The sequence below is a fragment of the Magnolia sinica genome, chromosome 2 (genome assembly GCF_029962835.1).
Source record: "Magnolia sinica isolate HGM2019 chromosome 2, MsV1, whole genome shotgun sequence".
Classification (NCBI taxonomy): domain Eukaryota; kingdom Viridiplantae; phylum Streptophyta; class Magnoliopsida; order Magnoliales; family Magnoliaceae; genus Magnolia; species Magnolia sinica.
In genome coordinates, this window is record NC_080574.1 from 75,121,600 (window position 1) to 75,193,688 (window position 72,089).

Consider the following 72,089-nt stretch of genomic DNA (forward strand, 5'->3'; position numbering starts at 1 on the left):
AACCTGTGCAAGTGATGGAAATTTCACCTTTAACTGAAGATGTGCTACATTCAAGTCATGAAGTATTTCTTCAAGTTCAAGTGCAGCTTCAAATTTAAGATTATGTCAAAGTGCTAGCTCTAGTGCAAGTTCAAGACCTAGTTCATGTGCTACTTCAAGTCTTTATGTTAGCTCAAAGGCACTACATGGACAAGATCAAGTTCAAGAACTTCCAAGTACACAATATCAAGTTCAAGATTTCAAGTGTACAAGATCATGCTTCAAGAACTTCAAGTACAAGATCGCAACTGAAGTTACATGGTTTGTTCAACTTTCAAGTATATATGACCCTATAAAGACCTTAGGGTTAGGTCATTCATATTGCATATTCTATATTAGTTAATATGCTTATTATTTATTTTGCTTCGACTAATCTTAGCTTATGTTCGACTAGTCCAGGCTTTGGCTCGACTAGTCCAGAATTTGTCTCAACCAGTCCAGGAAAAAAACTCAAAATTTTGGATTTTTCTGGTAGGGTCACGACCAGTCGAGCACCCTGCTTGACCAGTCGTGTGAACAGTTCTTGACTAGGGGAGCAGGGCTTGACTCGAATTCCAGCAACTATTTTTGACTCCACTCGACTAGTCGAGAAGGCCACTCGATCAGTCAAGGGTTGGTTATATTTGATCGCGCCAGAAGTTTTGAAATTTGGTTATTCTCAGGACCAGTCGAGGCTGACCTTAGACCAGTTGAAGGAATCGTTTTTCTGCCTATAAATAGAGGTGTTTTCTCAGTATTTTTTATTCATTCCAAGCTAAATCAAGCCACCATTCCAAGAGAAAAGTCCCCGTGATTAACAAGCTATTGTTCGGTAATTTTAGATTCTTTTATAGCTTTTAGATTGTTTAATTTCTTGATCTCTTCTTTAATCTTACTTTAAAAAAAGGGGAATTCTTATCTACCCTTTGAGATCTAAGAAATTCAATCAAGTAGCCCTATTTTAAGCTTAATTAAAATTCATTTAGAACCTAGAACCCTTCTATATGTGTGTTGGACATTGAACATCCTCATCTACAAGTGAAGCGTTTCTACCGGGCTACAATAATGCAGAATCTACAGATAAGTATATTTTTATTTGCATTATTGGTTTGTGAGATAAGCCAGAAAATTTCTGTTTTAGTTTTTGAGATAAGCTAGAAAATCTCTTATGGTTTTGACTGAGAGAAACCAGAAAATCTCAGCGCGGAGTTTTTAATTGTGATAGCCCATTGAAAACACAGTTATAAAGGTTCTAAGGTGAACCTTGGTAGACCTTCCTTCATAGTGAAAGCCAATATCACGTGGGTTGTGATTATTGGGAGTGGAGTAGGTGTTGTTGTTTGCGAACAGTTGGTGTACACACCGAACCACTATAATTCTTGGAGTTATGGTGGATGTTTTATGTGATGTGTGTGTGTTGAATGCTTGTATCTCTTTCATGTACATGTGTTGAATGTTGTAATAGTTAGATTCTTTTCTATTACTTCTTGCTTTAGTTTGAGTTTTTTAACCTTACCGAAGTTCAAGAAATCAGGTTGTTGTTGTTTTATTTAAACCAACATGATTTAAATGATTTTTAAACTCGCAAGTATACGAATCAGATGTAGATACGGTACGTATTACGAGATCGTTCCCACGAGGACTGGTCGTCACAATTCAAATATATGATTCTCCTTAACTAATCCAACAAATAATGGAATGAATTACTAAGCACAATTTTATGAAAAACAATTAATTAAGAACAGGGAAGAAAATTCAATCAGAGAGAGGGCACTAGGACTTTCGAATCCACCCCTAATTATCCTAACCCTTGTTTTGTCTGTTGATTCACCTTGATCTAGATTGATACCACTTAAATAGAGAAAGCACAATCTGTGTCCTTAATCGGGCATACAGACTGTCTAATTCCTTTAAGCAATGCCATGAATGATATATCCCATATCCTTAGTCGGGCATAAGGGATGTACAATTCATTAAAGCATCCTGTTTCTTCCTCTATAGGAAACCTGTTCCTGATCAGACACAAGCACCTATAATAAGCATCCAAACAACATCCATATATATACTTTGGTCAAGTTCATAGATGGAGAAGTATAGAATTTAAACCCATAAAGCCCACTTAAAGAAAGAAACAAATTAATTGAAATTCAAAGTAAATCAACCAATACAAGAGCTAATCAAATTAGGGGCTTCATCTCAGCCCTAGCTGAGAGATTAGTGACCCATAAAATCCATGAAAAATATTAAATAAAATTCATAAAAATTAAACACCAAACCAATCGATCTCTCTCTTCTTTCTTCTCTTTCTTCTCTTTCTTCTCTTCCTTGCTCCAGATCTGGAATCTCCTGGTTCTGAATACCTTTCCCACGTCCAAAACTCCCCTTTTATAGCTGCTGGATGGCTGGGGTCGGTGGCAGAGTCGTAGAAGGACTCGAAGTGCAATTTTTCGCAGCCGTGATCGGTGGGCCCCACAGAGGCATTTTCTGGAAAATCTAACCCGTCCATTGGATTCAGGACGAAATTTCAGTCAAGAATAGGTAGTTTTGAAGGTCCATTAGTGCGGCCCAGAGAAGAAAGTACAAAAAGATCAGTTTTGAACGTCCCGGGGCAGTCTACTTTTGGCCTCTGCACCGCACACATGTGTACGCATGGGCGAGGAATATCAACATGGTTTTGAAGCTCTCGATGCCCTCTACACGATGGACGGATCAGATCTTCCATCTGATCGAAGATGGTGGGCCACAACCGCCCGGAAGTCAGCTCTTCGCGGACGTGCGTAAGCCTTCGCACGTCCGGCGCTGTGATGCTCGGTGGGCCCCACATAAGCATTTTTGGAGAAATCCACCCCGTCCATTGGATAGAGGACGAGATTTCGTTCAAAGATGGATAGTTTTGAACGTCCATTGACACGGCCTAGAGAAGAAATCAGAACAAAATCAGTTTTGAACGTCACAAGACGGCCTGTTTGTGGCCTTTGTATCACGCATGTGTGCACGCATGAGCATAAACGGAAAACATGGTTTTGTAGATATTGAGCCCTTCTACACGATGAACGGTTTAGATTAACCGTACGTGCTACCGGTGGGGCCCACAGCGGTCCGTAAAAAACGGATTTCCGTCCGTTGCGCGCGCTGAAACGGAAATCTCCGTTTTTGAAATAAGAAAGTCGGGTCAGCGCTGCTGACCGACTTTAGTCCGTTCGGTGCTCAAGCAGTGCACATGTGCACTGTGTACACACGCTATAGATATAGGTCCACTGTGATGATTTCAAGAAATCCGCACCGTCCATCCTTTTTCTCATATTATTTCCACCGTCAGGACCAAAATTGATGTATATCCAGATATCCAGAGGGCCCCACTTAATGAAGTAAAGGGCTGATCTGGCCGTTAGACCACTTCCCGAGCTCTTCAATGGCTGAAATTTAATATGTACGGTTAATTTACGGCCCTCATCCCATGTATGAAGTTTCGAACTGATCGGATAGCGGGAACCATGTGATCTTGCATTATGGACCCTTTTCGGGCCCCTTTGGCTTGCTTTCCTCAGATCTCAGGCATGTAAAATCTTCATTAGTGGTTCTCTGGAGTCCATCCCGTGCTCTGGAGACTTTGGATCATGAAATCCATGCCTTTAACATCAATTTTCAATTAACGCTCCTGACTTCATCCTGTAACAAAAATACAATTAAAATACTCTATTAAGCATTTTCATAAAAGTAAAATCTGGTAATTACTGGGGTCTGATATGCAATATTTGACCCTGATCACAACCCCCAACCAGCATTTTGCTAGTCCCGAGGAAAGTATGCGAAAAATAATTTTAGAAATAAAAGATGATTCCTGTAACTCAAGTAACTTGTGAACAGACAACTGAGATGTGAAAATTCTAAGATTCATGAATGGTAAGTAGAATTTTCTCCTGAAATCAAGCTCACAGTAAACTTCATCATCGAGTTCAACATATTAATCCATTAATTAGAACATTTCTGAACATCGAGCTCCATGAATGTAAAGTGTAATCTCGACTTACAAACATTAAGAGATCCAATTGTCAATCTCATGATATCATTGGTAATTCGTGACAACCAAGCTTGAAACCAACACTTATCTCACAGATTAATTTTTAATTTTACCAGCCTTTGATTTTCTTTATGAGCAGTAATGCAAATGAGGGGAATCAAGTTCTTACCTATAGGGAGCAAACCTATGGCGAAAACTCGTCGCCTCATTTTTTATAAGTCAACTATGGAGAATCAAATCTATACCTATAGGGAGCAAACCTATGGTGAAGATTATGTGACTTAGCCTTTTAATTCTTCTTTTTACCAAGTTAATCATTCAGTTATCGAACCAAAACTTAATGTGCAAGCGAGATGTGATATGTAAAATCATGACTCAATCAATGTTCACAACGTCTAATCATGGATTAACAATTCAAAATTGACTGTGAAATCAAGCAGATGGCCGAATCTAAGAGTCATTAGTTACCAACATCAGGTATCTTATAATGTTAAAATCACAACTATCCTTCAAAGTCATTTTGAATTCAATAGAAATTTTGTAAAAATTTTAAAATTTTCACAAATTTTCCTCAGGACTAAGAAAATACTGATTAGGTACCCTAATCTCCCACCCCCAACCGAAAATCTACATTGTCCTCAATGTATTAGAAATAAACAAGTAATGCACATGAGACAACGAGAATAAAAGAGGAGTGATGAAAAGACAATACCTGGATGGAGAATCAAGAAGCTTTCTCAAAATTTGTGAAAATTTTCAATGTAAAAGCGAGTTAGCACAAGAGAGAAATCAACATAAGCAAAAATAACAAAAAAGAAAAACAAAAGAAGATCCTACCTATACCACTTTCGCAGGTGCTCTCGATTGCATTTAGCGCATGCAACAAGCCTTTAAACCCCTAGGTTACCCCTAGTGGACGAGTTGTAGTCTCGTGAGGGTTTGCAGTAATGTTACCCACAAACATTGAAGTAACTAACTAAGAAAAATGAAAATGAATGAAATAAAAAGCAATACAATAAAGCAAAAGGCTGGGTTGCCTCCCATGAGCGCTAAGTTTAACGTCTTCAGCCAGACAAGAACGGACCATGAATGAAATAATCTTTATAACCGGGGTCCGCCAAAGAAATTACCTCAACACTTTCATTAACCGATCCCAGACAAGTGATGTGAGTTCCCATGAACTGTGCTATCTGAAGGCAACTAACACTGTCGTCAAATAATTTAAGGACTTCTGCTCGAACGACTTCTTCTATGTTAGGATCACGCTTCCTTTGCATGTTATGCGACATTTCCACAGCATGATCCATACATATCGTGGGGCATACTCCCTGTATTTCCACTATCTTCCGTTCAATTGTTGCCTTATATGCTCTAAGAACATTAAGCAGCCTGCTCGCCTTTGTCTTCTCAGAGTCGGAAGCTATGCTGTCAAGAAGAGTCTCAGAGGGATGGAGAGGTTCCACTTTCGCTCTCCATTTTTCAGTCTCCAATATAGGAGTAGAGTCGAGCAATGCATTGACTTCATGGATGGGACTATCAATGTCAAAATCCATGCCCGATTGTGCTAAGCAGGTCTCAAGAGGGTCTTCAAAAGATGTACGGAAGGAGTCCTGCACAAGGCTCTCGATCATGTCCACTTCAAATATGTCATCCAAATCTGAGGGTTGTTGTCCTGCATTAAAAACATTGAGTTTAATATTCATGTTACCAAAGGACAATTTCATAACTCCATTCCTGCAATTGATAATAGCATTAGATGTGGCCAAAAATGGACGACCCAAAATGACTGGGATCTGACTATGAAGATTCTGGACAGGCTGAGTATCTATAACTATGAAATCCACTGGAAAATAAAATTTATCAACCTGGATTAACACATCTTCAATAATACCCCGGGGCACCTTGACAGATCTATCAGCTAGTTGTAATGTTACCTTAGTCGGTTTCAACTCACCAAGTCCTAGCTGCTCATAGACTGAATATGGTAACAAATTGACACTCGCTCCTAAATCAAGTAATGCCTTCCCGATCTTATGATCTCCTATGCCGCAAGAAATGGTGGGAGCTCCTGGATCCCTAAATTTAGGAGGGGTGTTATGTTGAATCATGGAGCTGAGCTGCTCTGCAAGGAAGACTTTCTTATGAACATTCTGCTTACGCTTTTGAGTGCATAAATCTTTAAGAAACTTAGCGTAAGCAGGGACTTGCTTGATAGCGTCAAGCAACGGGATGTTGACTTGCACTTTTTGAAACACATCCAAGATTTCATCAAAGTTATTTCTTTTCTTTATTGGTGCCAGACGTTGAGGAAAGGGTGCTTTGGGCACATAAGGTGGCACATTAGTGGCTCTTGGAGAGTCAGAGAGCTTTTGGACTTTGGATGCATTGGTATGGCTCTCTGCTTCATCTTGATCTTCTGTTTTAGAATTTGATTCATCCCTAGGCATCTCTATTCTGTTATCAATCTGCTTGCCTAACCTAAGGGTAGTGATCGATTTGGCCTGTTCATGATATTGCCCTTGGTTGGAATTAGAGCCAATCTCATACTGTCCCTTTGGATTAGCCTCGGGTTGGCTAGGGAACTTGCCCTTCTCTCTCTCACTCAATGTGGCAGCTAGTTGACCCATTTGTACTTCCAGCTTGGCAATGGATTGTGCATTTGCATGTAAGCTTTGCTGGTTGGCCAGTAAGGTTTGTTGGGTGTCTTTTTGGAATTGGAGAGAACTCTGCATGAAAAGATGGAGTGTATCCTCAAGAGATGGTTTCCTATATTGTGTAGGCAGTTGTTGATATAGTGGACAATGATGAGGGTGTTGACTGACAACATGGAGGTGCGGTTGCATGGGAGGATTTCCAGATGGTCCTCCTTGTTGTGGTCCTTTTGCCCAAGAGAAATTTGGATGTCTAGCCCACCCTGGGTTGTATGTGTTCGAGTAAGGATCATTCCCAGATTTTTGAAAAGTGTTCATAGCATGAACTTGTTCAGAGAGAAGTTCTGGAAATGCTGCACCAGATGGACAAGACTGCATAGGATGGGCAGGACTGGAACATGTGGCATATGCCTCGACTTGAGCTGTTTGTGGTGGTCCATTATTCAATACCAGAGCATCAACTTTCTTTGTCAGGTTATCAAGCTTGGCACTTAGCTCTGGTATGACTCCTATCTCATATATACCACCTCTCTTTTGTTGTTGGGGACTTCTATCACCTCTATTTGAATAATCCCATTGCTGGGAATTTTCGCACAAAGTTTCAAAGAAGTTCCACGCTTCGACATCACTTTTGGTCATGAATGACCCTCCACTGGTGGCATCAACCATGCGACGGTTCTGTGGTGTCAGACCGTCATAGAAGTATTGAACTTGTTGCCACTTCTCAAAACCATGGTGAGGACATTTAAGAAGCAAGTCCTTCCATCTTTCCCAACATTCATGAAAGTGCTCGCCCTCTTTTTGTGTGAAGTTAGTGATTTCTCTACGGAGGGCATTGGTTTTGTGAACGGGGAAGAACTTGTTTAAGAACTTCTTAGACAGTTGGTCCCATGTAGTGATAGATCCAACTTCTAGAGAATTCAACCATGCTTTCGCCTTATCCTTCAAGGAAAAAGGAAACAGGCGTAGGCGGATCGAATCGTCTGAGAAGTTTTGGAACTTAAAGGTGGAGCAAATGTTTAAGAATTCCTTCACATGATGATATGGGTCCTCCTTGTCCAATCCATAAAAGGATGGCAACAATTGTATGACTCCAGGTTTAAGTTCAAAGTGTGCTGCCGTAGTGGTTGGCAACACTATGCATGAAGGCGCATTAAATTGGACAGGAGCTGAATAATCTTTGAGAGCTTTAACTTCAGTCTCATTCGCCATTTCAACAGAATTATTTCTCAATCTTTCACGAATTGTTCTTTCAATCTCAGGATCAAACGGTGCTAGTTCTAAATCCAGAGATCTACGTCCTAGCATAAACTGTGAGATTCTAAAACAAGTTAAAATTATGTAAATGAGAATGGGAAGAAAGAACCCAGAAAAGGAGATGATTGATGTCTGAAGAAGAGCTCCTCCTTTTGAAGACAATGTTATTTAGCAGCTTCCTTCCTTAATTCCTATAAACAAAAAGAAAACAAAAATAAATTAAATTTACTAAAATAATGCTAGAAAAAATCCTAAGCAACGGTTAATTTCTAAAAAAAAAAAAGAAAAGAATAAAATAAAATAAAATAAAATAAAAAAATTAGGAAATTAGAAAATAAGAGAGAAACTTCCTATAAAATAAAAAAAATAAATAAATAAATAAAACCTAAAGACCCCTTAAAAAAAAATAATAAAACCTAAACTAGAAAAGAGAAAGTTACTTGAAAGAAGAATCAAAATCTAGAATTAGAAAATAGGAAATTTCTAAAAATAAATAAAATAGCCTGGAAATAGAAACTTTCTAAAAAAAACCTTAATTCTAAAAATAGAAATTAGAAAAAAAAAAAAATAGAAAAATTGGAAAGAGATTACCAAAGTAGTAGTTTATGTCAGGTCCCTACAAAACAGGAAATAGGTTAGTTAAAAAAAAAAAAAAATTTTAACCTAAAGTTAGTCAAAAAACCTAAGACTATGAATTATGATAAGAGAGAATCCTAAATCCAATTTGGAACGAAACAGTCCCCGGCAACGGCGCCAAAAACTTGTTGTTTTATTTAAACCAACATGATTTAAATGATTTTTAAACTCGCAAGTATACGAATCAGATGTAGATACGGTACGTATTACGAGATCGTTCCCACGAGGACTGGTCGTCACAATTCAAATATATGATTCTCCTTAACTAATCCAACAAATAATGGAATGAATTACTAAGCACAATTTTATGAAAAACAATTAATTAAGAACAGGGAAGAAAATTCAATCAGAGAGAGAGCACTAGGACTTTCGAATCCACCCCTAATTATCCTAACCCTTGTTTTGTCTGTTGATTCACCTTGATCTAGATTGATACCACTTAAATAGAGAAAGCACAATCTGTGTCCTTAATCGGGCATACAGACTGTCTAATTCCTTTAAGCAATGCCATGAATGATATATCCCATATCCTTAGTCGGGCATAAGGGATGTACAATTCATTAAAGCATCCTGTTTCTTCCTCTATAGGAAACTTGTTCTTGGTCAGACACAAGCACCTATAACAAGCATCCAAACAACATCCATATATATACTTTGGTCAAGTTCATAGATGGAGAAGTATAGAATTTAAACCCATAAAGCCCACTTAAAGAAAGAAACAAATTAATTGAAATTCAAAGTAAATCAACCAATACAAGAGCTAATCAAATTAGGGGCTTCATCTCAGCCCTACCAGAGAGATTAGTGACCCAAAAAAATCATGAAAAATATTAAAAAAAATTAATAAAAAATAAACACCAAACCAATCGATCTCTCTCTTATTTATTATCTTTCTTCTATTTCTTCTCTTCCTTGCTCCAGATCTGGAATCTCGTTCTGAATACCTTTCCCACGTCCAAAACTCCCCTTTTATAGGCTGGATGGCTGGGGTCGGTGGCGAGTCGTAGAAGGACTCGAAGTGCAATTTTTCGCAGCCGTGACCGGTGGGCCCCAGCAGAGGCATTTTCTGGAAAATCTAACCCGTCCATTGGATTCAGGACGAATTTCAGTCAAGAATAGGTAGTTTTGAAGGTCCATTAGTGCGGCCCGAGAAGAAAATACAAAAAGATCAATTTTGAACGCCCGGGGCAGTCTACTTTTGGCCTCTGCACCGCACACATGTGTACGCATGGGCTTGAAATAGCGACGTGCGTGTGGTTCTCTCAATGCCCTCTACACGGTGGACGGATCAGATCTTACATCTGATCGGGGATGGTGGGCCACAACCGGCGGGGAGTCGGCTCTTCGCGGACGTGCGTAAGCCTTCGCACGTCCGGCGCTGTGATGCTCGGTGGGCCCCACATAAGCATTTTTGGAGAAATCCACCCCGTCCATTGGATAGAGGACGAGATTTCGTTCAAAGATGGATAGTTTTGAACGTCCATTGACACGGCCTAGAGAAGAAATCAGAACAAAATCAGTTTTGAACGTCACAAGACGGCCTGTTTGTGGCCTTTGTATCACGCATGTGTGCACGCATGAGCATAAACGGAAAACATGGTTTTGTAGATATTGAGCCCTTCTACACGATGAACGGTTTAGATTAACCGTACGTGCTACAGGTGGGACAGCGGTCCGTAAAAAACGGATTTCCGTCCGTTACGCGCGCTGAAACGGAAATCTCCGTTTTTGAAATAAGAAAGTCGGGTCAGCGCTGCTGACCGACTTTAGTCCGTTCGGTGCTCAAGCAGTGCACATGTGCACTGTGTACACACGCTATAGATATAGGTCCACTGTGATGATTTCAAGAAATCCGCACCGTCCATCCTTTTTCTCATATTATTTCCACCGTCAGGACCAAAATTGATGTATATCCAGATATCCAGCGGGCCCCACTTAATGAATTAAAGGGCTGATCTGGCCGTTAGACCACTTCCCGAGCTCTTCAATGGCTGAAATTTAATATGTACGGTTAATTTACGGCCCTCATCCCATGTATGAAGTTTCGAACTGATCGGATAGCGGGAACCATGTGATCTTGCATTCTGGACCCTTTTCGGGCCCCTTTGGCTTGCTTTCCTCAGATCTCAGGCGTGTAAAATCTTCATTATTGATTCCCTGGAGTCCATCCCGTGCTCTGGAGACTTTGGATCATGAAATCCATGCCTTTAACATCAATTTTCAATTAACGCTCCTGACTTCATTCTGTAACAAAAATACAATTAAAATACTCTATTAAGCATTTTCATATACGTAAAATCTGGTAATTACTGGGGTCTGATATGCAATATTTGACCCTGATCAGTTGTCCTACCATAAACTATGGTTTTTAGTGTAAGGTTGTCCTTTGAACAACGTTTGTATCAACCTTTCAATACTGTTGCAATTGAGATTGTAATTTATTTCAGCTATCTTCTTTTATATTCCGCATTTTATTTTTATTTAGCATAATCCTATTCACCCCCTCCCTCTAAGACTGAGAGCTCACCCTCTTCTGAAATTTTTGATTTCATTTTAGAAACCAAGTTCATCAAAGTTCCTATTAATCACAAGATACCTTCGACCGAGGAACTCAAGAAGGTTGACAATTGTAAATGGCATGGATCTCGTTCCCATTTCACTAACAAATGCATTATTTTTAGGAATCTTATTTAGGAATACATCGATCACAGATTGTTAAAATTTCTGGAAAAAGAAAAAGAAGTCATGTTAATTGATACCGATAAAGAAGTCATGCTGATTGATACCGATCTATTTCCAGCTAGCATGGACATAAACACGATCATAGCTAACTTGAAGTATCGACCTCGACCGAAAATTGAACTCGGTTCAGGAAGTCTGCGCAGAACGAACAGTCAATATGTCCCCAGATAACAGTGGACATCTTAGTATCAGGAGACACATGGGCAAAAGAACCATTGTTTATGTGACCGTTGCACCCGAGTGATCCCTTGGCGAACTAAAGTCCATCCCGGATGGGAAAATCACAATAAAGGCAACAATTGAAATCATCAGTGACTGGGGCAAGTAGAGGCTAATCGTCAGCTACATTGGAGATCGCCCTCGACTAGGATGGTCATACCACCCATTACACGAGAAGGGTATGGAAGTGGCTTACACGCCCAAAATTCCCAATGGTACCAAAAAATCTAACCAGAACTCAGAAACGCCATTGGCAGAGAAATAGGGTTGCAATGAGAAGAGAGGGAAAGGAGAACGAAAATATGCTTCGGCCAGAACCCAAGCTACCACATCCATTCTGAAAATTCCTTAACCAGAGGAACAGATAATAGTGAATACGGTCGAAGCTATTGCTCTGCCTATCGGTCAGGGGAGCAAAGCTACTCTCAAAAATACTGAAACATCAGGCGAGTTTAAAGAAGAAGACATTACCAACAACTTGTCAAATTATTTTGGTGAGGATTACTTCCTTTCAGAAGAACCGTTGCCCGGTGAATTCACGCTTACTGTGGATAGGCCAGAGGATATAATGGTCGATTCGATGATCGACTCCACAAGGAATAAAATCCCTAGTCAGATTAATGAGATCGAGTCTGATACACTAGGGGGGTAAGGTTTCGGTAGTAGTATTGTGTTTGGTTCACTGCCACCGACAATATTTCTTTGTAATATGGTGCTCACTTTGCCGTCCAACTTTCAGGCAAGAGAAACTCAACCAAACAGAATGCCTGGCGATGCAGAAGAACATGTTTCCCTAGTTATTATTCAGCATGCTTCTCTCCCTTATGATGAAGGGAAAACAAGGCAAGGCATTGCACGCTGACACGGTCACTGTAGCAATCAATGGGGCTATCGATAAAGTAATTATCGATAGACCCACCACTGACATGATGCAGCACCTTAAGCTGTTATATATTTAAGCTCATTTAGACAGATGTCATGTTACTAGAATCTTGGTGAACAATGTAGCCATAGTGAACTTACTGCCAAATTGAATGATGGCCAAATTAGGGAAAACCGCAGTCAATTTGATCCCTTCTAAAGTAACTATTAGCAATTTTGCTAGCCACATTACTAATACACACAATGTTCTACCAATCAACCTTATAGTAGGCACTAATTCTGTTTTGGCACCATTATTTGTAATTGACAATTCGTCAAGCTACAATGCCTTGTTAGGGAGAGATTTGATTCATTCTTTTGCTCATCTCTTCACCAATTTGTCATCTTTTGTAATTAGAATAGGGTCGAGCTCGTTTTGGTCAATAATAAGCCTTGTTTAGCCACATCAAATGCAAATGAAGCTTATTACTATGGCAAGGAAATAGGGCCTGTCAGGTTCACTGGAAGGAATAAGTATGGACGACTGATGAGTATTTCAATAAAGAAGAACTTAGAAGATATAATTCAGGCTACGCTGATCCAAGAAAATGAAACCTAACCAAAGGGTTTAACCCTTTATCGGTCAGTTGTAAGTTGCATTATCGAAGAGTAACCATGATTGTGACAGCTAAAGGCGTAGTTTGCTTGGCTAATTTTGTGGCCTGGATAAAAATGCTTAAAGGCAGCTTAAAAAGGAGGCAATGAAGGAGTTTTTGTGAACTTGGCCGAGCTAGATGAGTCGGCTGAAGAAGATAGTTTTGAAATAGAAGATTTGCTGGAGGAAGTGGAAGAACGTCGACCACAAGTCCAATACCTGCTAGACGAAGTAAATCTAGGGAGAGATCAGGATTTGAGGCTCACGTTCATAAGCAACCTGTTACGATTACCTGAGCGGGACAAAATGCTAAAGTTATTACAAGAATTCGCAGACTGCTTCACTTGGGGCTATCACGACAAGCAAAGATTAGATAGATCTTTAGTTAAGCACAGGTTACCGACTAAAGAAGGATATCAGTGTTGAGGGTCAAATATTGCATATTATCCCCCATTTATATCTTGGTTTTATGAACATAATAATACTTCATGTTCTATTTTACTCATGTTTGTGTTGCAAGTTGAATTTAAGAGCTTGGATTAAAAGGGTGTTAAAACCATGGATTTGATGCTTAAGAATCACCAAGGCGGGGGATGGATCTTGGGAGACCAAGATTGAAGAATTCACATGTGAAAGATCAAAGAAAACTAAGGAATGAAGAGAATCAAAGATTTGAATTGAAGAAAATGAATCCTGAAATCGTCGTAAAAAAGTATATTCTAAAACTTTAGGTCATTTTGTGAAATTGCGCAGATTGAAGTCTATTTTGGAAAACTATGCAGAGTGAAGTCTATTTTTGTAAATTTGAGGCGGTTTCTAGAGTTTTCCAACTAGGTGCGAAAGCTGGAGTTCCACAACTATAGATATGACTTCATAGGATGTTCCTAGGCATCTTCTAGGATTTAAGGAGTGGAGCAAAAGGGTGGAGAAGTCGTCGCTAAGAGTTTTTCTTCTTCTTCCTTAGTTGTTTTCATGTTTTTCTAAAGAACTTTGGTCTAATCATGTCTATGGTTGGCTAAACCTCTTACCTAAGGCTAAGAGGTGAAGCTTGTAGCATGATGAGATATTTTTATTGCTTTAATTGATGTTTATGTTGATCTCCATGGATTTTATTTAAGGAATACTTTCAGTTTTTAATGGTTTATTGTGACTCAAATTATAGTATATCTGCAATAGCTTTGAGTATCTTCTTTTTCTAATTTGAGATTGTGAAATTAGTAAGTCTTGTTGGTCACCATTGTCCCTTAGGTATGGTAAGGTGATGGAATCCTTCCTAATCTTCACAATTCTCCTGCTTTGAGATTATGTGATTGGTAAATCCTATTGTTTGCCATTGTCTCCTGGGCATGATTTGGTGATGGAATCCCTGCCAATTATCATAGTTCTCCTTCATTGAGAATTAGGTCAATGGAAGTTCATATTTGGTTTTATTGATCTATTTTTCAATTTGATAGGATAGGACTCCAATTCTAATTGTATTACTTGAATCAAGCAAGAGGGCTCCTTGATCACTACAAGTGGATGCTTGGCACCCTAGTTCCCACCTTTAAATTCTTAGTTTTAATTACTCCATTCACAATTACTCTCTTAAATACTTTAGAATTAGTTTTACATATTCTTCTAGTTCTACTTCTAGTTAATTTTAGAAACGTATAAGTTTCAATTCTTGTGGATTCGACGTCGGTCTTACCGAGATTATTACTACATTGCGACCCTACACTTGTGGTTGTGAACAAGTTTTTGGCACCATTGCCGGGGATTGACGGTTGTATTTTCTGGATTTTAATAGTTTTGGAATTAGGTTAAGATTAAGATTTATTTACTTTCTATTCTTAGGTTAGGGTTCTTTCTAATTTGTTTATAGAAAATAACTTTTCTTTCTATTTCCAAATTTAGAAACTTTCCTAATTTATTTTTAGAAACTAACTTTTCTTTCTATTTCTAAATTTAGAAATTATTTTTTTTTAAAAACTATTTTTTTAAAGACTAACTTTTTGTTATGTTTTTAGGTTAGGGTTTTTTCTGATTTATTGTTAGAAACTAACATTGTTTTCTGTTTTGTAAGAACCTCAAATAGAACTCTCCAAATTGATAAACTCCTTATAACTTTTCCTCTACTTACTTTCCATATTGTTGTAGGATTTTTCTTTTATTTTATTTTAGGATTAGGGTTTCACCATGTATATGCAAGAGTGGGAATGTCATTATGCTGAGGTAGTTTTAGAGAATGTGAGAAATTGTGAAGGGCTGTCTGATTATGTTAGGAAACAACCTATGTCTCAAAAATTTTCTAAAACCATCATCGAGAACCAACCAGAATACAATGCTCCACCGATTAAGAAGTCCTTACGCGATTATAGGCAGGAGAATAATTACACCCCACAGATTAAGAAAACAGTACGTGATTGTTGGGGTTATCATAATTATGGGAATGAGAACTATTATCACCCATCAGACAAGAAGAAAACAATGAGAGATTATATTATATATGATAATATGTACTAACAACCATCAGACTCTCCCACCTATGACCCGTAGAACTATATAATCAGTGGAAACATCAACATTAGAGAGATGAACCAATAATTAATTTTAGTGACTATTCTCTTGGGTCTTCTACATTTGAAATCCAACTAGAAACGATCCAAAAGGATTCACTTCAGGGTTACACAGACGATTTTGCTAGCATTAGAAAAATGATAAAAGTGCTTGTATTGTGCCTCGATAAGCTAATGGAGACTAGTTCACCCTAGCCTCAACCCAATCCAATTCTTCATTCCCAACTCCCTACTTATGATTAGTGGAAACATCAAGATTGGGAAGTTAAATCAACAATGCATCATAGTGACAATTCTCTTGGGTTTTATACCTCTGAGATCCAAAAAAGAAACGATCCAAGAGAATTCACTTCAGAATTCCACACAAACTCTAGAGCTCATCCAGCAAAACATACTCTAAAGATTATAAGACTTAATTTTGTTAATGATCATATGGTTCAATTTTTTGAAAAGTCGATCTCAATGACTATCCAAAGTAAAGATCAAGGAACATGAGTATCTTTCAAATATAATGATACTGACACACTTCACTCACATGATACACTTGGCTTCAATGGGGAGGAAGAGCCTCTTTCAATCGACCTTTCCAGCTCTTTTAAGGCATGTGTAGACCACTCTCATAATTTAGATTATAATATGATTAGGGAGATGGACGAGTCGCTCGATATGACTCTGAAATTTGAAACCACCCAGTTAAGACCATCATCTGAGCTATCAACCCTTAACGATGTAGTGCCTCTACTGAGTAGTAGCAATGAAAAGAATCTTCACATCAATGCGCCTACTAATCCACAATTTGTCTATGTAGGGCAGGGCGAGATGTATCTGGTGACAATTGACTCTCACCAAGGTGAAGAGCAAGAGATTATGTTCCCTGCATTCTAAGAGAAGACGAAAGAATCATTGGGCATATCATCACAGACCTCAATGTGGAAAATGAGCCTCTCTCAACTTACTATCTCAACTCTTTAAAAGATCGCTTGGCATATTTTGTAGATTTAAATGATCCCCATAATAAAAGAAATAATGGATGCCTTGCTAAACAATACCTCAGTGGTTGTCACCGACCGAGAGAACCCTTATTCCGAAGCCCCTCCTTTCACAGATCTTGAATGTTTGCCATTAAGGGAGGAGGAGCTGAAAGTTGAACCGATGTTTGAAACTTCAGAATATGTTGAGACTACATCACCTACTGAGAATTTCTCTGAATTTTATCTACGTATACTCTCTGATTCACCATGTTGCGCTAACTCTGAAATGTTCTTTGTCTCAAGTGAATCATATGTACTTTGGACACCTCAGGAGATTAAAAAGAAACTTTATGCTGATGTCCACAATTTTCTCTAGAAATTCATGCTCTAGGATGTCACGCCCCAAACTCAGAAACCGGGCTCACAAAACTCCCGATCGCCGAATCCGGTGCTGACAGCCTCCGTAGCACCTCATTCTCGACTCCCAACGACTATACGCCAGTTTCTGATCCTAGGATCCTACAAGGAGGATTTTCAATATGAATTTGTCTCGTAAGAAGCATAACTATAAGTATACCCAAATCACAAGAACAACATCATCACCACATATCTACTAATATAATTATTTGAGCACAATGCTGAAAGGGAAAAATACATGCATATAATAAAAATCTTCACAAAGCTCGGCTGCACGCTCTTACTCCTGCTCAGCTACAACTACATCCTAACGTTACCTGCACGCATCTATCGTGCATAAGCTTATAGAAAGTTTAGAGGGTGGTGTAAGTGTGTGAGCAGTATATGCATGCTCAGAATGTAAATCAGAGTAAATGGAAATACTGGTAAGTCCACGAACCAAACAATATCAGAGTAAATAGAAGTACTGACAAGTCCTGTAAAAATATCATCAACCTAATCTAGGATATGCAATGAAATGACATAACAAGCCAATGTCATATACTGAGAAAGTAATGTAGGCCAGTTATGCAATGTGGAACATAATGAGTCAAATATCAGATACCGATGATATAATACCATATGTAATTCTGAAGAGTTGTGAATACCATCAGCCTCATCTAAGTTATATGAATGCAGAAACATAGTAAACCAAAATGCCATATGCCGATGATATAATGTAATATGCAATATGTGGTGTAAATGAGATGACCAAGCTATGGTGTGAAGTTGGGATGATAGTACGTGGTATCGTAGGCTATGGGGCCTATCACAAAGGGCTTCTATCCAAACTAGTCCCATACCTAAATTTGGATAGATAGACTCAATGTGGTAAGCTCTTGATCTCAAGTTAGTTGCACACCCCAACCGAAATCCTGGTCATTGTGAAAGTACACATAACAATTAGTTACGCACCACCAGCCCGAGTGGATAGTGAATGAATGAATGAGTATAATGCAGAGTATATAACTTCTGCCCAGTCAGTCCACAAATCAGTACTGTACATCTATGGGATCATCACCGGGGTCTAGTACACTCTACATGCAAATCGCCGCCCACTGACGTGTGACTATGCAAGCGGAAGAGACCCCACTATCCGCCTGGCCAGTAGTCAGCTAATATCTACCCGACATGTCGATAGCGGACTCATTCATGAGCTTGTCAAACTCAGCCTAGCTATGCCCCCTACTCTCGGGTGGGTAAGGCCAGACCCCCTCCCAACCGACCACGACATAGTGGGAGACGCGGCCTCCTGGTATTTAACACTCCGGCTTTCATGTATCCACTCGGTCTCGATGTTGGGGTGTCTTTTAGACTCAGAGGTTTAGGGACTGTAACCCACAAACATCCAAAGTGCCCAGATGCTCGAACTAAATATTTCCTGTCCCATCTAGCCATCCACGACATGCCTGTGGAGGCTACGACCCTGATGTCGTCAGGGCATACAGTAATCACAATACACAATCCAGTCATGCATCAATCTTGCGCATACCGTGCACTCATGTGAGACAATCTCCGCCTATAAGGGAGTCTCATAACAACCTGCCCAATGACATATGCAATGGTCAACCACATCTCATAACAAACATGCAGATGATGCGTATAGGCATGAATCATGGTGTATGCCATGCATGATCATCAATCATAACAATGCTCAACCTCACACAATCACAATGAGCCTCACACATCGCAATGGGCCTCATCAGTCACGACGGGCCTCATACAATCACAACGGGCCTCACACAATGGGCCTCATATAATCACCATAGGCCTCATTCTATCACAATGAGCCTCCTATAATCACAATGGGCTCCACATGGTCACAATGGGCCTCACGTGGTTACAATGGGCCTCTTACAATCACAACGGGCCTCGCACAATGGGCCTCATGTGGTTACAATGGGCCTCTTACAATTACAACAGGCAGCATATAATCACAATGCTATGCTAGTTCATAAAAGTGCATATACTAACTCAGTCGTAGCCAATTATCACACCCCAAACTCAGAAACGGGGCTCACAAAATTCTCGATCGTCAAATCCGGCACCGACAGCCTCCGTAGTGCCCCATTCTTAGATTCTGGCACTCATATGCTAGATTCTGATCTTAGGATCCTATAAGGAGGATTTTCCAACGTACATTTGTCTCATAAGAAGCATAACCACAAGTATACCCAAATCATAAAGGTAACATCATCACCACATATCCACTAATATAAATATTTGAATACAATGCTAAAAGGAAAATACATATATCAAAATCAAAGCTCCAGAGGACAGCTGAATGCTCCAAGCTCAACACTGCTGCAACCTAACGCCACTTGCACGTATTTATCGTGCATAAGCTTACAAAAGCTTAGAGGGTGGTGAAAGTGTGTGCACAAGATAAGTGCCAAGTATACCATAAAGCCCATAAATCATACATCATCGGAATAAGAGGAAATACTGACAAGATCATGAATCATACGATATCAGAGTAAGCGGAAATATACTGGTAAGTCCATGAGTGCTATCAGCCGTACAAAGGCTATGCGATGCAAAACATAATAAGACAATAACAAATGCTGAGGATGCAATGCAATATGCAAATCCTGATGAGCCACGAATACCATCAACCTCATCTAGGCCATATAAGTGCAAAAAATATAGTAACCCAAAATGCTAAGTATTGCAGATGCAATGTAATATGCGGTGCGAATGAAATGACCATGCTAGAATGTGAAGTCGGGATGATAGTACATAGTATCGCAGGCTACGGGGTCCACCACAAGGGACTTCTATGTAAACCAGTCCCATACTTAAATTTGGATAGTCTGACTTAATGTGGTAAACTCCTGATCTCAGGTTAGTCGTGCGCCCAACCGAAATCCTAGCCATGCGAAGGTACACATAATAAATAGTTATGCACCACCAGCCCGAGTGGATGGTGAATGAATGAATGAGTAGATATGTAATTCCTGCTCAATAAGTCCACATATTAGTATGGTTTCTCTTTGGGGAAATCACCGGGGTCTATTACACTCCACACCAACTGCCTCCTCCCTAGCTGCACAGCCTAGTGAGTGGAAGAGACCTCACTATCCACCTAGCCAGCAGTCTGCCAATACCTACTCGGCTCGTCGATAGTGGACCCATTTACGAGCTGGTCATACTCAGCATAGCTTACAGCCCCCTCACTGGGGCGGATAAGGCCACATGCCCTTCTAACCGACCATGACACAGTGGGAGACATAGCCTCATGGTATAGGCACCGACGCTCATATTCCACTCAGTCTAGACGTTGGAGCATCTTCTGGCCTCGGAGGATTCTGGGACTTTCACCCAAGGACATCCTAAGTGCCCATAGTGCTAGAACCAAGTATCTCTGGTGTCCCATTTAGCCATCCACGATGTGCTTGTGGAGGCCACGACCCTGATGTCGTTAGGGTGTACAATGATCAAGTCACATGTATGCGAGATGCATGAGTCACACTATCCAGTCATGCAGCAATCCTGCGCGTATGGTGCGATAATGTGGGCACTCCGTCTCATAAGGAGTCCTGTAAATAGTTTGCCCAATGACATATGTTATAATCAAACATTCCTCATATCAGGCATACATATGATGCATATGGGCATGAATCAAGGAGTTATACTAAGCATTTTATATGGTGATGAACTATCCTCACAAAGAAGATGGGCCTAAATGGCCTACACACAATAAGTACGGGCCTATCAATGGGCCCTAGGGAGAGTTATAATGCGGACATTTAACCAACATTATTCTTACAATGTGGACGTCAAACTAACATTGCTCCCAAGGCATGGCCCGCCATAAATATAATTTCACAAACCATGGTGGAATCACACATACAATGGACCTTATGTACATCCCATTGGGCCTCGACCCATGGGCCGCCAATACATCAAATGGGCCTCACAACATGTGCCTCATGTATATCAAGATGCGCCACGCCAACGGGCCCCATGTATATCAAATGGGCCACACCAAACTATAAGTGGTGATAATGATTTCCACCATTAAAATTCCTAAGGCCCACCATAACATATATTTCCCATCCAACCTGTTCAGAAACTAACATAGTGATAGATAGAGCGGAAGTAACTGTCAGCTTATTAGGAAACTACTATGGCCCCTTAGAAATTTTGAACGATGGGCGTCATTGTCCACTACTTTAAATGGTGGGGTCCACTTGAACTTTAGATCTGACTTACTTTTTTTAGCCCATGCCATAAAATGAGCTTTTAAAGTGGCTGGACAGTTTGGATGCACCACGTGCATCATGGTGGGTCCCACAGACCTTGCTGATGTCAACAGCACCGGGACCCACTATCCCTGTAGAATGGGTGGATGGCATGTATAAAACACATACCCCATGGTGGGTTCCACCGTCCGTGGAGGGTGGGAATAAAACACATACATCATTGTGGGTTCCACGTAGGGCCCACCATAATGTTTAAATGTCGTCCAACTTATTGATAAGGTCACGCTGACCTGGATGGAAGGAAAAACAAATTTCATATTGTCCCAAAACTTCTGTAATACCCAAAAAGGGTTTAATGACAGCCGTTCAATCACCGCTATCTCCTATGATGTGGGCCACCTGAGCCATGTATACGGCTGAATTTTGGAGGGGGGCCACTACCCTAAGGGGCCATCAAGTGCATGGTGTGGATGTTCAAGACACATCACGGTGGGGCCCACATATGGGACCGTGGTCCCTGCTGCCCGTCCACCAAAACAAAACAGCGTTCTGCTGTTGCGTCAGCAGCAGCAGGCGCTGCCTACTTATATTTTTTTTAAATTTTGAAAACAGAGTTTTTCTGAGGTTTTTCGCATGTAGGGCCCATGTTGGTAAAATCCAACCCAACCGTTAATGTCTATGGCCCAAGACAGACCCATCAAGCCCAATATTCGGTATATTTTGAGGTACCAAAATATCAAGGTGGATTTCAACGGTGAAAACTAATGTTTTCTATGCTATGGCCCGCCAGAAAGTCGGATTGGCCCCATTTTTTGGCTTAACGCCTAAAATGACTTGGGAAATCAGATGGACGGTGTGGATCAAAGCCATACATCAAGGTGGGGCCTGCATGAGTGGCCCACCCAAAAGTCTTTAAAAAAAAACCAAAACTGTTTGCTATGAGTACACAGCACTGCCGTTCACACTTCATTTGCAAACGTCCAGCGTCCCTGGACGGTTTGCACACAATTAAGGTGGGTCCCACACGGATGTGGCCCACTAGATAAATCTGATATTTGTGTTTTCCCATCTCCCTAAGGTAGGACCCACATGGTTTGAACGGTGTAGATCCTACACGTCCATCAAGTGGGTCCCATGAAGGTGGATGTCTTGGATAAAATGCATACATCAAGGGGCCAACAACAAGGGGAAAGAGGGAGAGAAAGAGAGAGATCGAGTGATGGAGGGACCCCGGCATTATGGGCCCTCCCTTGTATGATTTACAATATACATCGAGTGGGTCCCATTACAGATGGGCCCACCGATCAAAATCAACGGTGGAGATCCTTTCTCCACCAAAATGAAAGGTCTAGATGACCCTATCCATGCAAGGAAAGTAAACATCATGATGGGGTCCATGGAGAATGGCCCCATCATGGAATGATTATGAGAATCAAGATATGTCATCGGCCACATCTAGGGTCCAAAGTGAGATCCATACCATCAATCGGTAGGCCTCACTTGGTCCATCATAAAAACATGAAAATCTAGCCTATAGAAGCACCCACCGTTCGATCTTCTTGGTCCGTTGGAAAGTCGATCTCCTTGTGTCTCACTTTGATGGTGGAAGATGAGAAATGAATGGCTAGGATGAAGGATCTTGGGGTGGAAAGTGGGCCACATAACACTCTTTTTCTCTCTTAGAAAGGCTTGGACGTCCACTCTTTTGGCCTCTTTGTTGCTTGGAAATTTGTGTTGAGAAATGAGAGAGAGAGGGTTGTAAGGAGAGAGTGTGATGGGTGATGGATGTGAGGTGAGTGATGGGTGAGGTGAGAGGTTGGTTGACTTAGTGGTTGCTTGACTTGTGGAGAAAAGAAGTATGGGTGCTCTTATACTTGACATGAGGTGATTGATTGATTGATTGATTGATGTGACATGATGTAGAGATTCTCTTGGGATTACAAACGCGTGGTGTTTTCTTCGAAATAAACGCCGGCCCACATCTCCCTTCCAGGGTATCGGATTGGTGCGCGAGACGTGGCATCGGAACCGCGGTGATGGGGTGGTCGCAATGGTATAAGTTTCGAATTAAGCTGACTCAAATCTATAGGATACGACTTAGAGTCACACGCAAACATCGATTATAAGTCACGGATTGCCGAACTTCAACGGGAAGGATGACAAGAGTCGACGGAACAGTACGGACTAGGATATGGGTCTTACACTAATAATTGGCCTAAATATGGTGAGGTCCATAAAAGGACAGTAGACCTAATCCGTAATATAAGGATCGGTCCTCAACAATCGGAATCAGCCTTGACAATAAGAATCGGTCTCGACAATCAGCCTCGACAATTGGAATCAGCTTTGACAATCAAAATCGTCCTCGACAGTCGGAATCAGCCTTGACAAAAGGAATCAGCCTTAATAATCGGAATCGGCCTCGACAATCAGAATTAGCCTCGATAGTCAGAATCGGCCTTGATAAAAGGAATTAGCCTCAATAATCAGAATCGGCCTCGACAATCAGCCTTGATAAACGGAATCGACCTCAATAATTAGAATTGAAATCGACCTCAACAATCAGACTCGGCCTCAACAATTGGAATCGGCCTTGACAATCGGACTCGACCTCGACAATCGGCCTCGACAATTAAAATCGGCCTTGATAATCGAACTTGGCCTCGACAATCGAAATCAGCCTCAACAATCGGCCTTGACAATTGGAATCGACCTCGACAATTAGACTCGGCCTCAATAATCGAAATCGGCCTTGGCAATTGGACTCAGCCTCGATAATCGAAATCGGCCTCAACAATTGGACTCGGCCTCGAAAATCAGCCTTAAAAATCTGAATCGGCCTCGACAATCGGACTCGGCCTCTACAATCGGAATCGACAATCGAAATCAGTGAGAATGGGCCTAAAAAGGCCTAAGGGAAGGTCACAATGTGGACATTCAGCCATCATTGCCCATCAATGTGGACATTGAACCAACATTGCTCCCAAGGAGTGGCCCGCATAGGGCCAAACATATAATAGACCCATGACCTCACACAAGGGCCTAATATACATCACGATGGGTCTTACTCGTGGGCCTTATATTCATCACAATGGGCCTCATCACTTGGGTCCAATAATCATCACATTGAGCCTCACTCATGACCACATAAACATCACATCGGGCCTCATCAAATGGGCCAATATATATCACATCGGGCTTCATCAAATGGGCCCTCAATACATCATATTGGGTCTTAACAAATGGGCTACATAAACAATAAGTGGGCCACACTACTTGGGCCTCATATCCAACAAATGGGCCATGTCCCATGGGCCCTGAATACGTCATAAAGGGTCACAACCCATAGGCCTTCAACACACCACAATGGGCCTCATCATACAAGTCAAAAATAAATCGCATTGATCCTCAACGCATGGTTAGGAAACATATCATAATGGGCCGCTCAAGCGGGCCTAACGTACATCACATGGGCCACTCACACATCACTCTGGGCTGCATCACATAGGCCTACTACACAACACTATGGGCCGCTCACATGGGTCTACTACACAACACTCTGGGCCACTCACATGGGCCTACTACACGACACTATGGGCTGCTCACATGGGCCTACTACACGACACTATGGGCTGCATCACATGGGCCTACTACACATCACTATGGGCCGCTCACATGGGCCTATTATAAATCACTATGGGCCGCATCACATGGGCCTACTACACATCACTATGGGCCTCTCACATGGGCCTAATATACATCATGATGGGCCTCACTAAATGGGCCACATATACATCGTATTAGGCCTCGCCCATGGGCCTTGAATACATCATAATGGGCCTCGTGTACATCAAGTCGGGCCTCATCTTATGGGTTCTAAATACACAATAGGTGGGCCTCATCACATGGGCCAAAAAAATACATCATGATGGGCCCCGTGGATGGGCCGCACCGATGGGCCCCAAGTGGGCTTGGATCACACCAAAAATCCTATCAATAGTTATAGGTGTAACATGTGTATTACTGTACACCATCATTCCATGGGGTACATGGCCCATTAATGATGATCAGGACTATCCAAACATTGTCCAGGTACATCAGCACCACCTAAACCTTCCCATGTAAATCTGCACCATCCAAACATTGTCTAGGTTAATCAGCACCATCCGATCATAGTCCAACATTGTCCAGCACAATCTGGACGGTGTGAATTACAAAACATACATCACGGTGTGGCCCACATGGCAATACAGATGGATGGCTTGGAGGAATACATAAATCACGGTGGACCCCTGAGCTGCTGCTGCATGTGCAGCAGTTACAGGCAGTGGTTGCTAGCCACCATTAAACAGATAGACGATGGGGACAAAGCCCGTACCATGGTGGGACCCTCAGAGCTGGGTGATGTCATGCACACTAGCTATATGCTGTTGGGAAGCAATCAGACGGACAGTGTGGATCATTAACGTGGGTCTACGTCCCACCCCTGAACGAACAGATGGGGGGTGGATAAAACAGATAAATCATGTGGGGCCCACAGTCCTTACTGACGTCAATACATCAGTTGGGTCCCATGTAGGGCCACATATATGGTATATATTACAATATATATATATAATATTTATTTATATACATATATATCTGCCAATGTCTAGGCCCAAGGCCTTGACATTGCACACGTACAGCATGGTGGTCCCCACTGCTGCAGGTGGGTCCCAAGGATGAATGGTGTGGGGATAACACATACCACGTGGGTCCCACAACTGTTAGACGTCATTTTATCAGCCTCCTCTGATGGTCGGCATAGATAAATCACATACTTCATGGTGGTCCTACGGAGCTTGCTGACGTTGTTCAGCAGCTATAGCTATTGGCCCACTGTCCAGATGATGGACGACTGGGATCAACAGATACCTCACGGTGGCCCCATGTGCTGCACTCAGTATGTCATCAAGGTGGGCCCCACGGATCATCAACACCAACAAAATAAGAAAAATGGAGAGAGGGAGAAAGAGGGAAAAAGAAAGAGACCAGTTGTGGGAGGGGCCTCGCCACTATGGGCCCCTCTAATGGGTCTCACCACATGTGGGCCCTCAAATCACAAATTAAATAAATAAAATCACCCACCTATGCTTCTTCTTGGGCTTCTTCTTTCATCAACACTCCTAGAGCTCCTAAGGATCATGATTCAAGGGTTGAGATGAGCTTGGATGGTGGAGATGGGAGGTAAGAAGTGGGCCCCACAAAGCTCTCTCATGGAGCTTAGATGATCGCTTCATGGAGGGATTGCTTGGGAGAAATTAGAGAGAGAGAGAGGATGGGATGTAAGGAGAGAGAGGGATGGGTGTGAGTGAGTGATGGAGTGATGGGGAGTGATAGGTGTACTTGACTAGGTATGGGTGGAGAGAGAGAGAGTTGACTTTGGGTTGTTTGTACTTGACATTTGAAGTGATTGATGTGTACTTAATTAATTTGATGGGATATGTTTTCTTGGGTTTAATAAATGCGTGGTGTTTTCTCAAACTGAACGCGGGCCCACATCTCCTGGCCTAGGTATCGCCTCGGCGAGTAATACATGGCATCGGAATCACGGCGATGGCACGGTCACAAGGGTACAAGTCTTGGGTCAAGTCGTTTGAGATATATGGGCTGCGACTTAGGGTCGCATGCAAATACCGGTTACGGGTCGCGGGTTGCCGAAAATCGACCTGGAGGATTGTGAAAGTCTACGGAACGGTATGGACTAGGATACGGGCCTGATATAGGACATCCAAGCCTATTGTAAAAAGGGCTTTTAGATGATCTTGTTGAGAAACCTACTGAGAAATTTATCAAGATATTGGCCGGAGAAGGAACCTTGTGGCATGACTGATTAGCTTTCCTCTATTTTCCTAGTTAGGTTTACTGCTTTTAAAGAATTTAGGATTAAGATAGTTTGCTTTCTGTTCACTACCAAAAAAAGAGGCAAAGGATACAGACTACATTACTTTTTTGCTACGGATATAAACCGTAGCTAAAATTACTACGGTTTTAATCCGTAGCTAAAAAAGGGCCACACTATTAATAATTAATGGTTGTATAAGGGCCTTATAGGGTCTAAAAAATTATATGTGTTCTATCTAAGCCGTCTATATATTTTGAAATATTATTATAGGGCATGAAACCAAAACTCATATAGATCGAAGGCTAAAGTGGACCACACGGTAGAAAATATGAAGATTAAATCATATGTGCTTCCTATGGTGTGGTCTCCTTGGGCCTTTAATCTACTTTATGTTTAGAATTATTAACAAAAATAATTTATTAAAATTAATGGATGGAATGGATAAAGCAAATACACTATGGTGGGCCCTACGGAACCCCTTTGAGAGGACCATTCACGGTCCCTCCGCCCAAAATTGGGCGCGCGCTCAAAATAGAGCCACGCCCAAATCTCCCCCCATTTCTCTCTCTCTCTCTCACTCTCTCACACTCACGCTTCTACCGAATCCCTACTCTCCTAACCCCTTCTCCAACAATCGACGCTCTCAAACCCTCATCTCCCAAAACCCTTCTCTCCTCTCTACAAAAACCGACCGACCCTCTCTCTCTCTCTCTCTCTTTGTTTATTGAGGTTTGGTGGTGTTTTCGTAGGGTGTATAGCAATGCAGAGGGAAAATAACAGGAGAGGAAGTACAAGAGGTGAGGATTTTTCTTCTCTTCTTCCATATGCAGCCATGGCGAGTGCTTTTACGAACAAGCTATTGAAGTCGAAAGAACAAGCAGAAGAATACCCCTTTTTTATCATGGAAGAACTCAACCCTAAAAATTTCGGCTACATCACGGTACACCGTGCTTCCAATCATAGCCCAAATCATCAAGGTACATTTGATTCGGGATTTTTTGATATGGACAATTGATTAGGTGCTTTTCACTTGATGCATCTAATTTGGGCCTTTTGAATTGAGGGTTTTGATTAAGTCTTTTGATTATGTTCCTTACCAATCTCCAATTTTTTAGTAAATTACCAGTTATTATTAATTTTTTTCTTTTCATTTTATACAAGTTGGGCCCCTTTTTTCAGTTTTTTGGTGCATGGATCATATATAATATCAGAATTTAGGTCATTGAACAATGGCCTTACTTGTAAAAACTAAAAAATCTATTGTATATAATCTCCTGTATGCGATGCATGCTAACTGTTTGATGAAATGTCTCAACAAGGAATGTTTTGTGTGGATCGCATTTGAGTCCCATAATTTTTTTCTCTACCCATGAGTCGGCCCACATGGTTGTATGGTTGGATGACCTACATTGAAACTTGATGCTGCAGGACATGCCTCAACAATTGAAAGTGAGGCTTCTAGAGGAAGTGGGAGAGCATGATAGAGAACGGATATTGTCTGTAAGCACGATATTTTCATGCCTTGGATTGTGTCATGAGTTTCTTAGGTTTGAAACTGTTGATATGTGGTTTTTTATTTGATTTTTCGTAATCATTATTTGGTGTGACCATGCAAATGGTGGGCTCCACAATTAGCTAGATTCACTCATCAGATGGGCCACACAATCGATATAAATGGACAGCCCAGGGCCTGGATCAATATACAGGGGTGGCCCATCTGATGAGTGGAGCAAGCTGATTCTCGACAAAGGTGATGTTCATGGAGTGGCCCAACTTTTGCATGGGTGGCCATTTCCACTAAATGTTTGCAACTCAAATCCACTTGTGCTCCAAATGCAGCCTTAGACTTTAAAACCAATATGACATTTATTACCAACTGTTCTCTCAGTTGCAATGGCTATTGGATCACACCGCTTATCTCAAAATGTTTGTTAGTGGATATTAATAGCACTGCTTCAACTACAGAAATACAAAATTCCAAGGAATGAAAATGATTTGTATCCTCTCATTATGCAGGGTGCAACAACATAAAGGATGACAACTATTGAGGAAATGGTGGGCATGTATGTGTTGTGTGGTAAGAAGACAAGAACATTAAGCATGTTCAGCTGAAAGGAACATTAAGCAGTTTCTGAAGAACTGCAATATGCTTTACAGGATTAAGCGGGCCCCAAAGTCCTTTTTATTCAATTATATAGAATTCAAAATGGATTTTACAGTCTGCTTGCAGTTGTTGGTGTGTTGTTCACAGGCATGCAATAGTTTTTTTTAACTCTTCGTCTTATTTCTGTAAAATAGGAGAGAGAGTTGGTCTCATTTTTGTAAGATAATATTTCTCTGAGCTGATCAACTGTTGCTAAAATTACCTTTCAGTTTCCTATATTTGCGAAAGGGTACGAAAAAGATCCGGCAATTGTAGCAAATGAAGCTATCCAGAAGGCTACTCGCAATAAATTGGATGTTGTTTTTGTAGATATAGCTAGGTGGATGTAGGTAACTGTTATGCAGGATATCTTTGGGGTTAATTTGTTTTCCTTCTCTTTTTCTCTTTTGGTAGTTGGAGTACCTTCCACGAGTCTTGTATGTCTTCACTGGTGTGCATTTGTGTACTCAGTTGCATAATTAAATGTTACATTTCACGATAATGAACAACACTGATAAGAGCACTTTCCAAGCTCATTATTTATCTTAACAACCTAGATCTGGTTCTTTTAGCTGGAGAGGCACTGATCAGGTTTTGAATTTGTTGCAACTTTATTGTACTCGCTACATCAAAATCATGCTTTTTAATTCCCTTCTATTGGAGAAGAAAGAAAACAGCAGCCATGCAAGAAAACAAAATATATGGTTAACTAATGAGACATTGATAGAATTACAGTTCAGAAACAAAATATGTTCTTATACTTGTTTGCCTTTTAAAGAATTCGGAAAGATGGGTATTGATTTTTTATTTTATTTTTAGAATTTTTTAATTTTGAACAGGTTGGGCTGTTGATTGTAGATGGGTACTACAACAGCTTGCTTGCTCTGTTTGACCACTAATGTAAGAAATTTAGATGGGTACTACATCCAAAGCTAGCCTAAGTTATTTCTTCTGGTTCATTGAATTTTGAGACCAGTAGCTCTCAAACTATAGTTAACATGTCTTTTATTCTCTAGTTTGTGATTACTGTAGATGATGAAAATGGTGATGAAGAAGGAGATCTTATCATGGAAGCATCTCTTACAAGTTTGATGTCATTTGTTTCATTTCAGTTATTGGTCTCTTCTATATTTTATCAAATTAATAAAAGCTTTCACAATCTCAAACAATAAAAATAACAAACATCAACATCCATGAAGATGAAAGCTTCATAAGACGCTTAAAATCTTTCACATTGAAGAGAATAGAAAAGAAGAAGAAGGAAAATACATCAGGTTATTTTCTTCTTCTTAAACCTTCATATGATTTGGCTTGGCTCTTGGAGAGGGCTGAATTATTTTTTTAGTTCTTCCTTCCAGCTCTTCAAAATATGATGCGACTGGAATTCCTAATATAAACCTGCATTTCTTCTTTTATACACTTCAACTTTCAACCCACACACCATGTCATGTGCCAAGCACATGCCATGTCACCAACTTACACTATTTCATTTCCCTTCACCTAAATTTGAATTTCAAATTAAAGATTCAATTGCATTATGAAGGAGTTCTCTGATGGATAGCACTTGTACATATCCTCCACATGCTACAGACTGGTTAAAATGTGGTAGGTTATAGCGGCATGTATGGCTACACACTAAACTAGCAGACAACTTGTAGAACAAAAAAAAAAAAACATGTCTACAAGTGATCTTCCTAACCTATCCATGCTAGATTGTCATGTGTACAGTGCGCATATAGATGAACATATGGATAAAATACATGCATGCTTATTGGTGCTTCCTGGCGAAAGGGTTGAAGCCCTGATTTCTCCTACAAGGAACCGACATCTCTACAAGGTGTGTTTTTTTTTTTCCTGTTCTCTATTTCTTTTTCTGCACAATCACTTTTAGGTTTTATGCATGTTTGTTTGGTATGCTAAAAAAAAGAGAGAATATAGTATGTGTTTGCAAGGTGTATTGCCTGATATTCATTCCATTCAGTTTGTTTAATGCTTTGCATCTTCATAGTTCCATGCTTAACCAGAATCATTTCCGCATATGAGCATTTACTAGCATTCATAATGAGGTAGGAGCCCTCAAATTGTTGTCACCTTTCTTTCAAGTCTAACTTCAAAGCAATCGGTGAACCTAGTACAACAAGATTTAGTCAAACCACATCCCATCTTGATATCTTTATAGGACCATATCATATCAATGGAAGTATTTCTAAGAAAAAGAGAACCAGAACCAAAATCAGGGTTACATTTAGAAGTGACTTGGGATTTGAGGCTTCACTCATTTAGAACTAAAATCAGGGTGACATATCAAATTGTTGAGGTTGTTGCATAGGTTGCTGTGCGGCTGATAGTGAATTGAATGGCGGGGCTCCAAACAATTAGCTATCAATGGTTCATCTGATTAGAGCAGTTTCGGTAAGTGTGTTGTTCATCTAATTTTTTTCTGGAACAGTTTGGTATTGTTCATCTGATTTTTTGGTATCTAGGAAAACCGTCTTAAGTGAGTGCTCTCCACTTCACTACTGCAAACTATACTTCATCAGATTCAACCCAATGTTACATGGCCTTGATTCCAGGAGAGAGCATATGTTGACATTTCAGGACCTGCTCACAACAGGGTGTGAATCTCATGTGTCTGCCATGTTGGCACAAGTGCCAGAGGATTGCCTCTTTGAATATATGTTCCTCTGGCACAATAGCACATTCTTCAGCAAAAAGGATATCCATGAGGTGTCATCCAAATGCAAATCAACAACATCCCTGGACACCCCTATTCACACACCCAGACACCTCATGGATGTTAACGTCCAGGTAGATATGGACATCCTTATCTCAAGAATTGTCCATGCATGTAGCCAATGAAAATTTCCCCATGCAATAGAAGGATATTGCTGTATCTGTAAAGATGTTTTTTAATACCATTTTTCTGTTCACAGTAGTTTCTATTGTTTATCATGGATATCTTCCCAAAGATATTTTGCCAATGAATCTGTAATTATAAATTATCTATTTGATGTCCATATCATCTTTCTGACACCAGAACCTCATTATGTACATTATTTATTCAGCAGGTATTTTACTGTCTATGGTGATTGGTGAATCAAATGTTAATCGAAAAATACTAAAATGTTCTTTTAAATCATAATTAGTGCACAACCTTTATGCCTTGATGAATCGAGAATTTTGTTTTGAAGAATGTTGACAGTTTACCCTCATTATTTATCTATAACTAATTTGTTGATGCGACATGATATCTATTTTTTTTTTTTTTTTGTCTATTGGTATCAGGCCATATTCATGCTCAAGGCTTGATATTCAGTCAAGTCAGCATTAAACATCGCTTGATGCTCCTTTCTTTCTTTCCTTTTTTTTTTTCCCGTCTCTCCATGACTGAATGACACATGCATTTCACTCAATTTTTTTATACAGTTGTGAAGGGAGGTGTTTGAGGTCCTTCCATGCAACTAAAGATGCTGGTGCTGACTCAGCCTGTAAATCTCTTGGCATGTCTAAGGCTCAAGTGAAAGTATGCACGCTTATGAAACCATCTTTCGTTTTTACTATATGTCATGTTTTTGTTCATCTTGCTTCCAAAAGTTGGGGGCATTCACCTTCACATTGTTGGTTTGGCACAGGCAATTCAAAACTTATTGTGCGCAAATTGCCAATACAAATGGAATCAGTGTTTTTTTTTTTTTGTGGCAAGTTGGGCTCTTCTGATAAATCCAGCAACGCTGAGGTTTGTTATATTCTAGCAGAATTTTCAAGTCTTAAAAAATATTAATTTGGTCTTTTCTTGTTTGAATGATTACAATTTTTTGTGAAGGATTAGATTATTAATTTCACTGGTAAAACAAAGGGATAACAACATTTTGTCTCATCATTTATAGTAGATGCCGTTAACTGAACTGAAATCAGCCTATGATGTAAAAATTGAATCATGGTCAAGTGACTGCTGATGATATTATAAGGATCAATTCTAGCAATCCCATTCTTTTTAAGGCTTTCTTGCAAGTTGTTTGTATAACAAGGAATATAAAAAAAGAGATACATTAACCACTCTAGCTAGTTCTCAAGATTATTCATGAAGATAAATCAAACAGAATTGATAAGAGTCAAGAAACCAGTCATAAGAACACAGTCGTATTACAATTAAAACTCTAACAAGTAATGCTGTCTCAAAATATTTTTGGTACTCAAGATATGCCAATGGAACACTGTTTGTGTGAGAACAGGGCCATTCATCTGGTGCACCTACCTTGTACATGCCACGGCCTAGAGGAGGTCAGTTTGCTCAGCAGATGGGTCACATGTATTTGAAAAAAAATGGACAATTAAGCATTGATGGACAATTCACAGTATGTGCACATTTGGCCCACCCAATGAATGGGCTGGCATGATTTTTTATCAGTGGTGCATGCATAACCGAGCCTGCCACTATCTGTCTCATCTCTCATGTGTCGAAGTCACAATAACATATTGTGAATATGATCTGGAATCCTGCTCCAATGCATGCCTTAGCTGCTGCTTCTTTTGGTAAGGCTGGCATTAGGTACATTCTCTTTAGTGATGGTATGTGTAGTTGTGTACATTCAATTTTCTTTCATTCTAGCTTTATAATGGGTGTAGTTTAGACATTTTTAGGTCGGTAGCTCAAACTTCTATGTCCTTAATGCTTAAAACTTCCTGACTAAGATGCTCATTCATTGTGGCATTTTGGCTTTCAGGTTTTCCCGTGTTTCTGCAACGTGTGGCCACTTCTATCATCCAGAATGTGTTACAAAATTACTTCATCCAGGAAATGATGCTGAAGCGGAAGAGCATAAAAAGGAGATAGTTGCTGGAGAACCATTTACTTGCCCTGTTCATAAATGCCTTGTATGTAAACAAGGAGAAAACAAGGAGGTTGAGGGTTACAATTTGCTCTATGCAGACGCTGTAATGATTTGATTGCTATTTGTAATATGAATGTAGGATGCATTATATGATTTGATTGTTATTTATAATATGAATGGAGGATGCATTGTATGATTTGATTGTTCTTTACTGATTGCATTTTATGTACTATTTCTAGCAGCATTAATTGTATTAGCTTAGATGAGCTGATCAATTACAGCAGGTTCTTGCAATGGTAATGGACACCATTGTTATCATTTTCTTTATATTTTTAATATTAGCTACAGATAATCACCGTAGCTCTTGTTCTAAAATCCGTAGCTATTGGGTCAACCTCGACATATTGCTACGGATTGCATTCTACTTTTAGCTACAGATATTATTCGTAGCTTTATGTGCGTTTCACTACAGAAATTATAGCTACGGATTATATCCGTAGCTACTAGTATGTATTGCTACCGATATAATCCGTAGCCATAGGTTTTGGACCTTTAGCTACGCTACCAATGGCGACGGTCATGCTACGGACTATATCCGTAGCAAAATGTCTTTAGCTACGGTTTTTGGCCGTAGCCTTTGCCCGTTTTTCTTGTAGTGGTTGTTTTAGGATAGTTTGCTTTCCACTGTTTAGGATAGTTTGCTTATTATCTGTTGAGTCTTTTATGCTAACCCATCTTTATACTGAGATCATTGAAAAAGCCTAAAAAATTCCTTCTTCAGGTATTACATTTCCATCACTTCCCTTTTCTTTTCATTGCCTTTTTACATTACATGCTTATTTCTTTTACATTGAGGACAATGTAGATTTTAGGTTGAGGGGTGTGCATTAGACAAGCTAATCAGTGTTTTCGTAGTCTTTGAGCAAAAATTACGAAAAATTGGAAAAATTTTGAAAAATTAGAATTACAAGATACTTAATATTGATGCCTTATATCTCTTGGATTTTAGACACTTGGGAGATCTTAAAATTAAGTTAAGTCATTGATCCTTGATTAGAAGTTTTAAACATTGATTGAGTCATGATTTCACATGTCACATCCAACTTATACATTAAAGTGTCAATTTGATATTGAATTGTTACTTGATGATTATTAAGCATGGAAGGAACCAACCTAGGGAATTTGTTCATCATGTTTAATGAGAAGAATTGAAAAGAAAGAAAAAGAAAATACCTAACTAAAAAAATAGTTGTCGTCGAAATTGGCTACCTATTAAAGATCTTTAAAAAGGTTGACATAGCGTGAAAACCATAGATGTAAAAATTAAAAGCTGGAAGAATAAAAGAGGGAAGTAAAAGATGAACTATAAGGCAAGTTTCAGTTTAGGTTTTGGTTGTTCTGAATGCTCTTTTAATTATTAATGTTATTATGAAAGTGACGAATTCAACCTCTGATTGCGATAAGTCTAGACTTCATTATACACTCATGGAACTCAATATTTAGAATTATTCTAATTGGAGGATTAATGCTTTAAACTTGATTATGAAACTTATTGAGTGTTAGAGTTTAGGAGAAGGTAATGCAAAATATTGATGTATTTTAGAATTCTATTATCTGGATTGTTTTTTTAAAACCACTTGAACTTATAGAAATTATCTGTGGTTCTCGAAATATTTTTCGCATACTTTGCTGGGACTAACAAAATGCTGGTTGGGGATTATGTTGAGGGTCAAATATTGCATATTATCCCCCATTTATATCTTAGTTATATGAACATGATAATGTTTAATGTTCTATTTTACTCATGTTTGTATTGCAAGGTGAATTTAAGAGCTTAGATTGAAAAGGGTGCTAAAAGCATGGATTTGATGCTCAAGAATCACCAAGGCAAGGGATGGATCTTAGGAGACCAAGATTGAAGAATTCACATGCCAAAGATCCAAGAAAACCAAGGAATGAAGAGAATTAAAGATTTAAAGTGAAGAAAAGGAATCCTGAAATTGTCCTGAAAAAGCATATTCTGAAACTCTGGGTCATTTTGTGAGATTGCGCAGATTGAAGTCTATTTTAAAAAATTGCGCAGAGTGAAGTCTATTTTAGCAAATGACATAAATTTGAGGTTTCTAGAGTTTTCCAACTAGGTGCGAAAGTTAGAGTTCCACAACTATAAATAGGACTCCCTAGGATGTTCCTAGTCATCTTCTAGGGTTAAGGAGTGGAGCAGAAGGGAAGAGAAGCCGTCGCCAAGAGTTTTTCTTACTCTTCCTTAGTTGCTTTCATGTTTTTCTTAAGAGACTTTAGTCCAATCTTGTCTATGGTTGGCTAAGCCTCTTACCTAGGGCTAACAGGTGAAGCTTGTAGCATGATGGGATGTTTCTATTGCTTTGATTCATGTTTATGTTGAACTCCATGGATTCTAATTTGATATTTAAGGAATACTTTCAGTTTTAATGGTTTATTGTGACTCAAATTACAGTAGATCTACAATAGCTTTAAGGATCTTCTTTCAAAATCCACTTAAACAGTCTCCAAGGAGGATGAGGCTGAAGTCACTCTCAAAGTCATAGAAGAGATCGAGCAGCTTTTGAAAGCCAGGTTTATCTGACCAATCAAGTATGTAGAGTGGATGTCAAATGTAGTCCTGGTAATGAAAAAGACTGGTAATATAATAGTGTGCGTATATTTTAAAGATTTAAATCTAGCTACTCCAAAAGATGAGTATCTTATGCCTATGGCTGACTAGCTGATCGATCGAGCTATTGGGCATGGGATTGTGTCATTTTTGGATAGGCATTCAGGGTATATCATATATATATATATATATATATATATATATATATATATATATATATATATTCCTCGGATGATGTACCAAAAACTGCATTTAGGTGTCCCAGACTCTTGGGGACTTATTGTTGGGTAATAATGCCTTTCGGCCTAAAAAATGCTGGAGCGACATACCAAAAGTCGATGAATGCCATCTTTCATGATATGATTGACCAATTTATGGAGGTCAACATTAATGACGTAGTAATCAAATCACAAATGCAAAAGATCATTTGGCTCATTTGTGCAAGTCCTTCGAGCAGATGCGGGTCCATAAATTGAAAATGAACCCAATAAAATGTGCTTTTGGGGTGTCAGCCAGTAATTTTCTAGGTTTCCTCGTAGATCAGAGAGGAATTGAAATCAATCAAAATAAAGCTCAAGATGTGATTGATGCGAGGCCACTAAAGAGTAAGGCTGAGTTACAGAAGTTGTTAAGCCACCTTAATTTCTTGCAACAGTACATATCTAATTGTGTCAGTAAAACTAACATCTTTTCTCCATTGTTAAAACTAAAACAGGGGGTCGAATTCTATAGGAAGCAGAACATTAGCTGGCTTTCAACCAGATCAAGGAGTTTTTGATGAAGCCGCCCATGCTGATGCCTCTTATCAAAGGCCGGCCGCTTAAGTTGTGTATAGCTGCTTTTACAGGGTCGATTGGGGCCCTCTTAGCACAAGAAGATGATTCGTGAAAAGAGAGAGTAGTTTACTACCTAAGACAAGTATTATTAGATGCAGAAACTTAGTATTCGGCCATTGAAAAACTATTTTGTCTTTGTACTTCGCAGCTACTAAGCTAAGACATTATTTGTTGGCCGAAAGGGTTAATGTAATTTCGATCACTGATCTAATCAAATACCTATTAAACTGGCCTATTCTAAGTGGTCAAATTGGTAAATGGGTATTGACATTATCTGAATTTGATTTACTATATGTACTTCAAAAAGCGGTAAAGGGTAGGGGCCATAGCAGAATTCTTGGCTAGCTACCCGTCGGCCTAGAGGAACATATTCCTCTTGGCATTATGGATTTATATGTTATACAAGTCAAGCCTTAAAAATTAATCTTTGATGGATCAAGAACTCACGAGATATCTGGGGTCAATATAATACTGGTTGCCCCCAATAGAAATCAGCAAGAATTCACATTTTAGTTAGAATTTGAGTGCGCTAACAATCAGGGCGAATATGAGGCTATAATAATTGGCTTAGAGATATTACTGGAATTATGAGTAAAGGATATGATTATCATCAGGGACTCTTAACTGGTGAAAAATCAAATGGTTGGTTTGTTTAAGTGCACTAGCCCGTCCTTATTACCATACTATGCGGTAGCCATTCAACTACTAGAACAATTCGTTGACGTCCAATTAAGGCATGTTACTCAAAATTATAATATAGATGCCAATGAAATTTCACAATTGGCGGTAGGGTTGGAAATATGGAAGGGATCGGCCAGTCAGTTGACCACAGTTCAAAAAAGATCGTTGCCTTCGGTCTTCTGTTCACAACCCCAAGTGTAGGGTTGCGATGTAGTAATAATCTCGGTGAGACCGAGGTCGAATCCATAGGGACTAAACTTATACATTTCTAAAAAGAACTAGAACTAGAAGAAGAAGAAGAAGATCTAAATATGAATTCTGGAATAGTTGAAAGAGTAATTGTGAATAATGTAATTGAAACTTGTGAATTTAAAGGTGGGAACTAGGGTTCCTTAGATCCACTTGTAGCTATTAAGATACTACCTTACTTGATTCAAAAGACACAATTGGAATCAGAGTCATATCTTATCCAATTGGAAGGAGAGATGATCAAATCTTTAAACCTTTCATTGAACTAGCTTCAATGGATGAGGATTATGAAGATTTAGAAGGGATTCCATCACCTTGCCATGCCTAAGAGACGATGGTGAACAACAGAATTTACCAATCCTACAATCTCAAATAGGAAAAGAAGATATTCAAAGCTATGGAAGTGTCTATTGTAATTTGAGTCACAACAAACCATAAAAAACTGAAAATATTCCTTAAAATCAACTAGAAATAAATGAAGTTCAATCAAAACAAGAATCAAAGTAAAGTAAACATCCCAATCACGCTACAAGCTTCACCTCTTAGCCCTATCTAAGAGGTTTAGTTAACCATAGACATGATTAAACCAAAATCTCTTAAAGAAACCATAAAAACAACTAAGGAAGAAGAAGAAAAACTCTTGGCTGCGGCTCTCCACCCTTTGGCTCAACTCCTTAAACCTTAGAAGATACCTAGGAATTTTCTAGGGACTCCTATTTATAGTTGTGAAGTTCTACCTTACGCATCGACTTGAAATTTTCGCAACCCAATCTCGAAAGCATCTTAATTTATACAGTTGCGTTATGCATCGGTCAGACTGAAGTCGAGTCCAAATTTTGAAAGGATTCTGTTTCAGTAGTTGCCCGTTTTTGGTCAAACCAAGCTAGGTTCGGTCGGACCGAACTTAAGTTGTCAGTCGGACCGAATTAATCCGCGGTCGAACCGAATTAACTCTTTTTAGTGCCATAGCTTTTTGTACACTTTTGGTCACACTGAATCCTCCCTTTGGTTGGACCAAACTAGGTTTTGGTTAGACCGAATCATCTATTGGTCAAACCAAATTAGCTTCTGAATTTCATCATTGGTCGCTGGACTATTTTGTGGGATTTCAGTCGGATTTGGTCGGATCGAACTTGTTTGGTTTCTGCTGCAGATTCTGTAATCTTTCGAGTCCTTTCTTCAGCTTTCGTACTTGGTTTCCTTAGATATTTAGCATGTGAACTCTTCATTCTTGGTCTCCTAAAATCCCTCCTTTGCCTTGGTAATTCTTGAGTATCAAATTCATGCTTCTTAGCATTCTTTTCAATCCAACCTCTCAAATTCACCTTGCAACACGAACGTGTATAAAATATACCATTAAGTATTATCATGTTCATAAAACTAAGATATAAATAGGGGAGAATATGCAATACTTGACACTCAACATCTTCCAAAGGGGAAGTATACTATGGGTCTCTCTAATCGATGCAAAAGAAAATGATTGGAGAGCCCCTCTTATGTGTTATTTGCAAAGTCCTCAAACTAAAGTTGACAGAAGCACAAGAAGGTTGATCATAAATTATGTCATAATCAACAATGAACTTTATCATAAAGGGGTTGATGGAGTTCTGCTCCGATGTTTGTTGAAAAATGAAGCAATGACTGTCATGGAAGGGGTCTATGAAGAAGTTTGTGGGGCTCATCAAACAGGAAGTGTAAGACCCCATCCATTCTATACCATTTTATATTCCTATGTACACGATGATCGATGCCCTTATCCAAACCTAGACTAGCCATACATAGTGTACACCCGACTGACCGGAACCTTAAGACTTCGAAACCTATTTCATATCAACCGCCCCATCGCCATGATCGCGAAGGTACCACCCGTGCATTTGTATGATGCTTCGTTAATGAGATATGCCGTGAAGAATCATTAGTGTATCATGTGCGCATGGCGCCATATATTTCATTCCACACATGTGCACAACACATGCCATGCACACATGCACCATGCCACATATGAGTGAGAGAGTCTCTACCCATGTGTGTGATGTCACATACCCATACCCCCCCCTATCTCATGCACACTCCAAAATCAACCCTTCTCCATGCCACACCTCATGCATGATGTCATCATACCATGCCATCCCATACCCCTTTTAATCCACCATTAAGTCCTAATCGTGCAAAAAATTTCATAATCCTAACCTAAGCTAACCATAATCACATTAACCTAAACTAACCACATTTTTATCCATTTATCTACAAATACTCCTCTATCCCTCAACATTTTCACCATTTCCTACCACAAGAGAGAGAGAGAGAGGTGATCATGGTGGGCCATCAATCTCATCCCTTTCATCCATCTCAACCATCCACTAATCCATCTAGGTGAGTACACCCTCTTCACTCATTCTTATGTTGTTTTCCTTGTGTTTATGTATGGTGGAGATGGTGTTGATGATAATGATATGGTTAATGGTGTGGATACAAAGGAGAAGATATATAAAACTAATTTGAACTTCATATAGACCCATTAATAGTGGGTCTCACTAGAATTTTTTATGCCATCTAAACTTTCCAAAGTGTGGATCATTGGGCTGGCCAAACTCTCTCTCTCTCTCTCTCTCTCTCTCTCTCACACACACACACACACACACACACACACTCATGCACACACATGCACACTCCATCAAAATAGAATAAAATAAATAAACAAATAATATATTTTTTTTAAAGAGAGAACGTTGATTGCTGCCAACGTCCAAAGGACAGTGCAACAAGTAGCGCCTCTGCTGCTTGAGACCAAGAGAGGGCAGGGCTATGGGACCACAATGCCCCCCTTCCATGGGGTATGCGTTTGATCCACACTGTCCATTCAATTTCCTAGCTCATTTTAGGCATTGAGATGAAGAATGAAGCCAATCCAAATCTTTGGTGGGCCACACCACCAAAAAGATTAATTTAATAGTAATATTTATTATCAAAACTGTTAGGGCCCGCTGTGATGTTTCTGTACGTCAAAACATACTGAATATTGGACTCGTTGGATCTGTCACGAGCCAGAGAATGCAACAGATGGACCGGATTATCTTAATTTGGGCCCCACCTATGAAAAACCATAAAAAAATAAAAAAAAATCAACAACGGATACTGGATGCTGTTGTTGGCAGCGTCCTATTGCTATGAGAAGGCATGGACGGTGGGCCCCACCACTGGTCCCACCTTGATGTATGTTGAACATCTACACTGTGGATTTTATGGGTCCCCTTTAGAAATTTGGATACCCCAAAAATCAGTCGTACACGGAACTCAGGTGGCCCACTGTAACGCCCTGAAAATTGGGGGTCGAGTAGAAGCCCAGGTCCCAAGTTCCAACCCAAACTTATGCAACATAGATAATGATGATTAAATGTTGTCTGTATTAGCACATTAAACATGAATGGGATTACACTAAATCAACATATCATACTCCAAAGACAATTATATTATACAAGCAGAAGACTGTGATAGATATATAAAGCATATAAGTGGTAAGTCCCCAGAGTATCAACATGTTGTCAAGTTAAATAATTACATGTATAGTTCCAAAATATACAAAATAATAAAGTGTAGTGTCATCTAATTCATATCCCTGTAGCCCCAGTGACGCAACTCCAGATCTATATAGACCCATTAGAGAGTTGCAGATAGGAGAACTCCTCCTCATCGTCATAGAAGGTAGGCTCCATCTCATAAGCCTCACTGTCATCTGAAACTACAATAGAATCTGGTTGGTGTTTTAAAACACTATCCCAGAGTGAGAGTGAGTGATTAACTTAGTGGAACTATAAGGCAAAGGTTAACATGTTTTCAATTTAATCAAGTAGTAATGATAAAGCAGCACAACAATCATGTCCTAAATACTCTTGTTAATGTAGGAATGATATGCTGTAATGATGCATACCCTCGCCTGCACTCCCTCTGCAACATCATCTCACGATCGCGGCATGTAACACTCCCGCTGTGCTCAACTCCAACGCCAAAGGCACATGCAATCGTAGTTAGACTTATTCATATAGCAGGTTTGAGAAGCTAAGGTACCTCCCTTTATATCATTGACCCAAACAATAATCCATCTAGGGTCATCAATCCTAGTTAGTCGTGTACGATGGCAGTTCCAGGTCGCTATGGAGAGGCTCATCACCTAAGTGCAGGCTTAGTTTATACTTGAAGTCACTATGGAAAGGCTCATCACCTTAGCATAGTCCTAGTATATACTCGAGGTCACTATGAGAGGCTCATCACCTGATCGTAGGCCGACAGCTTGAATACAGTTTCCCATACTACCGCTTTCGGCTCACAAGTTTAGTTTGCTCACTAGACACTACAGGGAGGCTCATCACCCTAGCATAGGCTGACAGCTCGACCATGGTGTCTCATACCACCATGCTTGGCTCATGAGTCTTAACGGATCGTGGTACCAAGGTTAAACGGGCTTTGCACTGGTAAGTGGTACCTTAGATTTAAGCAGTAACATCCATATATGGTGAACATACATTACGCCAATTAGGTTACTTGACAAGCTTGACTGGTATGAGCGTACATTGAATTAATCAACATAGAGCGTGTAAGCACTCCGCGTGGCCTAACCACTGTCGACAAACAGCGTACGACTCAGATTCATCGAACGTGTCTTGTGTGGTGAAATGACCTCGGCCACTAATTCGGGAATCATTATTGATTGCTTGGACTACGCAGTAGTCCCAATCATATTCAAATACAATAGGCATTCATATGTGATAGTCAAACAGCATGTGACAACCAATTTAAATATAAATCTCATTTGAGCATTTTAACAAACACATAGTACACATGTTGTCATGCATAAGCATTTCATCCATAAAGCATGTAGTAGTAAGATAGGTTATATGAAGGAAATTGTAACTATAGATAAGGAAATTGAGAATCATATCTCAACACCCTAATTAAATACCTTTCAACAAGCATTTTCTCATTCAGGCATTTTATCAAACACTTAGACTACACATATCAACATATATATAATAAGGTAGTTATAACATGTATTATAGCAAATCCTTTCGCAAAGGATTTGCCACACATATAACAATCATATATTATCAATTGATAATCATGGCAAGCACAAATCCTAATTTCATATTCATTCAAACATTTCAACAAATACATGGAATGCATTAAAATTAACATAGTTTACATATATGTGTAATATACAGAAAACATCGTATCTAAGCACATGTGATAGCAATCAAGTCAATCATAAACCATTAACTGACATTAAAAGCCTTGAAAACTATAACGTAAACATTTATAGTCTGCACCTTCCGTCGATAAACTCGTATCGAACTCAGTTCGAACACTACGCCTTTGTCTACGGCACAACGGTAACCTATAGTATGAAATAGGTAAGCTATTTCACCATTTACTCTATTTGGATACCTAACACAGATTAGGTTAGGATTCCTTACCTAAGAATAGAATCAAAATTACCGGTATAGCAACACAGGTAGGATGATTCGGCACGTGGAGTGGCGGGAACGAATCCCAGCAACGATCTCTCACTCTCTCTCTCTTCTCCTCACTCTTTTCTTCTCTTTTCTCTCTTCTCTCTCTTAGGGTTTTTGGAATTCGTATAGATTGGGAGAGGGGTGGGTTAAGGCCCTTATATAGGCCCAGAACTGATGTCAATGGCCCCAGGGCCATGGTATACTTAGGTTATAGCCAAAGGTTGACTGTTTCGGGCCAACGGAGCTCATATGGAGGCCCAATTTCTGCATACAGTCTAGAGAAAGTTCCTTGACAATGGATCTATGTCAAGTTAATATTTTGGTCCAATCGGATTTACGGATCAACCGTGAAGGACCAGTTTCAGTTCAACGGTCATCGTCACTCGATCAAGGCCACAAGTACTCTAACCTGTGTTGGGAAATTTCCCTGATCTGAGGCTGTAATTGGGTCAGAATCTGACAGTCTGAAACCTTAGATTTGGCTTGTAAGTGAACGGCCCAATTCACTAAAGTTTGAGTTCATTTTCTAAAGATATTCACGTTTCTCACACACTTTGCTCTGGGCTCAAGTTGTGTGTTTCTGGACACTATTTGGACTCAATTTCCGAGATGGTTGTCAAGGCCAGTAAGGCGGTCATAACTGTGTAGTTTTATGTCAATCGGACTTTTGACGCGCGGTCCAGGTTCGATACAGAGTTTCAAGTTGCTTCCGAGAGCAACAGGGTTTTAAGATTGATCTTACATTTTTAGGTAATGTTGGGTTAGCGATTCTACTGGATTTGGGTCTTGCAGTTCGTATAGAAAGCAGTTCAAGCTAATCTGCCTATCAATTTAGTTTAATACTTAATTACTTTTTGTCTAATTTCTAAAGGATTCGGTCCTTAGTGATTTCTACCTGAGGTGAAACTCGGGTCTTCGTATGAATTTTTCTGAGACGTTACACCCACACCATCTAAAAACATGTGAAGACCGGATAAATTAGCAAGTTCTGTGGGTATGATCATGAGGTATGCTTTATATCCAAACCGTCCATCCATTTGGTAAGCTCACCTTAAGGCTTGAGAAGAAAAATAAGACAGATCTAAGTGGTCCACACTACAAAAGGCAGTGGGGGATTGAAGGTTTACCATTGAAACCCCTTTTTTTGGTTCATAGAAGTTTTGGACCAATATGAAATTTGTTTTTCCTCTTAATTCAGGTCTTTGTGACCTTATTAATAGATTGGATGGAAAATAAACGCTATGGTGGGCCATGTAAATTGTTTAACAGTGAAATCATTATCTCCACTACTACTTGTGGTGCGGTCTAGATAATCTTTGGATATGATTCATTTTTTTGGATAATGCTCTAAAATGATTTCTAAAAATAGATGAACGGTGTAGATATAATAAATACATCACTTTGGGACCCATGTAACTTTGATCTCCTTGAACCGTTCGTACAACTCAGAGCTCAAACATATAAAAGCACTTGCTAGGGTCCACCTGAAATTTGGATGCATTGGAAACTTGGACTGACCCCTCAACTAAGTGGGACACACAAATTGGATGGGCTGGATTTATGAACCATGTCTTGGTGGGCCTAACAAATAATTATGAATGTTTTAATGCAGGGTAATCCTCTCAACTTTTGTGTGGTGTAGCCCACATGTGCCACAAATTGGCTTGATTTTAAGCCCAGGCCCACCATGGATTGGTGCATCTGACTGATGATGTTGAGGGTTGACACGCATTATGGTAGGTCACACAAAACTCAACCTCATGGGAAATCCCCAAGAGCTCGACTACATAGAACCTTTTTCCATATATATATATATATATATATAGTGTTAATTAAAATTTGGGCCTCTCAATAACTATATGATCATGCCAACTCCCGCGATCCTTCCTGGTGAATTCTGGCAATCCGCGACTGGTAATCGACGTTTGTGCATGACCCTAAGTCGTATCGCTTAATCCGAGACTTGTACCATTGCGACCGCATCGTCGCCGCGGTTCCAACGCCGCGTCTTGCATACCAATCTAATACCCTAGCAGGGAGATGTGGGTCGACACTTATTTTGAAGAAAACGTCGGGCGTTTACAATCCTAAGAGAATCTCTACATCATGTCCCATCAATCAATTAATCACTCCATCAATCAATCAATCATTTCATGTCAAGTACACATCACCTTTCACTCCATCCCCAAGCAACCCCAAAGTCAACTCTTTCTCACCCTCTCTCTTACACACTCATACATGTCAAGTACACCATCACCTCACCCATCACTCACATCCATCACTCTCTCCTTACGTCCTCTCTTTCTCCTGTCTTTTTCTACCCAATTTCCTAGCAACCAAAAAGAGAAAAAAAAGTGGACGTCCAAGCCTTCCCATGGAGAGAAAAATGTGATTTGTGTGGCCCACCTTTCCATCCCAAAAATTCATCATCCTAGCCCTTCATTTCTCATCCTCTCCATCAAAGTGAAGCACAAGGAGACCGACTTTCCAACGGACCGAGAAGATCGAACGGTGGGTGCTTCCATAGGCTAGATTTCATTATTTTGATGATGGGCCAAGTGAGGCCTACCGATCGATGGTGTGGATCTCTCTTTGGACCCTAAGATGTGGCCGATGGCCCACCTTGATCTTTATGATCATTCCATGATGGGGCCATTCTCCATGGACCCCATCATGATGTTTATTTTCTAGCTTAAAAAGAGGTCATCTAGACCTTACATCTTAGTGGAGAAGGGATCTCCACCATTGATCTTTGATTTGGTGGGCCCACATGCAATGAGACCCACTTGATGTATGTTTTAAATTATGCAAAGGAGGGCCCATAGTGCCGGGGTCCCTCCATCACACGTGTCCCTCTCTGCTTCTCTCTCTCTTTCCCTCTCTTTCTTTTATTCTTGTATGTGATGATGTAGTGGTGTGGCCCACTTGGATGGATACCACTTTAATGTATGTTTTACCCATACTATTCATCCATTTGGTGGCCCACCGGAGCAAGGCCCACCTTATGCATGTTTTATGCCAAGACAGTCCAGCATCCAAGGATGCTGGACGTGGAAAGAAAAAACAAATATTAGCTTGTTTCAAGCCTATGGGGTGGCTCACTCATATAGGCCCCACCTTGATGTATGTATTCCATCCACGCCATCTATCCTTTCCCTCAGGCCATTTTAGGCATTGAGCCGAAAAATGAAGCTGATTCGAATTTCTGGTGGGCCATAACATAGCAAATAGTGGTTTTCACCGTTAAAAATTCACCTGACTCTTCTGTACCCCAAAATATATTGAATATTGGGCTCGTCCTGCTTGTCTTGAGCTATGGGGATCAATGGCATGGTCAGATTTCCTTGATGTGGGCCCCACCTGTGAAAAACCACAGGAAGAAAATAAATAAATAAATAAAACAATAGCAGCATTGCTGCTGCTGTCAGAGGCGTAGATAGCGCCTGCGCCAGGCGGGTGGGCGTACGGTAGGCAGGGACCCACGACTCCAGCTGTGGGCCCCACCATGATGTATATTTGTCATCCAACCCATTCATATGGTAGGCCACTTCCAACAGTGGGCCCCCTCCAAAAATCAGCCTCATCCAAAGCTCAGGTGGCCCACATTAGAGGAAACAATGGGGTTTAACGTCTACCCTTGAAGCCCTTTTATGGGCCATAGAAGTTTTGGATCAAGATGAAATTTGTTTTTCCTCAGCGTCCAGGTCTGCGTGACCTCATGGATAGATTGGATGGCAGATAAACATGACAATGGCCCCATGTGGGACCCACAATGATATTTGTGTTTTATTCCCACCGTCCAAGCAGACGGTGGAGCCCACCTAGATGTATGTGTTCAATCCATGCCGTCCAACCATTTTAACTGGCTGCTGGACGGCAAGGGGACCCCACCATGAGGTATATGTTTCATCCATGTCGTCCATCTATATGGGACCCACCCCACGTGTGGGGGCTGCACCTTGTATGTGTGAATGTATATATATATATATATACATATATTATATTGTATATATTATATATATTATATATTATATTATATAATATATATGATGGTGGGCCTTTAAGGGACCCACCCTTGATGAATATGTTGCATCCAAACCGTCTAACCACTTGGCAAGCTTATCTTAACGGCTTGAGACTAAAAATAAGATAGATCTATAGTTCAAGTGGACCCCACCTTGGTATGTGGATGAGGCCCATCTTGAATTATTTGTGGTTGTCCATTGAGGCCCACCTTGGTATATATAAGGCCCACCTTGTTATGAATGTAAGGCCCATGTGATTAGGCCCACCTTGTTATGAATGTAAGGCCCATGTGATTAGGCCCACTTTGATGTATTATAAGGCCCATGGGTTATGGCCCATTTAATGTACATAAGGCCCGTTGTTGCAGCCCATTGATGTGGCCTACTTGATGAATATAAGGCCCATGTGATATGGCCCATTTGATGTATTTAAGGCCCAATGGGGTGTACCTAAGGTCCATTGCAATGTGTGATTCCTCCATGGTTGGTGTAGTGATGTTTTATGGCGGGCCATGCCTTGGGAACAATGATGGTTTGACGCCCACATTGTGAGTACAATGTTGGTTAAATGTCCCCATTGTAACTCTCCTTAAGGCCCAATGATAGGCCCAAACTTATTGTGTGTAGGCCGTCTAGGCCCATCTGCATTGTAAGGATACTTCACAACTTTATAACATGCTTAGTATAATTCCATGATTCATGCCCATACACATCATATGTATGCTTGATATGAGGAATGTTTGACCATAGCATAAGCCGTTGGGCTGAAACATTTATGGGACTCCTTATGAGATAGAGTGCCCCACATGATCGCATGGTACGCGCAGGATTGCTGCATGATTGTACGGTGTGACCCATGCATCTCGCATATGTGTGACTTGATCACTGCACACCCTAGCGACATCAGGGCCATGGCCTCCACAGATACATCGTGAATGGTCGTATCGGATATTGAAAATATTGACTCTAGCATTGTAGGCACTTAGGATGTCCTTGGGTGAAAATCCCAGAACCTTTTTGGTACCAGGAGATGCTCCAACGTCTAGACCGAGTGGATACACAAGCGCCCGAGTGCCAAATACCAGTAGGCCGCATCTCCCACTGTGTTGTGGTCGGTTGGGAGGGGGTGTGGCTTTATCCGCCCGAGTGAGGGGGCTATAAGCTAGGCTGAGTTTGACTAGCTCACAAATGAGTCTGCTATCGACGAGCCGGGTAGGTATTGGCAAACTACTGGTCAGGCGAATAGTGTGGTCTCTTCCACTTGCTTGGCTGTACAGCTAGGGAGGAGGCAGTCAGTGTGAGTGTACTAGACCCCGATGATATCCAGAGAGGAACTGTACTGATATGTGTAATTGATGAGGACTGGCATGCTTGCTTTACATCTCCCATATGACATTTGGCTACATAGGCCTTGCATCACATGGTCTTGGTATGCCCAATAGCATTCATGCCTTGCATCACATCATTTTGGTATAGCTGATTGCATTCATGGACTTACATATTTTCATATTACTCTGATATTGTACACTTGGCGCTTGCCTTGCGCACACACTTACACCACCCTCTAAGCTTTTGTAAGCTTATGCATGACCGTTGCATGCAGGTGTCGTTGGACAGTAGCAGCATTGAGGCAGGAGAGCGCATCTGATCATTTTGGAGCTTTTTGATCACCCTGTATTTCCCTTTCCACATTATACATAAAGTTTTTGATATAGTGGATATGTGGTGATGTTGTTTTGTGACTTGGTTATGCTCCATTACAAATATATATATATATATATATATATATATATATATATATATATATACTGAAAATCCTCCTCGTAGGATCCCAGGATCGGAATCTGGCATATGAGTGCCAGAATCCGAGAATGGGGCACTACTTTGGCTGTCGGCGCCGGATTCGGTGATCAAAAATTTTATGGGCCCATTTTCCAAGTTTGGGGCGTGACATATATAATAGTGTTAATTAAATTTTGGGCCTCTTAATAACTATATCATCATGAGAGGCTTAGGTGACCGCTAAAAATAAAATAAAATATTGGAACTTGTAATGTATGTGCAGTCCCTAAAATGTATGATCATGAGATATTGGGTGGCTTATGCATGTGAACTATGAAGTATTTGCTGTCCTAAACCTTGTGAAATTGGGCAGCATGTGCAGTTCACTACCACAGGACCATGTTATATAAGATCGGCCTTAAATCATTCATGGCTGAGTTACAGCCTTTAGTCAAGTAATTATATGGTGTATGGACAACCTAAAATTGAAGCAAAATGTGACGTATGTATCGCCCATGCTGTACGACCATGTGATATTTGGTTGACCACTATCCTATGTGTACTTGTGATATGTATGCTATCTTGAATCATGTGAAATTGTGTTGTGTGTGCGGTCGGACCAAAATTGTGTGGGATTGGGTTGCTGCCCTAGATTAGATAATTATATAATGAATGGACAGCCCTTGACCGCTTGGCACTATGGTTGGAGTGCGGCCCCAAGTAATAGGATCATGTGACATGTGTTTAAACCCGTAAAAATGTTTAATTATAACAATGTGTAAACTCTAGTGGTCTGAGGGTGTGATATTCGTGTTTGGCCCCTTAATCATGTGGGCATGTGACGTATGTCTGGTCACCTAATCATATGCAATTATGGAGTATATGTAGTCGTCTAACCGTATAATTGCGAAATGCACACAAGGCCAACTAACTGCATGAAATCAGGTGGCATAGGTGGCCACCCAATGATATGACCACGTGCTTATGGGCATAGCCACGGTCACCTAAACCATGAACAATCGGGTTGTGTGTGCAAATTTTCTTAGTCATGAGAATTATGATATAGGTTGGATTACACAACTTGATAATAGAGTGGTCCTCAACTCAGTATTATGCAATACGAATATGATCCCCACATTCAACTCATTAGTAAAGCGAAAGTAAGGACCTCGAAACTATATGTGATGTGATTAAATGTGGCCCTTGGTCCATTCATCATGTGACACTAAACCAGGATTATTAGCCGTGTGAAGTGTGAGGCAGTTGTTGCCTAAGACTTAGCATAATTACTGTAACCATGTATTCATGTGTAGGATTATGATTGTTCAATTATGGTTGGATATTTTGAGATGTGGAACTAGATCATGATAGTAATCGTATACATACTAAACTATGTGAAATTGTGGTACTTACCACCTGACCATGTGAAAGCTTAGTAAAGTGGTTGCCCCATTATGCGAGCTATGATGTAATGAAAGTACGTAACTATTTAACCTTAAGTCCTTTATTATGACAATTAGAGTGATATTTATGTGGCTTCTTAACCATATGGACTTCTGATAACGGAGTGGCCACAAGACCATGTGGGCATATGAGAATTGTGTGGTCACTCTAGACTCATGGGCTATGCCGATGGTGTAATCTCTTGGGTATGTGATCTTAGGACGCGTGTCAAATTGATTGTTAGACCCATCTTATTAATAGTACTAGGCTTGATATGTGGACTCCACTAATATGTTCATAATGACGTTAGAGTGGTGGGCCTATTAGCCTTAAAGCCTACCTTAAGTGGACACCTTGTGGGCCCATTAGCGGTAAACTTATCGGGCTCATAGGTTACTTCCTCTTACTATGAATGTAAGTCTCTATGAGAAGTGCATATTGGGCCTATGTTTGGGCTTCTAGGTAAGTGCATGTGTAACAACCTGAAATTTTTACGGCCAAAGTTTGTACTCGTGCCCGAGGAAACTGGGTGTTAATGATGTATAAATTGGATGCTTTAGAAAATCACACCTTTTTTTTCATTTGATTTACATCCAAATATATTCATGAAGGTAACATTCACAAGAATAAAATCAACTGCATTGATTAAATTTAATTGAAGTAAAAAGAGTAATCAAATGCCCTCATAATGAGAGATTTATTATAACATCAAAGTTCACGGCGGAAGTATAAAACTAAATAGTAAAACTGTCTTCTTCATCTTTCAAGATAATCTTCTATCGGGAAGTAGTCCTCTAAGTCTTCAATCTGTACATCACCTGTGTCATCTATACGGTTGGGAGAGGGTCAATGCCCTACTCATAGTGAAGGTTATCCTTTAAGATTAATAGTAATTCAAGAGATTCTTAAAAGTAAAGTAAAGGTACTGATACGTCTCGTACTCCACTAATACATGAGATATCAGTATGAGCAAATAACCTACATGAGATGCATACCTAGCATAGAGTGTGCGGCTCATCATACATAGTGATCATTACAATGTGGAATATAATTCATAGGAAACTCAGCTCAGCCCGCATCTCATAACTACAAATATTCACCGACATGGCCAATGCTAACATGGATTTATGTGAACATCTCAAGGCAACACAACATGTGGTAGGGGGATTTACGTAACACGATGTGTTCATGGAGCGACTATTTGCAACATCCAATTCCGAAAAGTTGATGTAACACGTATGCCGATTTACATACATCGATTGTGCACCACGCCAACCAACCCACGAAATTACATGCCAACCAAGAGGGCTGCACCCCTAACGCATTATGTCCATGATAAGATAATCAATTCATTAGTTGTGATACCTCTTAACACATCACTTACACTTATGGAGAATATATATAACTAAATTATTAAGAATATAACTGAACCATGAAGAGTATAATCTGAATCATAAAGAATATAAACTGAATCATGGAGGTTCTGGAATAACAAGACATATGCCCATGCCTTTAAAGATAGACGACACAAGGCCAATATAAGAAAGAGAAGAGTGACAATGATCAACTCAACAAAAGTGGCAGTGGCCAACATAATAAAGAGAAGAGTGACAATGGTCAACTCAACAAAAGAAGAGTGGTAGTGCCAACTCAAATAAAGAGACGAGTGGCAGAGCCAACTCAAATATAGAGACGAGTGGCAGAGCCAACTCAAATAAAGAGACGAGTGGCAGGGCCAACTTAATAATTAATAAGGCAGGGGCAAGACTTGCATCCATGGCCCCACATAAATTCAGAGAATTCACTTATATTTGACATCATGTCATAATCCCAAAAAGGCCAATAATTATAATGATATAAACTAAATCAATTGATAGGATAATTTTCAGAAAATATGTAAACATGAAAGATAGGATAATTCATATCGTAAAAGGCATGAAAGAGGCCAGATGAAATAATAGGAGCACAGGTAAAAGGAAGAATAAATAAATCAACTTAAAGTATTGTAAGCTTAAAGGATAAAACCCTCACCTTTGATGTCGGATCGCCCTCATTTGTTCTTGTGTTCATGCCACAGGATTGAGTTTTAAAACAATTCAAGAGGTTAGGATTTTTTCCTAAGATTTAAGTTTAGGCTTAGAGGGGTGATGATTTTAGGCCTTAACCTAGTATAGAGTTATTAGCAGATGAGTGATTTACCCTTAACCTTGATTAGTAAAACTTGGATTTAAGTAGAATTTACCTATTGAGTCAGCCTAAATCATCCAGTTATCTTACTGAGTCACTTTGAGTCGACTCGGTTTGACTCTATCTCCTTTTTTCTTCCTCTTTTCTTCTCTCGCTTTTCCTTTCTTCCTTTTCTTTCTTTCTTTTCTCTTTCTTTCTCTCTTTCTTCCTCTTTCTCCTTCTCACTGCCACATCCAGCAAGGCAAACTGGCCGTTGCTCACTTCCACATTTCTTTTTCTTTCTTGTTTCTTTCTTTCTCTTTTCTTTCTTTCTCTTTCTTTCTTTCTTTCTTTCTTTTCTTTCCTTCTTTTTTCTTTTCTTTTCTTTTCTTTTCTTTTCTTTCTTTCTTGCTGGACGGCAACAAGGCGGAGCTGTTGACCGTGAAGAGCTCTCTCCTCTTTCTCAATCGGTCTCTCTCTCTCTCTGTCTCTCCCTCTCCCTCTCTCTCATTTTTCCTCTCTTACTTTCTCTCTCTTGTGGGGCGGCAGGCCTTTTATAGCCATCTGAGTCCGTGAGCTCCCTTGCGTAAGTCTATTTACGTAGCAAGGGATTCACAAGATCTCCTTGCGCAGCAATCGTTTGCATAACCGGGAGAGGGAATGGCGTTGCGGTCTTCCTTGCATATGCACACATGTGCATCAACGTGTGAGGCTGACGTGGCTTGGGTCGATTTTGGATGGCCGACCCCATGAACAGTTTGGATCTTCATGCAGATCCATCGTGGTGGCCCACCACCTACCGTCGTGCGTCACTGCAAAAGAACCCGGTTCTGACTCCTTTGTTGGTGTCGATGGGGCCCACTTACGATGATCATCTGGGAGATCAGAGCCATTTACTGGATTTTTAGGGTCGATTTAGGCCATGATACTGGGTATGAAGTGGATCCGAGTTTTGTGTGGGCCACACCACTAATCGACATGGCAATGTACTCCTTGATGCTGTGACCTTGAGTGCAGGCATGGATGCATGGAAAGGATGAGGGTTTGGTCGAAACCTTTTCCCGGATAGGTTGGTCGAGTTAGATCATCCATTGGGATGTCCGTGGTGGGCCACCAATCGTCCTAGTGGATGATCGTCTCCACGGACACGAGAGAGAAGAGATTCCTTCTCAATTTTAGATTTTGTCGGGTCAAACTGTGTTTGACCTGAACTTAGGTTCGGTGCACCGCGGTTACTACCTGTTGTACACTTGTACAATGCAGGGTGGGGCCCACTCTGAGGTTTTTGAGAAATCCCCACCATCCATCCGTTTTCCCATCTAATTTAAGGGGTTAAGCCCAATATTTGAAGCATATCCAAGATTAGGTGGACCCCAAACTGGCATTTAATGTCTGATCACTAGCTGGCCCACTTGTACGATGATCTGATGGTTGAAAATTTAAATGTATAGTTGATTTATTATACTTAGTGTAAGTGCCATAATTTATAGCCCTTTGTGTTGTCAAATTTGTGGTGCCAAAGACACTGTTATGAAGCTTGCATATGTGAAGAACAATGCTCTACTCAAGATCAACTTAGGTTGACAAGCACTGTTTACAAGTCAAGAATCTCAAGAAGCTTTCAATTTCAACCTCAAGATCTCAGAAGCTTTCAAGTTCAATCTCAAGATCTCAAAAAGCTCTCAAGTTTAAACGACATCAAGACTTCAAGCTTCACTACTTTCAAAGGTCACTTGTTTCATATGTTCAATGTCCTTACTTCACTATTGAGGTATGATTGACCTTAGGTTGACCTTTAGAGTAGGTCATTTTGGATACATAATTCATATGTTTTTTATAAGTGAGTTTGGTCTATTCTAAGACTAGTCTTGGACTTTGTTCGACTAGTCCTAGCACTGCTTCGACCTGTCTAAACATTTCCTGGATCAGTTGTAAGTTTGTTATAAAAATTGAAAATTTTCTGTTAGGCATCGACTAGTCCTGGGGACTGTTCGACCAGTCATAGGTATAGTGTCGACTGCATCTTCGACCTGTCGTAGAGCTACGACTCAATGTTCAGTGCTCAAAATCGACTTGCTTCGACTAGTCGTGTGAGCCTATGACCAGTCGTAGGAGACCCACGACCAGTCGTAGACCACCTACGACCAGTCGTAAAACTGCCAATCTTATCGTGCCTAAAATTTTCAAATATCTGTTGGTTCTATGACCAGTCATAGAGGTCCTCAGACCAGTCAAAGACATGATTTGCTCACCTATAAATAGAGCACGAATCTTAGAATTATTAAAAATAAAAAAAAGGTAATTCAAGTCAATTTAATTCGGTCTTCTAAGAGATAAGTCGGTGCTCCATTTAAGCTAAGTTGCATATTTAATATTCTCTTTCTTTAGCTTTATTAATTGATTTTTTTTCTTGCATTCCAATCTAATCTAAAAAGAGGAATTGTTGTTTTCCTTTTTCTGGAATCAAAATAAATTAGAGCTAGCCCTTTTGTTTTAATTTAAAATCTGTTAGAACCTAGAACCATTATAAAGTGAGTATTGGACATTGAACTTTGACATTCAAATCTCTACTCCGACTTGGATCTTCTGGGCTGCTACAACGAAGGAGAAAATCAAGTATTTTACAATTTGTGTAATTTACATTATTTGGTTTTATTTGAGGTTAAGCCAGAAAAATCTCAAAGTTGTTGGTTATCTGAGGAGAGCCAGAAAACTCAGAAGTGAGGATTTTTGAATTGTGTAAGCCCTTTGCAAAAGACACAATTGTGAAGGTTTTGGGTGAACCTATGAAAACCTATTTGATAGTGAACACTAATATCCCCTGTGTGAGGATATTAGGAGTGGAGTAGCATTCTGTGTGGCTGTTGTTTAACAGTTGGTGAACACATGGGGGAACCACTATAATTCTTTGTGTTGTGGATGTGTGATTTATATTTCCTATCTTTTATCATTCAGAATTGTGGAATGTATGTGTAAATGTGAATGTTGTAATCATTTCATTTCAAGTATAGTGGGGAATGTTGTAATAATTTAGATTTACATTTTAGCATTATATTTTTGCTATCTCTTTATTCTTACGTTGAGCTTCAGTTTCTCTATTTGTTCTAGAAATAAGGTTATCCTACCATAAACTTTGGTTTTTATTGTAAGGTTATCCTTAGAACAATTTTTGTTTATATTTCTCTATATTAGGTTGCTTTCCATTCCTATACTGTGATTGGTGTATAATGCTATCTATTCCTTGTTTCATATTCCGCTGTATTTATTTTTAATTTGGCATAGCCCTATTCACCCTCCCTCTAGGACATATAGCTTGGCCATTTCAAGTGGTATCAAAGCCTAATAGCTCGCTCTTATTGCTTTTTATTTGGATTTAATTCCTGAGCTAACGATCTAAGTTATATATAAGATGTTAAATTTTAATAGCCTATCAGTCACTAGGCCTCCACCCTTTAATGGCTCCAATTATACCTATTGGAAAGCCAGGATGAGGATCTTCCTCAAATCAATGGATGAGAGTGTGTGGCAAGCCACAGTGATTGAATGGAACCCACCTACCATTGAAGTGACTGGTATTGATGGTTCAAAATCAATGAGAGTAACACCATATTTCTCATGGACCACCCTTTAGAAAAATGAGAGTAGTGCCAATGCAAAAGCACTAAATGCAATTACTTGCGTACTATCACCAAATAAGTTCAAAAGAATCATATCCTGTGACACTGCAAAGCAAGCCTAGGAAACATTAGAAATGACACATGAAGGTACTACAATTGTAAAAAAAATCTAAAGTCCAACTCCTCACAACCAAATTTGAAGAAATTCATATGAAGGAAAATGAAATGTTTATGGACTTTTACACTAGATTAAATGACATTGTAAACTCAATGTGGGGTCTTGGTGATAAAATCTCATAAAGTAAAGTGTGTGCAAAGATACTATGCTCACTTCCTGAACAGTTCAACTCTAAGGTAATCGCGATCTAGGAACTTCGTGATACGGATAATATGAGGGTAGAAGAACTAGTTGGTTCTTTACAAACCTATGAGTTAAACTTTAAAGCTCCTAAAAGTAAATCTATTGCTCTTAAATCTTCTAAAGGTATTTCTCAAGAAAACTCGAATTTAGAAAATTCTGAAGACGATATGGCTCTTTTAGCGAAGAAATTTTACAAGATTTTCAAAAGCAAGAAAAGGGTAGATTTTTAAAAATCAAATGATAAGAAAAGATCTAAACCTAGATCTAAAAGTTGGAAGTCTTTGAAAGATAGTCAATGTTACAGCTGTCAAAAGTATGGGCACTTAGCAAACAAATGTCCTAAAAAGGACAAAATAAAAAGAAAGGGAATGTTGGCTACTTGGGATGAATCATCTGATTCTAAAGCTTCTTCTGAATCAGAAGATTCTGAAACTGAGTCGGGCAGTAAAGTTAAAGCCCTTATGACTCTAGCCAAATTCACTTTTTCAGATCATGATGATTCAACTAGTGAAGAAAATCTGAGTAGTGATTATGAAAATGAAGATGATCTTCAAGATGCTTACAATGCCCTATACAAGGAAAGTTGTAAAATTGCTGTCAAACTTAAACTTCAAAAAGAAAAGCTTTCTAAACTTAAAGAATGTTTTGAATCACTTATTTTAAAAAAATTCCAAATTCTAGATTGTTTTGAAAAATCAAAATGCGACTTAGAATTCAAAACCTCGCTGATTGAAAATCTGAAATCTGAAAATGAGATACTTAAAAATGAAGTATCTTCTCTTCTGAGTTTAAAGGATACATGGAGGTATGCACAAGGAGATCCAAAGTTAGAAAAACTATTATCCAGATCAAGAAAATGTGACAATTGATCCGAATTGGGCTATGATAAGAATATACCTCCTAATTAAAAGTATACTCCTCCCAAGTTTGTGAAAGGAGAGTCCTCAAACTCAAAAGGAAAAAGTACATATCATGGTTTTTCTAAAAATATAAAAACTTTTCAAAAACCCAAAAGTAGCTATGTCAAGTTTAAAAATCAGAACCGAAACCCTCTTACTGAAAAGATAGTAGATTTACTCAAGGAGCTCTTAAAATCTAACTCAATAGGTCATTCTTACAACATCAGTTAGAAGAAGACCAACTATACTCCTAAATCCAAAACAGTTCTGAAATGGGTTCCTAAAGTTACCTGCTTGGTTGCTCACACCGCTTTCAAAGCAACAAGCCATTTAAAGTGGTACCTAGACAGTGGATGCTCAAGGCATATGACTGGTGATAAAGGTTTATTCATCGATCTCAAAGACATGACTGATGGTTCAGTCACATTTGGTGATGACAGCAACTGCAAGATTATGGGCCAAGGTACTGTTCAAATCTATAACCTTCCTTTTTTAAAAAATATTTTATATGTTGAAGGTCTTAAACATAACTTGCTTAGCATATCTCAAATATGCAACAATAACCATAGTGTACGGTTCTCTAATCAAAGTTGTGAGATTCTAAACAACAAGGGTTCAGTAATACTAATTGGACGTAGAAAGTCTGAAAACTGCTACATTGTTAGCGAATCCAGCTCATCTAATCAATTATGTTACATGGTCCATACAGACGAGACTGACTTATGGTATAAACGTCTTGGACATGTACACTACCGAAATCTATATAGATTGAGCAAACGGGAACTTATAATAGGTTTACCCAAACTGCAAAAATTAGATAAAATATGTGGTGAATGCCAGATTGGTAAACAAACAAGGAGCTCACACAAAAAGGTGAATTCCAATACCACATCAACACCACTTGAGCTTCTCCATATGGACCTAGTAGGACCTACCAGGACGGAAAGTCGAGGTGGCAAAAAATATATCTTGGTAATAGTAGATGACTTTACTAGATATACATGGGTTGTCTTCTTAAGGGACAAATCAGAAACCCTTGAAGAAGTAAAAAAGGTTCTCAAAAGGATTCAAACTGAAAAATGTTCTCAAGTCAGTAAGATTCGTAGTGATCATGGATCTGAATTTGAGAATAGCGGTTTTGAGAAGTTCTGTAGTGACCGGGGAATATTAAATGAATTCTCAATGCCTAAAACTCCACAACAAAATGGAATTGTTGAAAGGAAAAATAAAGTGCTTCAAGAAATGGCTAATGTCATGTTGAACAGTATGAAGCTCTCTACGAATCTTTGGGCTGAAGCGGTCAATACAGCTTGCTATATTATTAACTGGGTTTACACTAGTAAAGGTAATAATAAAACGGCTTACGAAATGTGGTTCAATAAAAAGCCTACTGTCAAATACTTTCAAGTTTTTGGCAGCAAGTGCTATATTTTACGAGATCGTGAAAATCTGGGAAAGTTTGATACTAAGAGTGATGATGGGATCTTTTTAGGATATTCTTTAAACAGTCGAGCTTATAGGGTTCTGAACAAAAGGATCGGTGTGATACAAGAGTCCATCAATGTGGTCATTGATGATCACTTAAGCACACCTGTCTCAAGTTCAGATAATGATGACTTGATACTTCATCTAATCAGACTGATTCTGAACTAAGGATTATTAAAGATCATCCAACCACACAGATTCTTGAAAACCCTCTCACTGGTGTTCGTACCCGTAGACAACTTGAGGATATATGTAACTATGTATATTTTACATCCCAGATAGAACCATCTAACATAAAAGAAGCTCTTGCTGATGAAAACTGGATTGTTGCGATGCAAGAACTTAACCAATTTATGAGAAATGATGTTTGGTATCTCATACCTAGACCTAAAGATAAACACATCATTGGAACCAAATGGATTTTCAAAAATAAGTCTGACAAACTTGGCAATATAATTAGAAATAAGGCTAAGCTAGTGGTACAAGGTTACACTCAAATTGAAGGTATTGACTATGATGAAACCTTTGCACCAGTAGCATGTCTTGAATCAATCAAACTCTTTATATCCATTGCGTGTTTTAGAAAGCTTAAGATTTACCAAATGGATGTGAAAAGTGCATTTTTAAATAACGATCTGCATGAGGAAGTTTATGTTGAACAACTAATGGGTTTTGAAGACCCCAAAAATGCTGATCATGTGTATCGTCTCGAAAAGGTACTTTACAGTTTAAAACAAGCTCCTAGGGCATGGTACGAGAAACTAACAAAGTTTCTATTAAGCCATAATTTTCAAATGGGATGTGTTGATAAAACTCTGTTTATTAAAAAACATAAGGATTACATCTTATTAGTACAAATCTATGTTGATGATATCATTTATGGATCTACCTGTACTGATATGACTATTGAGTTTGCAGATTTGATGAAATCTCAGTTGGAAATGAGCTTGGTTAGGGAATTGAATTATTTCCTCGAGTTGTAAGTAAAATAAAAACCTGATGGAATGTTCATTTCTCAATCTAAATACACTATGAACTTGATTAAGAGATTTGGATTTGAGAATGGTAAGAACTTTGATACTCCTATGAGTACAACCTTGAAACTCTCAAAAGATTCTGCAGGTAAAAATGTGGATCCGAAATTATATCGGAGTATGATTGGTAGTCTATTGTATTTAACTGCTAGTAGACCTGATATCGCTTTAAGTGTTGGTATTTGCATTAGTTATCAATCTGATCCTAAAGAATCTTACTTGACTACTGTCAAGCAGATTATACGTTATATCGCAAGTACTGTTAATCTCGGTCTCTGGTATTCACATAAGACTAGTGTTCAATTAGCTGGGTACTCGGATGCTGACTGGGCTGGTAATCTTGATGATCGAAAATCAACCAGTGGTGGTTGTTTTTATATCGAAAACTATTTAGTTTCTTAGTTTAGCAAGAAACGAAGTTCTATATCATTTTCAACAGCTGAAGTTGAATATATCGCGGCTGGTAATGCGTGTACACAGCTTGTTTGGATGAAACGTATGCTAAGTGATTATGGAATTAAATAGTATTCTATGTTATTATATTATGATAATTCCAGTGCCATAAATATTTCAAAAAATCCAATTCAGCATTCTCGTATTAAGCACATTGATAGTAGATTTCATTAATTCAGGAATTAGTTGAAGAAAAGGTTATATCTTTGGAATATATCCCTACCGAGAATCAATGTGCTGATATTTTCACTAAACCGCTCGACAAAAGCAGGTTTAACAAAATGAAATTTGATCTCAGCATGTGTATTTTAAAATGATTAAATATGCCTATTTATATCATATTGTATATATTTGTTAGTTTAGTTTTCAAATTTTGAAAATTTGCAAAAATCAGATTTTTTAGCCTATACTCGACCAGTCGTGAATCGCGTGGAGTCACTTAAAATTTGGGGAAAATCACTTTCTTCTTCATTTCAACTTCTCTCTCCAATAAGCCAACACATGACTAGTCGAACCCATCTTCCAAAATCTTCAAGGTTAGTGCTTCATTTGCATTTTGCTTGTAGATTTGTGTCTCGATTGCTTCTATTTCTCTCTTGAAGTTGTCTATTTCTAATTTAGTTGAGATTTGGAGATTTTCTTTTAAAAAATCTGATTTGTGAAAACCCATTTCTCAATCCATTGTAACTCTCTATATTCTTGAAATCTTTGTTGCATATGGTTTCTAAAGGAAAAAAATCAACGTCCCGTGGTCCGTCTTCCTCTTCTAGATCAGCCCCTATCACTAAGCGTCATCTTAGGGCTCTTGAGAACGATCAATCTTATGTTCAGGACATAAGATTGCGTAATATTATTGTTGAACATCTAGCAGATATTAATCATTTTGCTCCGTTTGATATTTTTCCTATGCTCCAATCTATCGGTTGGAATAACTTATTGCTTTGGGGTGGGCCAGCATACCGGTCCATTGCCCAATCCATGTTTGTATGCATATGTGCTTTCTCACTGGAAAATTTAACTTTTTCTATCTCCACAAGAGAAGGGCCATTTGAAGTTGATCGACATTTGATTTCAGCCCTTATATATATTCCAGTGAATGATGAGGGTATTCATATCCATACTTTATATGATAAATCCTCTGTTGCTGAAAAAACGTATGCTGACTAATAACTTATGCAATTTGGATGTACAATGGACGCATAAAGGGAATGCGCTTCCCTTAAGGTATTTGTTACCCAAATACAGAATTCTTCACAAAATCTTTGTGTCTAACTTGTATCCTCGATCGGGTAACAAATCTGAATTGACGTCCTTCATAGTTCGTATTCTTCATTCTGTTGTTGGAGGTGTTAACATTTGTTTACCATCCTTGATTTGTCATTTCATCATTCAGTTTCGTCTCCATCCTGGTCATAGTGACATTCCTTTTGGATATTTGATGACTATGTTGGCTACACATATGTTGGTCGACATGCCAGTTGGAGAGGCCCCTATCCATCATCTGATATTTAACAATTCCAATATCAATAAGATGAAACTGGATTACCTTCCTGGCCAAGGTGATGGTGTTAGCGGTGTTGAAGCTGTACATGAGGAAGAAGTTAGTGATCTTCCTCCTGATGATATTAACATGAATGATATTTTTGAAGAGCTTGAGTTCGATTCTACAAATGATCCAGATTATGAGCCTTCTTCATTTGATGCACGTCTGAGTGCATTGGAAGATAAAGTTGAGAATCTAAATGTTAAGATGGAAAACATGTCTGTTGCCCATGATTTACAGTTCAAATATATGCACAAATATCTTAGGCGCTTGAACAAAGGCATGCATCAACTTGATCCTTCCATTCCTGTTCCTTCATCTGGGTCAGATTAGTATTTTTATGATTACTGGTCTGTAATAACTTTATTACTCCTAACTTGTTTTAAGTTTGCCGCTCTCTTTAACTTAACTCAGTCTATGAATTATGTGTGTTGCTTATGTTATGTTCTCATATCTTGACTAGTTACCTCTCATATTTCTCATTGATTATTTCTCCTCAACCATCTATTTTGTGCTTCCTTTGTCCTATTGTGACAAAAAGGGGAAGTATTGGATATGATATGGATGTTATCATGAGGAGGGAGTAGCATTGTATTGTATGGTGTTTTATGAGTATGTTACTCAGGGGGAGTATGTGCAGAGGTGTGCGGAGGTGGACTGAATATTGATTTACAAGTCTGCAGGATGCCGGTTGATAATAACTGGTGCATGATTCTTTAATCAGATATAACAACTGGTGCATGATTCTTTAATCAGATATTCTGTGTTATGTAACATATCTTGAAAGTGTGTTTTGTCACTTATTTGACAAAGGGGGAGATTGTAAGTCCCATAATTTATAGCCCTTTATGTTGTCAAATTTGTGGTGCCAAAGACACCGCTATGAAGCTTGCATCTGTGAAGAACAATGCTCTACTCAAGATCAACTTAGGTTGATATGCACTGTTCACAAGTCAAGAATCTCAAGAAGCTTTCAAGTTCAACCTCAAGATCTCAGAAGCTTTCAAGTTCAATCTCAAGATCTTAAAAAGCTCTCAAGTTTAAACGACATCAAGATTTCAAGCTTCACTACTTTCAAAGGTCACTTGTTTCCTATGTTCAATATCCTTACTTCATTATTGAGGTATGACTGACCTTAGGTTGACCTTTAGAGTAGGTCATTTTGGATAAATAATTCATATGTTTTTTATAAGTGAGTTTAGTCTATTCTAAGACTAGTCTTGGACTTTGTTCGACTAGTCCTATCACTACTTCGACCTGTTTAAACATTTCCTGGATCAGTCGTAAGTTTGTTATAAAAATTGAAAATTTTCTGTTAGGCTTCGACTAGTCCTGGGGACTGTTCGACCAGTCGTAGGTACAATGTTGACTGTATCTTCGACCTGTCGTAGAGCTACGACTCAATGTTCAGCGCTCAAAATTGACTTGCTTCAACTAGTCGTGTGAGGCTACGACCAGTCATAGGAGACCCACGACCAGTCGTAGAACACCTACGACCAGTCGTAAAACTGCCAATCTTATCGTGCCCAAAATTTTCAAATATCTGTTGGTTCTACAACCAGTCATAGAAGTCCTTAGACCAGTTGAAGACATGATTTGCTCACTTATAAATAGAGCACGAATCTCATAATTATTTAAAATGAAAAAAAGGCAATTTAAGTTAATTTAATTCGGTCTTCTGAGAGATAAGTCGGTGCTCCATTTAAGCTAAGTGTGCATATTTAATATTCTCTTTCTTTAGCTTTGTTAATTGATTTTGTTTCTTGCATTCCAATCTAATCTGAAAAGAGGAATTGTTGTTTTCCTTTTTCTGAAATCAAAATCAATTAGAGCTAGCCCTTTTGTTTTAATTTAAAATCTGTTAGAACCTAGAACCTTTATAAAGTGAGTATTGGACATTGAACTTTGACATTCAAATCTCTACTCCGACTTGGTTCTTCTGGGCTGCTACAACGAAGGAGAAAATCAAGTATTTTACAATTTGTGTAATTTACATTGTTTGGTTTTATTTGAGGTTAAGCCAGAAAAATCTCAAAGTTGTTGGTTATCTGAGGAGAGCCAGAAAACTCAGAAGTGAGGGTTTTTGAATTGTGTAAGCCCTTTGCAAAAGACACAATTGTGAAGGTTTTGGGTGAACCTGTGAAAACCTATTTGATAGTGAACGCTAATATCTCCTGTGTGAGGATATTAGGAGTGGAGTAGCATTTTGTGTGGCTATTGTTTAATAGTTGGTGAACACACAGGGGAACCACTATAATTCTTTATGTTGTGGATGTGTGATTTATATTTCCTATCTTTTATCATTCAGAATTGTGGAATGTATTTGTAAATGTGAATGTTGTAATCATTTCATTTCAAGCACAGTGGGGAATGTTGTAATAATTTAGATTTACATTTCAGCATTATATTTTTGCTATCTCTTTATTTTTACATTGAGCTTCAGTTTCTCTATTTGTTCTAGAAATAAGGTTGTCCTATCATAAACTTTGGCTTTTGGTGTAAGGTTGTCCTTAGAACAATTTTTGTTTATATTTCTCTATATTAGGTTGCTTTACATTCCTATACTGTGATTGGTGTATAGTGCTATCTATTCCTTGTTTCATATTTCACTATATTTATTTTTAATTTGGCATAGTCCTATTCACCCCCCCTCTAAGACGTATAGCTTGGCCATTTCACTTAGGCTTTATACAAGGTTTCATGCTAAAAGGATCGTGGTAATCATGTGATCTCGAATAAGGGGTTTAGTGTAATGGCAATTTCATAATTATTGTGGATATAAGAGTTTTGTGAAATTTATCGGTTCTACATGGTTGTGGTCTCATTTCCAGGTATATCTTATGAAAGAAGTTATGTCTAAACCATCATGGATGAAGGGTTATTCCTTGGTTTAGTTAACAGAACAAATACGTATTAAACTACGTGATCCACGGTCGGACGATTTGATATACGGACTGGAGGTCATTCTCAGTGGTTAGATTTCTGTCAGGGAGAGGATGTAAGGCTAGGATAATTGGATTCGGTATGAAACACATGTACATATAAGTCAATTCCTAGGTAACGCTTGAGAACTTTCAATACTTGGGTATTGTAAAGTTCGGGGCGTTACAGCATGAGATTCCTTGTGATGTATGTATACCAAGTCCCATTTAGGCTTGTGAATGAGTTTTGATTGAGTCCTCAATGAATTGTTTGTGGTAATCAAATGGACCACCCAACAAGCTAGAAGATTAGGATGTAGCGACCCACTAATTGGCCTATTCAACTGTGGTAATGAACTGGGTCTTAGTCCACTTGAGATGATAGCTAGACTTGTTGAGATGTTGGATTAGAATCTAATTATGCATGTGGTGATGGCACATGTGCAGTGATTATGTAATGTGATACTTGTGGTGATGATGATGTGTTCGGTGATTGTGTGATATGATACATGTAATTTGATGCAATGATTGTATGTTATAATTCTAGCTTATGTCCAAATGCTTGGATCCTTATATGTGGATTTGATACATGTTATGTTATGTGCCCTTGGACATGTTTGATATACAGTCTGTTGTGGTGACACTGTATGACGTTTCGGCCATGTGATTGGTGTCGAGTGATGGATTGATCCTAGTTGTGCTATTGTGTGGTTGGTGCACACTTGTGATGTGGAAGTGTGGACACTTTCATAGCCCCATGATCATGAGGGACAGTGCACATTATACCACTATTTTTCCATATTGGTACTGTGATAATTTTTTATTAGTCTGATGATATTTGTGCATATTGCATCTACGCACACACATACATGTACATGCATCATGGATGAGGAGTGCATGGTGTGCATAGTTTAATCATGCGGAGATCATATGCATGTGGTAGAGGATGTTGGTGCGGGGTACACATGATGGAATATGTTCGGATGTTATCTGGTCCGAGAGACCGCGGGCTTGGTCCCTAGGTTGAAGTCCCTAAGCGAATATATTGGGCATGGTCCCTAGGTTGAAGTTCCTAAAGCTCACTTAATAATACATTATAATTTATGTTTATGCCGATGCTGATATTACATGTATTCCTTTCCATGATGAGTGTGGATTGCAGATCGGATGTGATTTGTAGAGGAGCTCGATTGGTATTAGGGTTGCCTCGTATGCATATGTGGCCTACATGCGTAGCATTGCTTGAGTGCAATTATACTACATAACATGCTTGTGAATTATCATTGCATTTTGCGTAACATCCTCATGAGATGGATTGAACACCACAGCAACACCATGGTTATACTGATGAGACCATCACAGCGACATCGTGGTTGGTATTTGTGGGCACAAATATTTGTGTTTCTTATACTGGGTCCCAGACCCCTAGGTGAAATTCCCTAAACCTCGAGTGGTACCCTTGAGCCTCATCGTCAAGGCCGGGCAGATGCCATGGGTCACCTGGTGCCGAAGACCATAGTAGGCCTAATTCCCATTGACGCAGTCGGGTGAGAAGAGGTTCGACCATGCCTAGCTAAAGAGTTGGAGAGAATGTGGTTGGGTTTGATCAGCCCCCGAAATGGATTTGCTACCGGCATGCCGTATGGGTATTGGCAGAACTATAGGCACCCCCACTGACAGGGCGGGTATGCGAGGCCTCTATTCAACAAGTTTTAGACTTGTTTTGGATACTAGGCCCTGGTGATTCCTAATGATGATAACTATATTGTGATGTGGAATTTTAGAGAAGGAATTGCGTGCCTGCATACATCCAGCATACCTTTGCATATCATCACTTGCATTGCATCCTATCATCTTGGCTTTATGTAGCATTACTTGGTCACTATGCTTCAGCTTGTGTGCTCTGATATTTTAATTGTTACTGTATGCTTGGACACTACGTACACATGAGTGTACTCACTTAGCTTTTTGCCTAAGCTTCCTATTTCCCTTTTTTTCAGGGCAGGAGTAACTTGGAGGACATAACTTTCTCAATACATTGTATCTATTTTGTGATTTGGCAATATTGACGTTGTGTTCCTTTTGGGAAAGTATGGTACTTGTAACCATCAGGATTTATAATGGAGGTTGTTGCTTTGTATTGTGATTACGAATCATCATGCTCTGGTATTATTTTTTTTTTTTTTAAAATCAATCAAAAATCTTCCTTGTGGTGCGCCGAACTCGGGACTTAGTGTATGGAAGAAGAGTGCCAGATTTGGGGCATCACAGAACCTATCCGTCCTCGGATTTGGGGTGTGATAGAAAGGATGATGAGACTTATGCTTAGGTGTTATGGATACTTTTGGCCGGAAATGATAACAGATTATGTTCGATATGCAAAAGGCTATAAAGCTTGTCAAAGGAATGGGCCAATTCAACATGTACTTATGATTGAATTACATCCTATTATAAAGCCTTGGCCATTTCTAAGATTGGCGATCAACTTGATTGGGCAAATCTACCCACCCTCAACTAAGATGGATACATTTATTATTGTAGAAACCGATTACTTTACCAAATGGGTCGAGGCAAAACCCCTGCATAAGGTCAGTCAAGAGGGCATTATCGGTTTTATAGAAACCAACATCATTCATTGCTTTAGAATTCGGGAATCCATTACCATGGACTGAGGTGTAGCATTTACGACTAAGGAGACAAAAGCTATGGCCGATTAATATGGAATAAAAATTGGTCATTCAACTCTGTATTATGCTCAGGCTAATGGGCAGGCTAAATCCAGTAATAAAGTGATCAAAAATATCTTAAGGAAAATGATACGAGGAAACCCATGGGAATAACATCTTAAGCTAACTGAAGCTCTAGGGGCTTAAAGGGTGTCACCTCACACTAGTACAGGGATCAGTCCATTCCTGTTGACTTACAGGCATGAAGTAGTCTTGCCTTTGGAAATCATGGTACCTTCAATGCGAATTGCCCATCAATCTCAGTTGAGCCCACCCGAGTTTACATAAGCAATGTTAGCTGAGCTTGAAGGGTTACATGAGACTCGCATCAAAGCATTGAATTCTATTATGGCCAACAAAGTGGTCGTGGCCCGAGCATATAACAAAAGAGTTAAAGGAAAAACCTTTAAGGAAGGAGACGGTTTGGAAAATAGTCCTTATAAGTGCTTGTACTTAAAGCACATTTTAATTTGTCAAATTTTGTAGTCTAGTTACGATCACAAGCTTGAACTGAAGACAAGCTATTAACTCCATTAAGCATTTGGAAAGAAGGCTTAACATCTCAAAGCCAGACTATTCATGATTTGAGGTTTAGAAGACTTCATATGAGTCAGCCTACAGGTGGTATAAACCTTGTTTGACCATTAGTTAAGTGTATTTCACTCATGCATATATAGAATCATATTTTATATTAAATACACTCAAGTTAGGCTAGCCCGAAGTTCGGTTCGACCAGCCTAACCATTTGGGCCAACCCTACAATATTTGGTCAAAAAGATAGATCTGAAAATATCTTTTTTCGGTAGGTTCAGCGAGCCTAACCTGGGGTTTGGCTAGCCGAACTTGCTTTTGGCCAGCCTAAGGTGGTTTCAGTCAAGTTTTTAGTAATGGAACAAAATCAGATTTTGGACCAGTTAGGCCAGCTGAATTCCTGCTTGGCCAGCCGAACTTGGGCTTGAAAGATTTTATCCCACGATATTTGAGTTTTGATTGGAACGTAATCTTTGAAGTTCGGCCAGCCAAACCGAATCTCAGGCCTGCCGAACTACTCAGATCCTTGGCTATAAATAGAGGCTTTCTCTTATCTAAAAACCATGAAAATTCATAGTTTCATATTGTATTGTAAAGAGAAATTCTTAGAGCTTCCTTAAGCTATTTGTGTTGTAATTCTTATTATTATTAACTTATTCCATTCTCCTTCTCAAGGTTTGATTAAACTATTTTGATAGAGTAATCCTTATTTTACCTTGAGAAAAGGGAGAATCGAATCTGCAGTAATAGGGTTTCAATTATTTCATTGAAAATCTATTAGATCCCGTTATATCTTTTTGGGTTGAACTCATACAAAGACTTCATCAATATCCTAAGAAGAAGATCTCTGCATTCATGCAATAGTTACGACTTCGACTCACCAAATCGAAGATAAGTACTATCTTTTAAATTATTTTAGTTTGGGTTTTTTTCTAAGATAGCTTGGAAATCTGAGCGGGTTTGTTTGTGGTGATCCCGTAAAATTACAAAGTGGGTTTGATTGTGATAGCCCGTGAAAATTGCAATAACTGTATAAGGTTGTTAATGTGAACCTGAAAAATCTTGAAATAATGAAAGCCAAAATCGTGAGGGTCATAATTTTGGGAGTGGAGTAGGTTGTATTGAGGCACCGAACCACTATAACTCCTTTGTGCATTGTGGTGATTGGATATTATTATTTGTGCTATTATTGTGATTTATTTATTCTTTGCATTAGTTTGATATTTTGATTTCAAAGACGTCGTGACATAAGGTTGTCCTACCTAAATCTTTTAAGTGTAAGTTTGTCCTACGAACTATTTGACATAAAAAATTCAATACGTTAAAAAATTGTATTCCATTGATTTATTATTCTGCATTATGTCAAAATATTTGGCATTATCCTATTCACTGCCTCTCTAGGACATTTATAGCTCGTCCTTTCAAGTGGTATCAGAGCGAGGTTGCTCTTTTTAAGATTAACTTCCTAGAGCTAGATCCAAAGCTATTGGAATGTCAAATTTAGATAGTCTATCCATTTCCAAGCTACCCCGCTTTGATGGCTCGAAATATCCTACTAGAAAGAAAGAATGAGGATTTTCCTCAAATCTATTGATGAAAGTGTGTGGCAAGCCATAATGACCCAATGGGTCCCTCCAATATTGGAAGTAGTGGGTGAAAATGGAACAAGTCCATGAAAGTACAAGTTTATAATATATAATACATGGACTCCAGGTCAAAAAAGTGAAAGTAGTGCTAATGCAAAAGCACTTAATGCTATTACTTGTGCTTTATCACCAGACGAGTTTAAAAGAATCATCTCGTGTGATACAGCAAAACAAGCTTGGGATATACTTGAAATGACACACAAAGGAATTAACATTGTCAAGAAATCTACGATTCAAATCCTTATAACAAGGTTTGAAGAAATCCATATGGAAGAAAATGAATGATTCATGGATTTCTTCACTAAACTAAATGACATTGTTAATTCTATGTGGGGTCTTGGAGAAAAAGTCCCTAAAAGCAAGGTGTATGCAAAAATTCTACGATCACTTCCTGGCAGGTTCAATTCTAAAGTCACTGCTGTACAAGAATTGAGGGACACTGATGTAATGAAAGTAGAGAAATTAGTGGGATCTATATAAACCTATGAGCTGAATTTTAAAGCTCTTAAAAATAAATCTATAGCCCTAAAATCCTCAAAATCCAAATGAAAAGACTCAGATAATGAAGAGAATGAGGATAAGATGGCTATGCTTGTTGTTGATGCAGTTTTCAGCTCATCCCCCTTTTAGCACTTGAGTACCTGTGCCTGCATAGGAAGAGAACGAAGGAGACCCTGGCTAGTTCAGGGGACCCTCAGATGCTTAAGTCAAGCCTGGAATCTGGGTCTAATGGTAAAGATTTAGGGGTGAGAAGTGGATGTGTATCTGTACCTTCACTGTGGGTAGGTCCTTTATTTATAGAGGCAGCATAATCCTGTGGCATGTAGAACTTTCCCTAAAGGGATTCATCGATATATTAAAGGATTTTAAGATCTTTAATCCCCTAGATATCGGGATCGGAGTTTATCCTCCAAAGATCTTAGAAGGAGATTGAGCCACCCTCTTGACTCGGCTTTAGTTTTGTAGGAGACAATAATATTCGAGATTTGGCTGATCAAGGCTCAGCCGACCATTCGTCGATTCTGAACATCAGTGTATTTGAACGGCTTACGCTAGGCGTCTCCCTCTCTTGTCAATTGTCGACAGATTGTGGATGCCAATCTTCAGTCAGTATAGTCAATCGACCCATAATTGACTCTTTACTGACTGATGGCCGACCCATGATCGACCTAAAAGATAGGTCGGGCTGGCACTGGGCCGAGGCCTGGTTTGTAGCCGATCGATGTGCAGAGTCGGCCTGAAGTCACCTTTGAAAGACCTCTTGAAAGTCAGTAAAGGTGTATTGGCCTCCGTGGAGGTCTTGCCCTCTGGCTCAGGACATGCAGGCCCTGGTTAGGCTCAGCACCTAGTAAATCCGGGCCATGTCTCTCCTTTTGGCATTCTGGACATGTAAGCATCGATTAGGCTTGGCGCTTGAGGAGTCTGAGCCATGTTAATATAGTT

The 72,089-nt window shown here is 39.4% G+C and overlaps 1 protein-coding gene and 1 non-coding gene across 6 annotated transcripts; both read left to right on the plus strand.

The window, feature by feature from the left end:
- The first annotated feature begins 7,417 nt into the window (after nucleotides 1–7,417).
- Nucleotides 7,418–7,524, plus strand: LOC131238135 (small nucleolar RNA R71). Its single transcript, XR_009167548.1, has one exon. It is a non-coding gene; the product is annotated as a small nucleolar RNA R71 (small nucleolar RNA).
- Nucleotides 7,525–27,733: 20,209 nt separating this feature from the next.
- LOC131229306 (respiratory burst oxidase homolog protein E-like) lies at nucleotides 27,734–29,783 on the plus strand. Of its 5 annotated transcripts, none has more exons than XR_009163260.1 (4): nucleotides 27,734–28,111; nucleotides 28,563–28,681; nucleotides 29,151–29,211; nucleotides 29,508–29,783. XR_009163260.1 is itself a non-coding variant. In XM_058225238.1 (4 exons), exons 1-3 carry the CDS (start codon nucleotides 27,895–27,897, stop codon nucleotides 29,163–29,165), a joined length of 267 nt encoding a protein of 88 aa, XP_058081221.1. In that variant the 5' UTR covers nucleotides 27,734–27,894; the 3' UTR covers nucleotides 29,166–29,211; nucleotides 29,508–29,783. The 5 variants fall into 5 exon arrangements, 2 of the variants coding, with proteins under 2 accessions (XP_058081221.1, XP_058081212.1); XR_009163258.1 differs by having other exon boundaries at nucleotides 28,563–28,634; XM_058225238.1 differs by having other exon boundaries at nucleotides 27,734–28,074; nucleotides 28,563–28,634.
- The last annotated feature ends 42,306 nt before the right edge of the window (nucleotides 29,784–72,089 follow it).

Coding starts and splice junctions, on each gene's coding strand:
- LOC131229306 (XM_058225229.1), top strand. CDS start 27,895: ATGCAGAGGGAAAATAACAGGAGAGGAAGTACAAGAGGTGAGGATTTT. Junction 28,075..28,562: donor AAAATTTCGGCTACATCACG/GTACACCGTGCT, acceptor TTGATGCTGCAG/GACATGCCTCAACAATTGAA. Junction 28,682..29,150: donor TTGTGTCATGAGTTTCTTAG/GTTTGAAACTGT, acceptor CTCATTATGCAG/GGTGCAACAACATAAAGGAT.